Source organism: Bos indicus, chromosome 14, assembly GCF_029378745.1.
Source record: "Bos indicus isolate NIAB-ARS_2022 breed Sahiwal x Tharparkar chromosome 14, NIAB-ARS_B.indTharparkar_mat_pri_1.0, whole genome shotgun sequence".
In the NCBI taxonomy this organism is placed as follows: domain Eukaryota; kingdom Metazoa; phylum Chordata; class Mammalia; order Artiodactyla; family Bovidae; genus Bos; species Bos indicus.
Genome location: NC_091773.1, coordinates 80,728,165 through 80,800,253, shown reverse-complemented (window position 1 = coordinate 80,800,253; position 72,089 = coordinate 80,728,165). Strand labels below are relative to the sequence as shown.

The window sequence follows — 72,089 nt, the reverse complement described above, 5'->3', positions numbered from 1 at the left end:
ACTATCATAATTTTTTTCCACAAATTTATTCCCATATCTTTATTGGTCAAATAATTAAAAAGCAGAGCATCTTGACTTGGTGGCTGGTCAGTTTTTGTTCAAGTATTTTGTTTTTTAATTTGTCCTGAGTTTATCTTGGAAAATGCACACAATAAAGTTGCCATGAAAAACTGTGTGTCACTTATCATATGTTAGCCTAACTGTTTTGTTCGGTTCTAGAGGGGAAGTGTAGAACTAATAGGTAAATATTACACAAGGAAAGAGTAGAATTTATACTGGGAATTAATTCTATACTGTTGCAGTTGTAATCATTTTAAATGATAATTAATTCTACTTGCTTAGAAATATTGAAGAAGAGAATCAATGATCCCTTCCCTGAGATATAGTAGAGGAAGTTTATAGCCATAAACGGAGAAGGCAATGGCACCCCACTCCAGTACTCTTGCTTGGAAAATCCCATGGACGGAGGAGCCTGTTAGGCTACAATCCATGGGGTCGCTAAGAGTCAGACACAACTGAGCGACTTCACTTTCACTTCTTACTTTCATGCATTGGAGAAGGAAATGGCAACCCACTCCAGTGTTCTTGCCTGGAGAATCCCAGGGACGGGGGAGCCTGGTGGGCTGCCGTCTATGGGGTCGCACAGAGTCGGACACGACTGAAGTGACTGAGCATAGCATAGCATAGACATAAAACGTAAGCAGAGATAAATGATTTAAGATTTTTTATAGCTACAAATATGTAAATACACTAATGTTTACATACTTAATTGTATACACATGTTCCTCTAAATTGTGTGTGTGTGTGTGTGTGTGTATGTGATAGGGAAGGTTGAACATAACATGCTGAGTTGAGAGAGAAGCTATAACATTAATTAACGAGGAAACTCTACAGTTAAAAGGTATAGGTAAATCCATGGAACAGAGGGAAACCACAGTACTAACACTGGCACGTGGTAAACACTGCTGGGACCAGACGCCGCTGGCAAAAATGAAGCGGGCAGGCAGCATATTCACTGTGACCTGTGGATTCCTAGGCCGGGAATTGACGATCTGTCTGCCCAAACCCTGAGAAGACAGTGACGGAAAATACTGTGGCTCAACTGGAACACATCGAGAGGCGTTTTCTGATTGCTTTCAAGACTTGGTGAGTGTGAGGTTTAGATGAGGAGAAAAGGAGTTATTTAAGTTACAGGAGTTTTCGTCTAGAATGGTTTTGGGAAAAAATGGGAGAACGTCCATGTCCTTAGACAGCGTGGAGATCAGACACAAATCTCATATGCTTACCTGGTGATCATACTGGGAAATGCCTGGAGTGAGCTGGGTTTGTGCTTTAAATCTATTAATGAGAAATGTGTTGATGGATTAGTGATGTAATCAAACGTGCTCCCCAAAAGAATAGAGCTCAAAAAGAGGGCATTGCCTCTGTGTCAAAAATTGGAAAGTGTTACAGCTTCAGAATACATAAATTTCCTTTCTAAAAAAATAGGTCGATGCTGATATCAAAAACAAAACCCTTGAATAGGTTTTCAATAGGAAAAAAATTAAGGAAACCTCTTAAAGTACAGAGATGCTTCTGATTTATCCACATTGCAGTTTGTAAAAGATCTCAATCTGCCCAAGATTTCATATGCAATTCTCATGTAGCATGCTGATTTATTGTACCAATTTACTTTTATATTATGGACTCATAATATCCACATTTTCCGATCACTTTCATGATGAAAAACTTTTGGAAGCAAAACACAGATAAAATTGGTAAATCCTAAGACTAAATGCTGTTTCTTTTTCTATAAAAACATTTTAACTTATCTTTTCCATTATTACTTCACCCACTTGATGAGGTCAATAATTTATACTAGAATAAAAGACATAAAGCGTGGACAAATAAGTGAGGCAAAAATATCTGATTACAACATGAAGAATAACAGACTGAACAAGTGTCAAAATAACTAACTGTAGAAGCAGCAACAACTGAACAGGCTATTTTTTATTTGTTGAAAGGTGCACTATTCCGCAGATTCTGCACTAGAATTGTCATGGCAAAAGTAACACAGAGGCAGATTCTTGCACTCTTAGACAGTCTTCAGCTTCTGCCCTGAAATGACTGCTGTTACATAATTGCAAACATTCAAAGTCCTATGTTAAAAACTTTCTGTTAGGAGAAATAGCCGGTCCTGTTATTTTGTGACAATATTGTGTAAAACTAAGTTTATGCCAAGAATCGGGGTGGTGCCAAGGGGTTTGCTCATCTTGTGTGCAGAGCAGCAGTCTGACGGGCCATGCCTCAAGATGGACACACTGGGCAGAAACAGTAGGAATAATCCCAAACTGCTAATCCCGGGAAATGTCTTGTCTCTTGCTCCAGTGGCCCGGAACCTCCACGACCAGCTAAAGAGAGGTTTCAGAGCTTCCGCTACCACTCTCATCGTTTGCAACCCTGATGTATCCAGTGTCTTTTCTTGCTGGAAGACTCAACAGAAAAATGTGAGAGGTAAAAGGTGAAGGTAAGAAAGAAAGGGAGAAAATCGTCCTGGTTAAACCTAATCTAAAAAAAAAGGAAAAAAGAGCTGAAATTCTAGACGAATCATCCTAGTGGTATTGAGAGGAGATTGATAGAGGCAGAGCTTAGACATGGGAGAGCAAGCTGTATTTTTAATGTTATAGCTTATGGTGGGTGTGCATGAATGTGTGTGTGTGTGTGTGTGTGTGTGTGTGCATGTGTATTACATTGCTTTTGATCCCCGTATAATTTTCTACTTTCTTTATCATTTCTGACTTTTTCATTTCCCAAGTGATGTTCACCACAGTTGCTTCCACTCTCATCAGCCTCAAAGAGTACGGAGAGAGAGACGGACTCATTCACGCCCCGAATGGGTTTACAGTTTCTCTGATTCATTTACTGAGATCGGGGGTTACTGAGTCACTGCGTACACACCCGCCTGATTGCTCCTAGATCCCGCATGCCACGCGGTGCTCGATTGCTTCAGTCACGTCTGACTCTTTGCGACCCGCCAGGCTCCTCTGTCTATGGGATTCTCCAGCCAAGAACACTGGAGTGGGTTGCCATGCCCTCCTGCAGGGGATCGTCCCAACTCAGGGATCAAACCTGTGTCTCTTAGGTCTCCTGTATCACAGGTGTATTCTTTACTGCTGAGCCACCAGGGAAACCCAAATACTTCAAAAAATTTATCAAAATAGCTTAGCAGCTTGGCCTCCTTTCAACAGAGAATATAGGATCCTGCTTTACTGTATGTTTGATAATCCCTGGAATCACCTGATTAGAATATTTTTGCCAAATTTAAGGCTAAGTATATCCCATTGTTTCAATTATTCACTGATTATCTGTGAGATTATGCTTCAGTCATTTGAATTTCCCTTCTTTGTATGATGTTATGTTTTAGACTATTGGATTTTCTGTTGTATATTATCAGCAGAACCTTTTAATGTTCCTGATATTAATTCCTTGACAGGTTTGACACTGAAAATGCTGCTTCCCAGATGGTGATGTCTTTATATTGAACTGAAACATTAATTTCAATGTAGCCAGAACTTGTGTGATTATTTTGAGTGCTTAAAAAGGATGAAGTGTTTATATGCAGCTTGCAAACATCTATTAACTCATGATTACTGATGAGATGTTGAAATTCTATCTTTACCTATTTTGTGTTCTGTTTTATCTGCTTCAGAAAGTGAGGCGATAAATTCTCTAATTATTATTGTGTAATTCAAAGTCTCCTGGTAGTTTGCTACTTTTTATGGCTCTGTTGCAACATTTTCTAAAAAGTTTAATATTTATCTTTGGCTGTGGGCGTTTCTCTAGCTGCGGTGGGTGAGGGCTGGTCTCCAGCTGCCGCGTGTGGTTTTCTCTCGGCGGGGCTTCCCGTTGCGGATGGCCGGCCAGGGTCACGGACTTCAGGTGTTTCGGCGGTGGGCTCCGTGGTCGTGGCTCCTGGGCTCTAGAGCACAGGCTCACCGGTTGTGGTGGTGGGCTTACTTGCCCCAGGGCATGTGGATCAGGGATTGAGCCCACGTCTCCTGCACTGGCAGGCGGATACCCGCCTGCTGAGCCACCAGGGAAGCCCGTGACTGTTTGCACGGGGGATGGGGAGTGGAGTGGATTGCAGATACACAATTATGGCACGCCAGCCTCAACCGTCTTTGCAATTCAGTGTTTGCTTTATTTATTTATACATAGTTTTCCTTCTTCATTCTTTTGAACTTTTTCTCAAAAATCATTTTGAAACTGAGTCTAGTGTGTCTGAGGACATACTTACCTTGCTTTTGCAGTTAAATCAGTTTTAACTGGACGTTAAAATTTTAGGCTCACTTACACCACGGGTGGTTGTATGAGAGCTGTTAGATTGTGCAATATGGTATCACTTTAGCAGGACACAGACAAGGAGACAAAAAATCAGGTGAACTAAAAACATCTGATCCCCACTTGGAAAGTATGGCTCTTTATCTAGCAATTCTACAAGCTTGGGTTTTTCTCTGTACGTCACTTCTCTTATTTGTGAAGTCTGTTGTGAGCAAAAGATAAAGAAATGAATGAGAATGTGGTTGGAAAACTTAAAAAAAATTCGGCTCAAATATTCTTTCCTTCAGCACTTTGAGAGTGTTTTCCCATTGTAATCTTGCATCCAAAGTCAATTTGTTTACAGATAATTGTTTACAGATAATTTGTGTACCATTACAGATAATTTGTTTCTTTTGATTTTCTTTGCTGTCTCTTTGTATCTGATTTTAAAAATCTATACTGTTATTTTTTCTTATCCTATTTGTTTTGTGATGAAAGCTTTCATTTTGTAGGTTCACATCACACTTCCTTTCTTAAATTCTAAGGCAGTGTTAATCATGATTTCCTCCCCTCTTCTTTTATTTTTTCTTTCCACATGAGTGTCCAGATTTATGATAACATTTCTACGCCTTTCTTCGTTATATTTTAACTTTAATATTTTCCTTTTATTTAAAGTTTTCTGTTTGTGCTTTTCACATATCTCTTTATTTTTCCTTATGTGCATATTTTCTAGAAGTGTCAAGATAACATCTATCTAGAGAGAAACAAAACTTCTAGCCTGGCATAGTTTGTGCTCTTCCTGGTGAATTTTTAAGAGGTAAAGAAAATTTATAGTTACAAAGGAACAAACTTCAGATAATCCAATAGAAAAATGAGCTAGACGCTAAAAGAGGCAATTAACAGAAGACAAAAGCAAAAAGGAGATAATGAAAGAAAAGATGGTCAAATACACTAACAATCAGGGAATGCCAGTTAGTACCATGATGAAAACTATGAAGACACACACACTGAATTAGCAATATTAAACAAAGCATAACAAATAAAATGCAGATGGAATGTGAAGCATAGAAACTCTGACATTCTGCTGGTTGGAATAAAAATTGGTATATCCATAGGGAAAAGAAATTAGCCAACATAGAAGATGTATGTATGTGTGTGTGTGAATGGTAGTTGCTTGATCGTATCTGACTCCTTGCGACCTAATGGACGGTAGCCCGCTAGGCTCCTCTGTCCTTGGAATTCTCCAGGCAAAAATACTGGAGTGGGTAGCCATTATTTTCCCCAGGGGATCTTCCTAACCCAGGAATAGAGAATTCCCTGGTGGCTCAGACGGTAAAGCGTCTGCCTACAACATGGGAGACCCAGGTTCGATCCCTGGGTTGGGAAGATCTCCTGGAGAAGGAAATGGCAACCCACTCCAGGATTCTTGCCTGGAGAATCCCACGGACGGAGGAACCTGGTAGGCTACGGTCCATGGGGTCGCAAAGAGTCGGACACGACTGAGCGACATTTACTTTACTTTACTCCTGCATTGCAGGTGGATTCTTTACTTTCTGACATACATGCTCTAAAATTAGAATTCGACTCCTATGGATAGCTTCTGAGAAAATGCAGACATATCCTGGAGGAAGTATGTATCAATTTTTTCACAGAAGCACATTTTAAAAATAACCTGCAACTTTCCACATCCAAACTATTCATCTGTAGTATAAAAAATTACATGTATTTGTATAATTGTACAATGAAATGGTATACAGCAATGGAAATGGATGAACTACACCTTTACACAGAAACAGAATCATACAATCACAATGTTGTAGAAAAGGAGCCTTAGACAAAAGAATTCATAGTGTATGATTTCAAGTAGATAAAGCTCAAAAACAGGCGAAAATGCTTGTATTGTCTGGGGGCTAATAGAAAGTGAGCAAGGAGAAAATATCTTAGAGCGTTGACTAAAAATTCAAAGCACGTTTTACAAACATAGAGGAAATGGCAAAACGGGTAGAAAATCCTTAAAACCAAAAGGAGAATAGAACAATCCTGCCAAATATGTAAGCATAGAGGTTCCTTGATAGTTCTTGGCCCAGAGCTTCATTTCACACAGGTCTTCATTCTAAAAGGAGCAGACCACAAACCCAGGGCTCAAGCACACTCAGCCGTTAGATCTGAAACCTCTTTATGACGTCACCTGAGTGAAACAGGTCAGCTAAACAAGGCACATATATGTGAATAAAGAAAGGAAAAATCCATTCTTTCAACAAAGCAAGCTGTCTACAGTCTTGGTTGTAGACTGAGAGAGGAAACATTTTTCCCTGTACAGATCTGAACTATTCCTAATGTGGCTATAGATTTGAATTTCAAAAAATGTGTGGCCAAATACTCTAAACTTCAGAATTTACTTTATAGTAACTCTGGCTTTTATAGTTGATAGAGGCAAATAAAAATCCTCTCTGGAAGATTACACTTTAATGCAAGACTCAAAAAATTCCCATGGGTGAATTTCCCAGGAAAAGAAACTGACATGAAGGATATCACAGAAATACAGGAGGAAACTTGCAATGAGGAAGAGCAGGCAGAAATAAAGAGCAGTTTCAGACTTGAATGCAGTTACTAAGAAATTGACTAGGTTAAGGTAAAAAAGAAGAAAACTATATGTCAGAAACTGTATGTTACATTTTGTAAAATGTAACAACCATTCATGACAAAATCCTTAGCAAGCTAAAAAAGAAGGAAGTTGTCCTAATCCAATAAAATGTGTGTCTACTCATGTTTGGGTTCAGCTACAGATAAGACAAAACTCAAGGCATCTGTCTTAAACAAGATGGTTTCTCTTTCAAATAAGTAGTTTGTAAATAAGTAGTTCAGGGGCGCTGTGATCACTCTGATCACCAGCTGTCCACCGCATTCTGTCTTTTGGCTCTTTTGTCCCCAGCAGGTGGCATCCATTGCGTTGCTCAGCATTTCCACTGTGGTCCCGCCAAGTCCCACTAAGCCATGCGGAGAGGAAGTGTGGGCTTACACTATCGGTCCTACAGACGCTTCCTCTTCATGCCATTGGCCAAAACACAGCCACATGACCAGACCAACTGCAAAAGAGACTGGGTGCATAGCTTTTAATCTAAGAACTATTTCCCAAACTAAAATATGGCGACTATCCTATTATTAAATGTGTTGGGCATTTTTGGTAAAGCAGCATTTGAGCAAACATTATGCAAAATAGTGAAATGTTAAAGAATGCAATAGGACTTGGATAAGGAAGGCCCCTATAATTACTCCTGGTTAACACTGCAATAGAAATGACATGTAAAAGGAATAGAATTTATAAAGATATAAAAAAGTATCTATTGTCATATTTGTTAATGTTATTATTACATACACAAACTCAATATATCCTAGAGACAGCAATTAGAATTAGTAAGAGTTGAACAAAGTTGACAAACATAATATGCAAAAATAAAATTTATTTATATATACCAGAATATAGCAATTAGAAACACAGTTTCAAAATTGGCACTAAAAATTTGTTGCCAAGAAATAAATCTAGCAAAATATGTACAAGAACTTTATGGAAATATCTATAAATATTGTCAAAAGTGCTCAGTTCAATTCAGTTCAGTCGCTCAGTCGTGTCCAACTCTTTGCGACCCCATGAATCGCAGCACACCAGGCCTCCCTGTCCATCACAAACTCCCAGAGTTCACTGAGACTCACGTCCATCAAGTCAATGATGCCATCCAGCCATCTCACCCTCTGTCGTCCCCTTCTCCTCCTGCCCCCAATCCCTCCCAGCATTAGAGTCTTTTCCAATGAGTCAGCTCTTCGAATGAGGTGGCCAAAGTACTGGAGTTTCAGCTTCAGCATCATTCCCTCCAAAGAAATCCCAGGGCTGGTCTCCTTCAGAATGGACTGGTTGGATCTCCTTGCTACAGACTAGCTAAACAAGTCAAGAAATAAATAGGTTTGTGCCAATTCAGTTCCAGAATAATCTATTAGTTCTAGGCAATTTAAATAAAAACTTGAATAGAGATGATGTTGGGAAGGTAGATTATTCAATTAAGGTATTATTTCACACTATATAAAAATTCAACTTAAGATGAATTAAAATTTAAATATAAAAGGAAAGCTATCAGTATTTTGAAGCAAACGTAGGTAAATACTTTATGATCTTGGAACTGGAAGTATATTTTTAATAAAGAACCAGAAGTCAAAAAACAAGATTAAGAACCAAAAATCTAATCAAAAAATGAAAAGCTTGATAAATTCCTAGGTTCTAAAATTAGAGACATGTCTTCACCATAAGGCACAAAGTGAGTGGGTACATGTACATGGACAGGAATGTTCATGGCAGCATTTTTCATAACAGCAAAATCTACAAGCGTCCAGCATATCCAGAACTCACTGGATTAACTGCAGTCTATTTATAGGAGAGTATACTATACTTATTTGGAAAAATGAATAAGCTAGGTTTTCACCCAGTCACAAGAATGAATTTCATAAACACAATGAAAACACCATAGTTTAAAAGAAACTGTAGCATATAATGCAATTTCAATAAAACCAAAAACAGTCATAAGCAAAAATAAATTAGCAAAATATAATTATGATAAAGGTATGATAAACATGCAAAATTCAAGATAACAGTTGTTCCTAGGCGAGGGTAGGTATGCCATCCAGGAGTGGCACACAGGAAGTTTCAGGTGTATGTATTTATAAATGTCTTAAAGCTAAGAAGGGAATATAAAAATATGAATTATTATTATTATTATTTTTAAATTATTTTTTATATGAATGAAATATTTAACATAAAACAAGAAAAATGAATTCAGTAAATCTACAAATATTGATATATAAAATTTCACTTTCAAAAACAAAAACAATTGGGACAGTGTAGTAAATAAAAGTGACATAATTGTATATTTATGCCCATGTAAATTATTTTAGGAAATGTTACAGAGGAAACCATTGAAGTTTTTTGGTTACTACTGGGGAATACAACTGAAAATCTTGTTTGGAAGGAAAATCAATAAATATACAATTATCTTTTGATTTCTGTATTATTTCATGTCTAAGTGCATACATTATTTTTATATTCACTTAAAATAATAATGGTAGTTACCTGAATGATAAGATTATGAGAGATGCTATGGTGTCTTCAGATGATAGATAATATTTTTTAAAATTTGCCAAAGTTGTTACTGAAAAATAGTTTCCTCTGGGTAATTCAACTGGAATGAATAAGAAGACTTAGCTTTACATTTTATACCCTTTGGGTTTTATTTGTTTGTTTTACTTTATTACTTTTTGCAGGTATTTTTGTTAATAAAAAAACAAATAATAGACTCTGGTGTTGAAAGAGAGAAACCTGTCCTGTTGTTAATAAAACCTTTTACACTGGAGAGAAGTAACATACCTGAACTTTCAGATCATATTTTTTTCCCCAAAAGTCACAGATACAAAGCAAAATTTTAAAAGTTGCAGAATAAATTTGGCCAGTCACAAGGAAATAACTGATGAGACGATTATTGGTGATCCAACTGAAACTATTCTCTGAATAAGTTTTGGTAAATTGTTTACTGGAAGACTTAAGCATTAAGGAGAACTGGTCTCCAATAAAATGCATTGTGAAAACTAAAGCCCAATAATCCTTCCCTTGGGAAAACTCCTCCCTTCCTATGTCTTGTTTATACACCCTATTCTTCCTTTCAGTAAAAAGCTCCATTTTCCCCAAATCATAGTAATTTTTTGGAGCTTAGTTTGAACAGAGTTGCCCCCGCTCTCTCTTTCTTTCAGTCAAAAGATCCTTAACCAATTCTCAAAGCAGTAGCTTATTCTTTTTATTAATAAAAATAGCTTTGAGATGTGATTCATATGCCCTCCAGTTGACCCCACTTAAAGTGAACAATCCAGTGTTTCTTGGTCAAAAGACTGTGATTAAACCACAGTCTAATTTTACAGCATATTTATCTCCCCTAAAAGAACTCCATTAAAAAGTTAATTTTTTACTTCAAGACTGGATCTTTGTCTCTACAGATTTGCATCTTCTGAATGTTTCTTATATGAAGAATCATGCAGTGTGTGGTCTCTGGTGACCGTCTTCTTTCAATAAACCTACTACTGTCAGGGTTCTTTCATGTTGAGCATGTATCAATTTTTTAAAATTTCTTTTTATTGTTGAATAACACTCTGTTGTATGGCTAAAACACCTTTTGTTTATCTATTTAGCAGGTGGAAGATGCTTGGGCTGTTTTCAAATTTGGACCTTTATGAATGATACTGTTGTGAACATGCATGTCTAGGCTCTTGTGTGAACACGTGCTGTCTCTCTTGGGAATGTGCCTAGGAGTGGAAGAGCTGGGCTGTATTTAACTTTCTGAGAAAACATGAAACTATTTTCCACAAAAGGGACACCGTTTTTCACTCTCATGCAACAATGCATTACGGTTTCAATTTCTCTGCTTCCGCACCAAATCTTGTTATTTTCAGTCTTTTTTATGACAGTTATTCAGAAAACTAAGATCATGGCATACAGTCCCATCACTTCATGGCAAATAGATGGGGAAACAGTGGCTGACTTTATTTTGGGGGGCTCCAAAATCACTACAGATGATAACTGCAGCCATGAAATTAAAAGACGCTTACTCCTTGGAAGGAAAGTTATGACCAACCTAGACAGCATATTGAAAAGCAGAGACATTATTTTGCCAACAAAGGTCCGTCTAGTCAAGGCTATGGTTTTTCTTGTGGTCATGTATGGATGTGAGAGTTGGACTGTGAAGAAGGCTGAGCGCCGAAGAATTGATGCTTTTGAACTGTGGTGTTGGAGAAGACTCTTGAGAGTCCCTTGGACTGCAAGGAAAATCCAACCAGTCCATCCTAAAGGAGATCAGTCCTGGGTGTTCATTGGAAGAACTGATGTTGAAGCTGAAACTCCAATCCTTTGGCCACCTGATGTGAAGAGCTGACTCACTGGAAAAGACTCTGATGCTGGGAGGGATTGGGGGCAAGAGGAGAAGGGGACGTCCGAGGATGAGATGGCTGGATGGCATCACCGACTCGATGGACATGAGTCTGAGTGAACTCCGGGAGTTGGTGATGGACAGGGAAGCCTGGTGTGCTGATTCATGGGGTTGCAAAGAGTCGGACACGACTGAGCGACTGAACTGAACTGAACTATCCTGGTGAGTATGAAGTACTATCTCACTGTGGTATTGATTTGCATTTCTCTGAAAATTTATGACATTAACATCTTTTCATATGCATATTGGTATTTGCATGTCTTCTTCAGAGTAATGCCAGTTTTCAATTACATTTTTTTTTAATTGACTTCTTGTATGTTGTATAAACTCTTGACATACTCCACATAAAATTCCCTTATTAGACATATGACTTGCAAATGTTTGTCTCCTGGGCTGTGGGTTGTCCTTCCTGATGGTGTCATTTGCAATATGAACGTCTGCATTTTAATCCGGCCCTGTTTGCTTTTCTTTTGTCAGCTGTGCTTTAGGTTTATATATCCGAGGACTTGCCTGACTCAAGGTCAAGAAAGTTAACTCTGTTTTCTCTGAGAGTCTTTAGATTTTGCTTTTTTGATGTAGATCTGTGATCTATTTTGAGTAACTTTGCATACAGTGTGAGACAGTGGTTCGACTTTGTTCTTTTGTGTGTGGCTATCATATTATCCCAGTACTATCTGTTGAAAAGAATATTCTTTTGCCATTGAAAGGTCTTCGTACCTTTTTCCAAAATTAATTAATGGTAATTAAAGAGCCTACTTTTATAATCAATTTCATTGACATATGCTTCTGTCTTTATGCTCATGTCACATTGTATTATTAAAGTTGCTTTGCAGTAAGCTCCAAGACTGGAAAGTCTAAAGTACTCCTACTTTATTCTTATTTTTCTATATTGTTTTGTCTATACCTTTAATTTCAGTATAAACTTGCAAAAAACCCGCTTGGATTTTTCTGCTTTGAGTCTGTAAATTAGTGGAGTATCGCCATCTTAGGGCTTCCCTGGTGGCTCAGCTGGTAAAGAATCCGCCTGCACTGCGGGAGACCTGGGTTCCATCCCTGGGTTGGGAAGATCCCCTGGAGAAGAGAATGGCTACCCACTCCAGGATTCTGGCCTGAAGAATCCCCTGGACTGTTTATTATCTGGGGTTGCAAAGAGTCAGACACAACTGAACGACGTTCGCTTTCATTACCATCTTAATAAGTTTTCTGATCTATAAACTTGGAGTATCTTTTCATCTACATAAATAATTCTTCATTTTTTTCAGTAATTGTTTTGTGTAATAGTTTTAGTGTACAAGTTTTGTGCTTCTTTTTGTTAAATTCACACCTAAGAATATTATTCTTTTGGATGCTGTTAAAAATGACTCATTTATTTAATTGCATTTTAGAAATGTTCTTTACTAATATCAGTTCAGTTCAGTTGCTCAGTCATGACTGACTCTTTGCGACCCCATGAATCACAGCACACCAGGCCTCCCTGTCCATCACCAACTCCTGGAGTTCACCCAAACTCATGTCTATCGAGTCGGTGATGCCATCCAGCCATCTCATCCTCTGTCATTCCCTTCTCCTCCTGCCCCCAATATCTTTACTAATATAGATTAATGCAATTACGTTTATATGTTGATCTTGTATAATGTCATCTTGATGAACCTGTTTATTCTAACGGTTTTTTAACGGACTTTTTAAAATGTGTGTATATATATGTATAACTATATATACATATAATTTGAAAGGAAAAGTAGCTTAACTGTTATCTGTCAAACATGGATGCCTTTTTAAAAATTTGCCTTACTCGAGATTACAATGCAGTGTTAAACAGAAGTGGTGAGAGCAGACATTCCCTCTTATTCCTGTTCTTAAGGAGAAAGTATTCACTCTTTCACCACTAATTATGATGTTGGCTGTTTCACATAGCTGCCCTTTCTCAGGCTCAAGAAATTCTCTTTTATTCTCAGTTTGTTGAGTGTTCTTATTATGAAAAAGAAAGTTGGATTTTTGTCAAATGCTTTCTTTGCCTTGACATGATCGTATATTTTTCCCCCTTTAGTCTGTTAATATTAGTGATTTTATATTGAATCACCTTTGCATTCCTGAGAAATCGCACTTGGTCATATGCAGAATAGAATTTTCACATGTTGCTAAGCTGAGTTTGCTAGCATTTTGCTGAGGACTTTCCCATCTGAATTCAAAAGAGATTATGGCTTGTAGTTGTATTTTCTTGTGCTTTATTTTTTGTCTGACTTTGGTATCAGGGTAATATTGGCTTCAGAGAATGAACCGAGAAGTACTCTCTTGACTTTTGGAAGAGCCTGAGAAGGATTGCCAGGAGTTCTCTTTGGATATTTGGTATAATTCACTCATGAAGCTCGAAGAGTCTACTTCTCTGGGTTTGAGTTTTCTGGGTAGCTTTAAAATTACTAACCATATCGCACCATTTATAATAGTTATCTATTGCTGTCACAATGTATTATGGTGAAGTTAGTGGCTTAAAACAAAATATTTTTCTATCACACAGTTCTGGATGTTAGGAAGTTTGAGATGGGTCTGACTTGATTAAAATCAAAGCATAGGCAGGGCTTTTTCCTGTAGACTCTACTTGAGAATTAATTACTTTGCCTTTTCCAGTTTAGAGAATGTGCACATTTGCTCACGTTTCCTTTCTCCATCTTTGGCAAACCAATTTCTTTTACATTGCATTCCTGTGACCTCCTTACCATGGTCCAGTCTCTTTAATAGACCTCAACTGGGAAGGCTTCTGCTTTTAGAGACTCATTCCTATTGAGATTATTCAGGAGAATCTCCTGTCTCAATAGCTTTCTTCTTAATCACACTTGGAAAATTCCTTTTTCCATGTAAGATAACAAATACACAAGTCCCAGAGTTCATGATGTAGATATTCTACTAACCACATTTTGAAAAGTATATTAATTTTACACACATTGATTTATGCAATTTCTTCTTAAATGAGTCTAAAGGACAAAGGTAAAGAATTATTCTCCTATGCTATGCTATGCTAAGTCACTTCAGTCGTGTCCGACCCTCATCGACCCCATGGACTGCAGCCTACCAGGCTCCTCCGTCCATGGGACTTTCCAGGCGAGAGTACTGGAGTGGGGTGCCATTGCCTTCTCTGATTCTCCTATACTGTCTTTAAAATAACCTTCATAATTCCCTTTGCTGACGCTAAGGTTTTTAATGGGTCTTGATTCAAACTGCCGTCCAGAGCTCCCTCCTGGAGTTGGGTTAGTTTGCTAGACCACTCCAGAGCTCAGAGAGATGTCTGCCTCCTCAGACTACTGATGTGTCACAGCTGAGTGGAAGCGACTCGCTGGACGAGGCACGAGACAGGGCGTGGGGCGTCAGTGCAACCCGACTGTCCACGCTCCTGAAGGCTGAGCGTGCACCAACCCAGAAGCTCTTTGACCCCTCCCTCTTGTGTTTCTACGGAGACTGTTTTACATAGACAAGAACACGCACAGTGGTCAACAACCCGCTTGCTGACGCAGGAGACAAGAGCGTGATCCCTGGGTCGGGAATCTCCTGGAATAGGAAGTGGCAACCCACTCCAGTATTCTTGCCTGGAAAATTCCATGGACAGAGGAACCTGGCAGGCTGCAGTTCATGGGGTCCCAAGGAGTTGGACAGGACTGAGCATGCACACACACACACACACACACATACACACACACACACAAGAATGGTTAAATCATTGGTCATTGGTATTTGAACTCAACTTCCAACCTGTCTCCCCTCTGCATAGGTCAGGGAGTAGGTTCCAACTTTCCAATCACATGGTTGGCTCCACTGGCAACTACCAGCTACCCTTAAGGTCTTTCTAAAAGTCACCTCATTAACATAACAAATTACACCTGTATCAGTTCAGTTCAGTTCAGTCGCTCAGTTGTGTCTGACTCTTTGCGACCCCATAAACTGCAGCATGCCAGCCCTCCCTGTCCATCACCAGCTCCTGGAGTCCACCCAAACCCATGTCCATCGAGTTGGTGATGCCATCCAACCATCTCATCCTCTGTTGTCCCCTTCTTCTGCCCTCAATCTTTCCCAGCATCAGGGTCTTTTCCAATGAGTCAACTATTTGCAGGAGGTGGCCAAGTGATTGGAGTTTCAGCTTCAACATCAGTCCCTCCAATGAACACCCAGGACTGATCTCCTTTAGGATGGACTGGTTGGATGTCCTTGCAGTCCAAGGGACTCTCAAGAGTCTTCTCCAACACCACAGTTCCAAACACCTGTATCACTCTCATCAATTAGGAAATTCTGGGGGTTTGAGGAGGTCTGCCAAACATGATGACAAAGATCAAATACGTATTTCTTATTAGGAGTCACAATACCACAAGACGTACGATTATGTGATTCATCAAAACTGCTTTCAATGTATAGTTTTCATGACAACAATCAAAATGAGTATTTATGCTACAATCCATTTGTTTGCTGCCTTTTCACACAACTTGAAAGTGCAAAGAACGTTAGATTGTTAGAAACTATATACAAACAATATACCGAACATTCCAGGCATGTTATGAAATATCTCTCTCTATTATTGATCTGGGACTATTTTATTAAGAAAGTTAGTAATCATGTGTTAGAAAAGACACTCACCGGTGGATGAGACCAAGTCAAACCTTAATACTTTGTGGCCCTGGGTAAGTCGCTTAAGTGTTAATCATATTCTCTTGAGGTTTTATAGTACCTGTCTAGTCTAATTTGCTGAGATGTTCTGGGGATCAAATGAAATTAATGTGAAAAGATACTGAAAAGCCAAAAGCATTACACAAGTCATAGACAACAGTCACTAACAGAATATATTCAGTGGAGTTATAAAATTTTCAGAGAAAAGTTGCAAACTAAATATAAACTTGTATTAGAAGCTCAGGAAAGTATTCCCTTGTTCCTGAATGAATAAACTTTTGGCTTCTGGGTGATAATAAATAGAGGAAAGCTAACATCTATTGGGGCACACGGCTAATAAAACAATTGCAGGCATGAAAAGAAGAGCCAGAGGCGAAGCGCTCAGGGCCAGAGGCATTGCTGTGCTGCCCTGGGAACCCATGCAGCCCACAGCGGAACAGGATTTTGGCAGAGGATAAGGAGATGGTTTTGTGTGTAGATTCCTGCTGGATCTGTGACATTTCTGTTCATCACTCACCCACTCAGTGAGTTTGATTACTGCTGTGGCAAGAGAGTCTCTGGAAAAGTAAAAGGAAACGGAGGGACCAAAGATCTTTGATGTCTCAGAGTGTAATAAATGACAGCAGAAGAGGGACCTTCGTCTGAGGGATGGGGAAATGAGAGGCTAGCACACGCCCTGACAAGCTCTTCTGCTGCTTGAAAAACTTCACACTGGTATTTCCAGAAAGGCTGAGAGTTCTTTTCCTGGAGAAATAAAAAATTTTCACACTAGCTCACCAAATAACAGAAAATTAAGAGGGGTGGTACAAATCAGTAATACATAAACAATGAACCATTAATGAATAATAATTTTCATTAATGAATACCATTAATGAACAGTAGCTCAAACCTTCATGCTTATTTCCATTTAATCATTACAATAATTCAGATGGGTATTATAACCACCATTTTAAGAGAGTTTGAATGCCTAGGCTAGGTTCAGATCAGATCAGATCAGTCGCTCAGTCTTGTCCGACTCTTTGCGACCCCATGAATTGCAGCACGCCAGGCCTCCCTGTCCATCACCAACTCCCGGAGTTCACTCAGACTCACGGCCATTGAGTCAGTGATGCCATCCAGCCATCTCATCCTCTGTTGTCCCCTTCTCCTCCTGCCCCCAATCCCTCCCAGCATCAGAGTCTTTTCCAATGAGTCAACTCTTCGCATGAGGTGGCCAAAGTACTGGAGTTTCAGCTTTAGCATCTTTCCTTCCAAAGAAATCCCAGGGCTGATCTCCTTCAGAATGGACTGGTTGGATCTCCTTGCAGTCCAAGGGACTCTCAAGAGTCTTCTCCAACACCACAGTTCAAAAGCATCAATTCTTCGGCGCTCAGCCTTCTTCACAGTCCAACTCTCACATCCATACATGACCACAGGAAAAACCATAGCCTTGACTAGACGAACCTTTGTTGGCAAAGTAATGTCTCTGCTTTTCAACATGCTATCTAGGTTGGTCATAACTTTCCTTCCAAGGAGTAAGCATCTTTTAATTTCATGGCTGCAGTCACCATCTGCAGTGATTTTGGAGCCCAAAAAAATAAAGTCTGACACTGTTTCCACTGTTTCCCCATCTATTTCCCATAAAGTGGTGGGACCAGATGCCATGATCTTCGTTTTCTGAATGTTGAGCTTTAAGCCAACTTTTTCACTCTCCACTTTCACTTTCATCAAGAGGCTTTTGAGTTCCTCTTCACTTTCTGCACAGCTAATAAGTTGTAGACTATAATTAAGACCTGCTGCTAAGTCATTCCAGTCGTGCCCACTCCGTGTGACCCGATAGACGGCAGCCCACCAGGCTCCTCCGTCCCTGGGATTCTCCAGGCAAGAACACTGGAGTGGGTTGCCATTTCCTTCTCCAGTGCATGGAAGTGAAAAATGAAAGTAAAGTCGCTCAGTCGTGCCCAACTCTTAGCAACCCCATGGACTGCAGCCTACCAGGCTCGTCCATCCATGGGATTTTCCAGGCAAGAGTACTGGACTGGGGTGCCATTGCCTTCTCCAATTCTAGATGTCATGTTCTTTGCCCACATTCTTGATTTCCAAACACCAGTCCTTGGACCAGTGTTTCTTAATGTCAAAGTTTTCACAGGTTACTGAATATCTTGAAGGGAAATTCATGATTAAATGTTTGATAGTTCTTGGAGACAGGATTAAAAGTTGAGTAGTCTGTGTCTGTTCTTCCACACTATATTGTAAATTCATGAAATTCAAACGTCTCTACCCAATAATGACTATATAAGTAAATGAATAAACAAATTTTAAATGCTTTTAAATTTGTATCTCTGAAAAATATTAGATCTGGGGCCAAATTATTTTTTCATATCCAAATGCTTCAGTCATTTATTCATTTAAATGTATTAAAACAATAAATATATGAACATAATAGGAAGAAACTTAGCAATAAACTTCATTTGAAAATCATTGGTATTTAAAGCATTTGCTATTAAAGACACCTTTCAATACCTGTGAAGACTGGAGCCCACCTGCCCCACGCAGGCATCCTTTGAGGAAGCAAATGTTCCCTGTCCTGTTTGTTTGAGTACACTTGGCATTTCCGAGGGTTCTTTCCATGAATTTTTCTTTGTCTGCTTTCACTGGGGCCTTCGTTCAATTTGTGACTGAAAATATTAAAGTGGTTGCTTAGAAACGCTGAGGTTGGAAATTTACAAGCTTTCAAAAGGTTACATTGAAGTACAGGGGTAGCATATGGTGATCTGATAGGTTTTGTTCCCTAGCCAATGAGAGGGGTAGCCTTCTGTGATCTCTGTAATTATTTCATGGCACTTTAAGATGCCAAGCTGAATTTAGAAACCAGCAAGGCATCAAGGCTAAGAAAAAATAGAATGTTCTTTTTGTTTCCCATATTTTTGACTGAAGAATTTGTTGTTAATTTAAAAAAATTAATTGGATGGTTTTGGAAATCTAAAAGCAGAAGGCAAATTTTATCTGAAGGATAGAGTTAAAGACTCATTATTTTGACTGAAACAGAAAGGAAGTAAGAACGCTTGTTAATGTGGAAAGAAAAAAAGACAGCATTGAAATGAGGATATTTCCTAGGAAGAGTTATTGTCCTAAAAGTAAATTTTAACATATAAAAATCTACTTAATAACTACATAGTATTAGTCACTCAGTCGTGTCTGACTCTTTGTGACCCGATTGACTGTAGCCCACCAGGCTCCTCCATCCAGGGGATTCTCCAGGCAAGAATACTGGAATGGGTTGCCATTTCCTTCTCCAGAGGATCTTCTTGACCCAGGGATCAAACCCGGGTCTCCTGCACTTCAGGCAGATTCTTATCCATCTGGGCCATGAGGGAAGCCCAGTAACCATATACTGGAAGAGAATTAAATTTTTTCCTAACAGCTCAAGAGGATTATGGAAATTAAGAGACAGGATCAAGGAGACAATGGTAAATTGAGAAATGATTAAAGAATTGAAACCCTGGTAATGCATAGTTGTTGTGTTATGATATCAACCAGGTCTTGGGGAAAACATCACGAGAAATTTGGATAGATGAACTAAATAATTCACTTATTTTCCTATGTTAAAAAAAAATGTTTACTCAGAGCCAGGTGTTCCAGGAACCATGTTGGGATGCAAGGATGAAAATAAGAGAAAATGTGAACTTTGCCTTCATAGAGCCTATAATGTTTGAGACACAGACATATAAGCTAATGTGGAACCCCTTATGAAAAGTATAATGATGTAATGACAAAATTATGGGGCTTTGTGAACACAGAGGAGCATTTATGATAGCTGTGGAAAATTAGGAAGGTTTCAGGGTGGGCTAATTACTGTAGCAGTTCCAGAATATCAATGGTTTAACACAGTCAGACTTTTTTTTCCTTTACTCAAGCATGTCTGTGTATTTGCTATCTTCGATGGGGCCCCTTTCCCTTGTGTTTTGAAGGCTCTTCTCCCACGCCTTTGGTGTCTCCTAGAACCCTAGAGTCTGTTGATAGCTCTCTGTGGCAGACAGGCCGCTGGACAGAAAGACCTGGGGGTGTTTTTTGGGGAGGAGATGAGACCTAGGTGGGGCATGTTTAGTGACGACATGGATCCTCAGGGGAAGCTGAGAAGTGTAGTGAAAATAAGCTTGCTGACTGACCAGCCTTCCTTACGACACAGCCTATGAGAGGGGATTTCCTCTCAACTGAGGAAGATGGGAACCTGGGATCCAGGTGAAGAAGACTGGGCAAGAACGTTCTAGAAAGAAGAGGTACCATGATAAGACAAGGTTTCAAAACTTACGGGAAGTTTACAGACCAGCGTCGTTGGGCTGTCCATTGCAGGTCCTGACTGGTGAGCGATGAGGCTGGCTCCTGCTGCTTTTTCCTCAGCTACACTTTTCCGTGAATGGCGTTGCCTGCTGGACACTTCCTCTGATGACCCGGGGGCATATCAGATTCAGCCAGCTGTGTAAGACCAGTTCCAGGGCCTTCTACTCGACCTGCTCTGGCTTCCCTTCAAACCTAGCTCTTCTTCATCCTATCACACAAATTAAAAAAAAGGAAATAATCCTTCACATCTCCTCTCCCTAATTCCAAAAAGGAAACTGATCTCTCATCAATCTTACATGCTAAATTCAAACTTTTTTGTGAACACGCTCATTTCTCTCCATTTCCACTCTATGATTCTACTCGAAACTAACCATCACCTTTTGCCCTGTCTGTCACGAAAGGCCCCTCACCCCACTCCACTCCTGGCATCCATTTTTGCTTCTCTTTAGTCTGTTACACCCAGTGATCCATTGGAAACCAGGCCCATCACACCACAACAATCTGCATTTACTAGGTCCTCTCATAGTACTAGGCATTATAGTCCATATATTTGCATTGATTGTCTTGTTTAGTCCTCATATACTGGTTTATGGTAGAGCTTATTCCTGTTTCATTTTATAAGTGATGAAGCAGAGGCTTGGGATGTTTAGGTTGCTGATTCAATTTCACACAGATGTTAGGCAGAGTAACTTGAAAAAATATAATGGTTTGCTTCCTGCCGAGGTCCAGCCCTGGCTGATCCAGGGAGTTCGAAGCGGGGACGGCGTCGGCGAGGATCAGGATACAAAGCTTCAATTAGATATTAATTAGAGACATAAAGAGTAATAGAATGAGGATAGCTCAGTAGGAAAATTCAGTGGAGAAAAGAGGCTGAGTAGCTTGGTTTACGCGGGAACCAATAAAACTTCAAGACAAGAAGCTTGCACCACTTACGTAGGCCGCAGGCGCCCTTCCGTTCTCCCAAAGGAGAGGAGACACTGAGGCCTCCCTGGTCAGATCTTAGAAGCCCAGGCATAATTAGTAAGCATGGTGGGCTCCGCGCTCCAGATGGAAACTCAGCCAGAGTTTGAGAGAGAGAGCGACATGGGGAGACCAGTATTTCAAGAAACTGATCCAAATTCTTTATTTTCCATGGTCTACTTTTATACACTGAGATGTTATGCAAAAGTCACGTGGGGTCAGCAGTCCTGACTTTTATCAAAGTCAGGTGCTTCATACAAATGTATACAGAGGTCTTAGGGGTGTTACATCATCTTCTGGCCAAGGGGCCAGCTGACAATTTATGACCCTCTCCTTGTGACAGCGGTCAGTCAACCAGGACACTTATTTCTCCAGGGGTGATTATTCTTAAAAAAGACTCCACCTTCTGAAGGTAACAGATAAAGTTACATTCCTATAGGGTGAGGGTGTAGTGGGTTTTAATTAAGGAAAGAATTTACTTAGCCTAAGGTCTAATGTGATTAATATCAAAGGTTAATACTTATTTCTTCTATATATTCATTAATGTGTGTAAAGGCAGGGGATGTGGAGACTTAGCAACAAACATTGGCTCAACAAATGAAAAACCCTTCACCAATACAATTTCTAATCAGCCCACTATACTTATACTAATGGTTTTCTAACTTTTCTAAGGAACCTGTTTTTAGAAGGTTTAAAGCATCTCGTGCCTCTCATGGTTGGGAGGCTGTGAGCAATCACATGTGGCCGGACAAGCCTGTCAGGCAGGCTAGAGAACCTTCAGAGGAGTTTGTAGGTTGAAACACTATCACGCCCAGGAATTATTATTAACTGGAGCTCTAAGTTAACTCCTTCTCTGAAAGAGGTGGTGGGGGACAGACCCCCATAAAGTCAGAGGTGTAGGGGAGAGCACAAAGTAGTAAAGTAGGCAGGCTCTGGTTATGGAGGTAGATGCTCGAGGATTTCCAGGGGGACTCCTGAGGCTCGATCCCACCTTTGCGTATGTCGAGCCTCCTTCCTCATGACCTTTGCCACGGGCGGAGTGCCTCACCCTGGCCCCCAACAGCTTCCTAAGCCCGTTTTCTAAATCATTATGCTAAAATTTCTCAGTGTAGACATTTAAAATGTTTGCTTACTGATTGAATGAATGAATGAGAGGAAGGGGCGGACTGCCAGGTGCCGCATGTAATGGAGGGTCATGTGAACACAGTTTACTTTGTTCATGTGGTGGAAATGTGGAAATTTTTTAAAAAGCGATGATGTGGATCTATAGATTTGAAAGATGTCTTCATTACGCACATGGAAGATGGGCTGGAAGAGGAAGTTCAAAGTAAGGAATAATTTCATTAGAGCTCAAAAGAAATTGGCAAGGGGAATATGGACAAAATTATATCACAGAAGGCCTGAGGCTCCTCCAAGTCCTTGAGGGCACACTCCTTCTTTGCCTACTTCGGAGTCTCCTTTCCTTCTCCAATATACCACCTGGTCCGAAGGCAACATTAATTGCATCTTTCAACAACAACTACAGTGTCTACTGACTTTATCATGGTGAAATGAGATGTTATATAGAGTGCCCAATAAAGTCCTTCAAGAAAAGAAAATGTGTTTCTTCACCTTCCTACCATTACATTCTAAAATGACTTGGATACGGCAGAGAAATGGATATAAAATTACCCATCTTGAGTTTAGAAGATTAAACACAGTCATGAAAGTATTAAAAGATAAGGATAAAGTGTCCATGCTTGGAAAACCCTACTTTGTGACTTTCGAAGGTAAAGTCAGTAAACGTGTTTAATATTGCTGACATTTTCCTTATCCTGCTTAGTTCTATGGTTCCAAATGAACTCTAAAATTTGGTGAAATATAATCTTATATTCAAATGGGAATAGAATCCATGTCTGTCTCTTTGCCTCTCCCCTGCCACCCGTCTCTCTCTGTACCAATACTTAAAATGGATCTCTTAAACAGAACCCATCTAGGAGCATTTATTCTGATACATGTGATATAATAAGGTATCTGAGTTAAATAACATGTGATGAAATACATTGGGCTAAATTTCTGGTTTCTACTTTAAATGCCATAAATCTATTCATGTAAATAGGGTTTGAGATGAGATAGGAAACCTAATATGTAACAAGCATATTCTAGGAATACATCAGAAAATGCAATAACAAAAATGCTAAAGATAGGGGATCTGCAAAATGTTATACAGTTTTGCTGAGTGTGTAGGACCTTCATTTTCTGAAAATATAGAGTCCCACTGTGCATTATTTAACTTTCAAAGCAACGGATTGCAGGGACTACAGTTGCAGAGTGATTTTTTTATAATAAAGAATCTGGGGAGTGACACAGAAGAAGAGAATGGAAAATAGGAAAGGAAATTTATTCTATGTCCCTCTCTCTGTTAATGCATTTTTTTTTTTTTTGGTGTAGAGAGAACTTTAGCTGAATAATCTACAACCATCCTATTAGCATTAGTCTTATCAGAGATAAAATGAAAAAACTTGCATTCACTGTTACTATTCTGTGTCTGTATTTTGTGTTGGTTTTTGATACTTTTATTTTTCTCTCTAGCTTTAGATAATTTATCTACTAATAATATCAATAAATTCCCATAATCTAAAATATTTTGTTAATGATCCCAGCATGAATGTGATTAAAAATAAATACAAATAACATAAAAGAATCATCATAATTTCCTATGTGGGAAAAGTACGGGAAGATAAATTAATGCTTGGACTTTTGTCATTGAATAATAATTAGCATCAGTCTGGGAGGTGGGAAGAAATGAGTGAAGTGGGTCAAAAGATACAAAGCTGCATTTAAAAAATAAATGAGATGCAATGTACAGCATGGTGACCATAGGAAAGGGAAAGTTGCTCAGTCGTGTCCGACTCTTTGCGACCCCATGGACTATACAGTCCATGGAATTCTCCAGGCCAGAACACTGGAGTGGGTAGCCTTTCCCTTCTCCAGGGGATCTTCCCAACCTAGGGGCTGAACTCAGGTCTCCTGCATTGGAGGCAAATTCTTTACCAGCTGAACCACAAGGGAAGCCCTTTGACTATGGTGACTATAGTTAAGCATATTTTATATCTGAAAGTTGCCAAGAAAGTAGATCTTAAAAGTTATCATCACAAGAAAACCTGTTTTGTAACCATGTATGGTGATAGGTGTTAACTAGACTTATTGTGGCCATCATTTCACAATATATACAAATATCGAATCATTATGTTGTACACTTGAAACTAATATAATGCTATGCATCAGTATATCAAATAACAAAGCATTATGATCCACAGAGAAAGTCAACTGGAACCATCAAGAACTTTAAATTATTGTTAGTAAAATGGAACTTTGAAAGAGATTACAGATTGTATATAGAAAAGATTCTATTGGAAATAATGCTTTATTTCCTGAAAAAGTATCAGTCACGTGTTCTTCTAAGAAACATACATGGTGGAAAGAACTGATTAGAGTCTGTGGTAAGACTAAAATTAGTTTGGTTATTTTGACTGTCAATAGCCCAATCGTTCACACACGTTAAACACTGCTTTACCGTTGTGGCGGAAGAGTAAGTCAGCCGAGATGCGGGGTCGGCTCTCCCCGCGGCCCCTGGCTCTTGCTCTTGTTCTGAGATGTGACGGCTGGGATCACTTCCGGCCCGGGCACGCGGCCCAGAGGCGCTGGCTCGGAGGCCCTGGGCGTCTCCGTGCGCTCTGCACACGCGGGCTCCACCCGGAAGACAGCGTGCCCGCCGCGTCCTGGCTGTGGGCACTGGGTCGGCCGCTGGGGGAGAGGAAACGTGCCTGCAGGGCCTCCGAGCTTCCGGTTTGCTTGCAGCCTCCGAGCTGGCACCGTGCCTACAGCGAGCTCAGCACGGACAGTGTGGACAGGAGACGACTGGCGCCGTGAGCAGGACATACAGGATTGTGTATGCAGATATAGTTTCAGAAAGAACTGCAGCTTTGAACATAGCGCCATTTGACAAATATTCAGTAAATACTCTTTCAAGAGGATATACCCACTCCAGTGTTCTTGCCTGGAGAATCCCAGGGACAGAGGAGCCTGGTGGGAGGCCGTCCATGGGGTCGCACAGAGTCGGGCGCGACTGAAGTGACTTAGCAGTAGCAGTAGCAAGAGTATATAGTTTTAATCATTGTCAGCAGTTTCTGTCTTCTGTGTAATCTCACGGTGTGGACGTTACCCTCTGGGATTATCTGAGCTGCTTCCTCCAGTGCAGACTCTGCAGCCTCTTTCTGCTTCTGTCTGGGCCACCATCACTCCAGTGAGGACACAGCTCGGGGCCAACAAAGCCAGAGATCTGCAGCCTTCTTTCCTGAACTATGTTATCAGAGCCCTGCCCTGTGGCCCCGCAGATTTCCAAAATGACTTTAGACATCCCCGCTGACCCCATTATCAACATTTCAAGGAAAATATCTGATGCTTCAGGATCAGGGAATTAAGCACAGGGAAAAGATTAAATCTTGGAGATATGCACTAGGTAACCACTTATACTGGACATTATGACTTTGAGCTATGAACATCAAATGAGATTTTCACTTAGTATTTGAAAAAAGACGAAGTATCCAGGAAAACAGTGACACGAGGGGAATCCTTAAGAATACGCCTGTTTTCCGATTAGCTTATAGACTATGTCTTCCTTATTATAAAAAAAATAAAAAATACTTCTAACTTGAATCTGGCAGACAGGACAGACACAAACACACATACAAAATGTGTCTTCTTTTATACGGAATTTAAGTGAGAAGTTCATAAATATAAGAAAAGTAAATTATTCCTTAAAGTAATCAGCCATCTCAACCTAGCAGCAGAGTTTATCCCAGGAAAATTCAAAATGAGCTCATTTGTCTAAAATATAAAGGATATGTACACAGACACAGACACATATATGTATCACATTAAGAGATAAAAATGCATATTATAATGTATCATTTAAGAAGATAACCCAAACTTTCATTCATTTCTTATGATTTAAAGATAAAAACTCTTGGAAAAATAGCAATAGGATATTTAAATAATAGGTATTTAGCCAAAAATCTATATTTTACTTAATAGTGAATCAGAAGCGCATGGAGTCTGGAAACAAGCTATTTGATGATTATTCTTTAATGTTTTTAAAATAAAATCAAAAGAAGACGGAAGACAAATTTGAAAGAAGAGGAGACTGAGTTATTGTATGGAAGTAATTGCAGGTGTGAAGATTTTGTAAGTAGAAAATAAAAGGAAATGAATCATTCTTAAAATTACTAGACAATTTCTATGAATTAAAAATATAAATAAATACATACAAAGAAAAAAATGAAATAGCTTATTCATACAAAATCATGTTCAGTTCAGTTCAGTTCAGTCACTCAGCCGTGTCTGACTCTTTGCGACCCCATGAATTGCAGCATGCCAGGCCTCCCTGTCCATCACCAACTCCCAGAGTTCACTCAAACTCAGGTCCATTGAGTCGGTGAAAATCATGTTAAACCTCATTAAAACCTACAAAAAATAATAAGCACTCCATTTCTTATTTGACTGATAATAGAGTAGAATAAATATAAATAAGAAAGCTAAAGGAATAGATATTTGGTTTTATGTTGACAAAGTAAAGCAAGGACAGTGTGAACATATAATCTTTGGAAAAACTGTCACTGTCCAATCATCACATCCTTGATGGTTCCCTTCAAAGTCTATTCTAAGAACAGACTACTCAACCGTGTAGAATTGAAAGCGCTGTCTTTGTTGGATAGGCTAGACTTGCACAATGACTAAATCAAAAGAGCTCTGGCTTGAGTATTTATATCCAAAAGGCAAGAATGGTTAATGCATAATTTCAACCTTCACAGACAAGTAAGAGATTCTTCTATGTTAAAATGCATTTATTCAACAAATATATATTACATCCTTCCGCTGTACCAAGCCCTGGAGATTCATGATGAGTTAGAAACAGTTCCTGCCTCAGGGAGCCCGTGGCATTTCTGCATAGAAAGAAATCTAATAAACTGAGTTTAAAATTGAAGACTTCAAGCTTTTCTTATGAATCTAAATAAACCCTTATTCACATACAGATATTACTTTTTCTGATGGGATTTAGATATAATCTATAGATGGTGAATTTAATGTGAGGATATTAAAGATAAGCCTGCTCTTTAAGGGATTGTGCACTGCAAAAGTTGTTGGCATCTGTTCTTGAAATGAGTAATTTGTATATAAAATAGAATTAGACTAAGAGAGATACAAATACCTTAAGTCACAGATATTTAGGCTGTATGTATATTCATTAAGAACTATTTTGGCTTGAAATGAATCTAGTTTCTGAATATGACTATTACCCTATAGGAGTATTATGTGATAAAGTGACATGCTTGCGTGTGGGTAAAAATGCAGCTTTTGAATTTCTGGCAGGAGACTGAGGTTGCAATTAAAGAAATAATTGTCAGACAGAATGTTACAGTCTACCTTTTGTTTCTAATGCTGAAGTTACTTTTTTCAGACACATAGCTTTAGCTGTACTTTAGATATCTAACTTTATAATGATATTTATCGTACAGTGATAAAAAGGTGAACAAAATCTGAAAACTTTATAGGCCAGTGTATATGATCATTCAAAATTAATACATGTATGTGTTCAGTTGCATATATCTAAGATCCAATTCTGGAAGTGATATAAGAAATTAGATTAAATATTTGATTTTGAACATCTTCGTGGTAAATTTTTCCTGAATTTCAAGTTAATTGCTTTTTATGAAGGTCTATAGACTGTGGGAATGGCAACCCACTCCAGTACTCTTGCCTGGAGAATCCCAGGGATGGGGGAGCCTGGTTGGCTTCCATCTATGGGATCGCACAGAGTCGGACATGACTGAAGTGACTTAGCAGCAGCAGCAGCATAGACTGTGGAAGAACTTAATCCATGAGCTTGATGGACACGAAATATTGAAAATATTTATGAGGGGACATGTGCCGAAAACCTCTGTTATTAAGCAGATACATCTTACCAGTGGAGTCTTCTAGTCATTTTGTAGAATAACTCTTCCTCATCCATTCAACATAGGTCATGCCCTTAAATACAGTTTATTTATATTGGGGGTAAAGATTTAATTTTTTTCTATTTAATAATCAACTTTCAGGGTAGTGAATAAGTACTTTTCCAACCACATATTATATACAAAGTATTTTGTTTCATTTCTTTATTTCTTTCTCTAATCAGCCCACTGGCCAATATTAGCAGGACTTCATGTGTCGATGATGTGATGTGATGTGACGTACAAAGCAGCAGCCTTGAGACCGTCTTTGTTTCACTCTGCCCACAAAAAAACTGAACTTAAATCTGTATAAGCTTTTCCTTCTGAGTTCTCATCAACAGAATATATGAAGCCTAAAGGCAAGATGAGCCTGCTCTGTCTGGAAGAATTTGGGAGATAGAACAATCAAATGCAGTCAGTATGTTTTGTTTAGGTCCTGATTTGGATATTCCAACTGTCTAAAGACTTCTTTGATAATAGGGAGGATTTGAAAATAGACTGGACATTAAATAATAGTAAGAAGCCTTTTTAAATTTTAGGTGTGAAAATGTCATATGGTTATGAATAAAGGGTCTGCATTTATTTCTGTTTAGGTATTATTGGAAACATTTAGAGAAGAAATGGCAAAAGAAATGTCATAGTGTCTAGAATTTGTTTTAAAATACAGCAGCAGACAATTATAAAAGAGAAACAAGAGAATAGATGAAACCATTACAGAAAAATTCCAATTAGTGTTGAAGCTTGATATTGATTCTGTCATATTTATGATACGTTTGAAGCATTTTATATTAAAATGTAAATAAAATGAAGTTAAAATAAAGCTCTTCAGCAGTGTTAGAATTGAATAATCAACCATTAATATATCTATTAATACTATGCAATCATGTAAATATTATTGGTGACAAATATACCAAATATTTACTGTCTGAGCCAGGGTTTCCCTGGTTGCTCAGACAGTAAAGAATCTGCCTGCAGTGCAAGAGACCAGATTTGATCCCTGGGCCAGGAAGATCCCCTGGAGAAGAGAATGGCGACCCACTCCAGTATTTTTGCCCGGAGAATTCTATGGACCGAGGAGCCTGGCAGAACCCAGTCCATCGGGTCCTGGAGTAGGGAGTCGTGCATGACGGGTGACTAACACGTGTCGAAGTGAGAAAGAGTATGATGGAGTATAAAAAGCAAACAGGTTTGGATGTGCTTGCTTGCTTTTATCTTTGTGTACCCCGTGACCTTGGATAAGTTTCTTAGCCTCTCAGGATTTCTATTTTTTTCTTATTTAAAATAAATGCAATATTTTCTGCATGACTAAAATAGGACAGTCTTTGAGAAATGACTAGTAAAATAGAATATACTAACCTCCACAAACTTCTCCCTTAGTAATCGTTTCTCATAGTTGTTGATGATTATGATGATGGCAATATCATCATTGTTATCATTCTCATTTTAGAAATCTCACTTGATCTTGCTTTAAAAATCTAGGTCAGATGAATTCAACAACTCATGGCATTGATGTCTCCAGGAAAGAAATAATCTCACACACCTTTCCATAAGAAAGACCCCAAACATTCCTTTGTTAAGCATATATTTAATGAGTATCTACCATATGCAGACAGAGTCCCTACTCTAAGAGTTAGGAATAAAGCACTAAAGAAGATCAACAGTGCCTCTGTACTCAAACGATTGCTATTCTAGTGAAAATGTTGCACTAGGCTTGAAAACATAAATTCAATAGTTTGAAGTACTGAAATATATGAAATTCAATAAATTTCAATGAAAGTGCACTAATGTTAGTTATAATCTATGCAGAAGCATTGGGTGGAAAAGTTTAAATATGATCAGATTCATACCAAAATCAGTATTCACAACTAAAATGAGAGATTCCCTATATTTTTCTAAACCATAACTAACAAAACCCAGATTCTGGTTTATTTCTTTTACATTTTCTATTACTTATCTTCTGCATGCAACATAAATAAATACAGCAAAATATTTACAAATTATGACAAATTTTAATTAGTGAAAGTGCACCACTTTATTTTCATTCAGTTCAGTTCAGTCGCTCAGTCGTGTCTGACTCTTTGCAACCCCATGAACCTTAGCACACCAGGCCTCCCTGTCCATCACCAACTCCCGGAGTTCACTCAGACTCACATCCATTGAGTCATGCCATCCAGCCATCTCATCCTCTGTCGTCCTCTTCTCCTCCTGCCTCCAATCCCTCCCAGCATCAGGGTCTTTTCCAATGAGTCAACTCTTCGTGTGAGGTGGCCAAAGTATTGGAGTTTCAGCTTTAGCATCAGTCATTCCAAAGACCACCCAGGACTGATCTCCTTTAGGATAGACTGGTTTGATCTCCTTGCAGTCCAAGGGACTCTCAAGAGTCTTCTCCAACACCACAGTTCAAAAGCATCAATTCTTCGGCGCTCAGCTTTCTCGACAGTCCAACTCTCACATCCATACTTGACTACTGGAAAAACCATAGCCTTGACTAGACGGACCTTTGTTGGCAAAGTAATGTCTCTGCTTTTGAATATGCTATCTAGGTTGGTCATAACTTTCCTTCCAAGGAGTGTCTTTTAATTTTCATTATTTACTTTCTAATATTACTTCTAATTTCCAGACAAATATTTCTCTATGTTTGAAGATATGTGTAATTTTAAGTCTGTGTGTCATTTTCAAATTTCTGCAACAATATTGTTCAGTTTCTTCAGCCCAGTTTATGGGACTGCATTTTTGGAGTAACAGGGCAAGCAATTATTTAAGTCTTACATGTGGTAAGTTTATTGCATTTTACATTTAATCTACTATAGAATGTGACGCTTTTTCTTTAAGTTATATCTTCCTAATCTACTTCAATTTTAAGAAAACTATGAAATTTTGTTTTAAAAAAGTTATGTAATTTTTCTTAAAAAATTATAAAGCAGAAAGAAAAATATTAGAAAAATCCTGTCATACTATATTTATTTTCAACTTGCATTATGATCCTGACCACTGGGATATTATTAAGCTTATTAATTTGTCTCTCTTACATTAACTTTTATTCCTATAAATACAATTGTTCTTTAGGTCTTCATCATTGCAGGGAACTATTTATTTTTAAATTTTAAGTAGGTGTCATGATGATCTTGTTGACATTACAAATCAAGGATTTTCTGTTTTTGATGGCTTCCAGAACTATTCCCCACAGATATTTGTAGCAACTTTAGCTATCTGATCAGGTAACCTTATTTTATCCACCAGAATTAATTTGGATCCAACTTTTCTCTTATGACTAAGTGATACTTGCATTATTGAACTTGTCTCAAGGCTAATTTTTTTAAAAAAAGAGCTATAAGATCTCTGCATGTGTCTTCAGGTTTATAGACATCGATATGTGTACGTTACTTATAGATGTCTATATGTGTATGTTACTCCTGGGAGCTTTCAAGGGTTTCCTGTTGTTAATTCTTCTGACACCAGAACTGTTAAAAGATAAACCAGGGCATATCAAAAGTTTAAAGAGTTCAATTGAGCAAAAATATATTTGAATGGACCATTACCAAACCAGAGGAGGTTAGGAATATTCTGCTTTAGTGGGCTTCAAAGAATGAAGAGATTATTATAAATATATATGGAATATTTGTCTTTGTCTGACTTATTCAATTTGTATGATAACCTCTCAGTTCAGTTCAGTTCAGTCGCTCAGTCGTGTCCGACTCTTTGCGACCCCATGAATCGCAGCACGCCAGGCCTCCCTGTCCATCCCAACTCCCGGAGTTCACTCAGACTCATATCCATCGAGTCAGTGATGCCATCCAGCCATCTCATCCTCTGTTGTCCCCTTCTCCTCCTGCCTCCAATCCCTCCCAGCATCACAGTCTTTTCCAATGAGTCAACTCTTCGCATGAGGTGGCCAAAGTATTGCAGTTTTAGCTTTAGCATCAGTCCTTCCAATGAACATCCAGGACTGATCTCCTTTAGAGAGTTGGACCTCTAAAGAGATGGACTGGTTGGATCTCCTTGCAGTCCATGGGACTCTCAAGAGTCTTCTCCAACACCACAGTTCAAAAGCATCAATTCTTCGGGCTCAGCTTTCTTCACAGTCCAACTCTCACATCCATACATGACCACTGGAAAAACCATAGCGTTGACTAGACGGACCTTTGTTGGCAAAATAATATCTCTGCTTTTCAATACTCCAGTAAAATTATAAAAAAAAGATGGAATTATTAATTCATAAAACATTCATTTGATCACGGGGCCAGCATTAAGTCTGAAGCTGAGGATTTAAAGGTGAATAAGGAAGTCTTTGCCTTACGTAGCTTACAGCTCAGTGGAGTTTGTAAGACTTAAAGTGAGAGGTCATACATGAATTAGGGGAAAATCATAGACGCAAGACCTTGTACACTGGGTGGTGCAGCTTTATATAAAGAATTTGCTTTTGGGACTCCCCTGCTGGCATGGTGGATAGAATCTGCCTGCTGACCTGGGTTCAATCCTGGTCCGAGAAGATTCCACATGTTGTGGAGCCACTAAGACCATGAGTCACAGCTCCTGAAGCCTGCACACTCTAGGACCCAGGAGACACCACCAATAGCCCCTGGGAAGCCCGTGTTCCCCAGCGACTAAGCTCTGCAACCAGAGAAGCCATGGCAACCAGAAGCCATGCACTACAACCAGGGAGCAGCCCTGGCCCCAGCAACCAGAGCAGCAACCGAGACCCAGAGCAGTCCAAGGAAAGAAAGAAAAAGTAAAGAAGGAAGGAAGCCTACCATGAACAGCTTTCTGTAGCAGAGATCACCAATGCTTGCTTTGAGCCAGCCAACCAGATGGTGAAATGTGACCCTCGCCATGGTAAATACATGGACTGCTGCCTATTGTACTGTGGCGATGTGGTTCCCAATGATGTCAATGCTGCCATTGCCACCATCGAGACCAAGCGCAGCATCCAGTTTGTGGACTGGTGCCCCCCTGGCTTCAAGGTTGGCATTAACTACCAGCCTCCCACTGTGGTACCTGGTGGAGACCTGGCCATGTGCATGCTGAGCAACACCACAGCCATCGCTGAGGCCTGAGCTCTCCTGGGCCATAACTTTGACCTGATGTATGCCAAGCGTGCCTTTGTTCACTGGTACTTGGGTGAGGGCATGGAGGAAGGAGAGTTTTATGAGGCCCGTGAGGACATGGCTGCCCTTGAGGAGGACTGTGAGGAGGCTGGAGCCTACAGTGCTGAGGGAGATGATGAGGGTGACGAGTATTACCATGCCTGCTGCAGTTTCATCTTGGGACTGTATTATTTGTGTTCGGTGGAGCTGCCCACTGTGGCCCTATCTTGTCAATAAAGGTGATATTTCCACTTCCAAGGTCACGCTGTGTCATAGTAAATATTTACTTATTGAAGGCCAGTTTGGGATGGAGTAGGCTGGCAATTTCCATCAGATCGTTTGCTCAGCGTTTCAAGTGATTTCTCTGTACTGTGCCAAGGGGTTTGTCTATTTTGCTTAGACCTGAAACGATGACTGGTGATAAAATCATAAGTGAGGCAAATAAATAAATAAATGATCAAAATGTCAAAAAGTTATTTTAAAAAAGTTGCTTTCGATTAGCTCACAAAATGGTTAAATTCTCTGCTTTTTCTGAAAATCAAAACTTCAGGGTTCATGCGCCCACCTCCATCTCACTCCTTGCTTGAATCATTTTAGGAGGACCTCTCTCTTTCCTAAGTCGTCTTTCGCCTCCAGGAATGTATCAAAAGCCCTGCTGATTTCAGGGGAGCCACGGACTCAGAGGGAAAGTAAATTAGTATTTTAGTTAAGGAGCACTGACTGTGTTATGAGATTCGCATGGGCCGACAGCACAGAACAGGGGGTTAAATCCTTAATCAGGGGATCAAGACTCTGCAAGGTCCACACTGAGCCATAGGCTTCGCTTAGCACTGTCCCGAACTTCCCTGCCTGCGTGTGGCTGGTGGAGTGGTTGTATGCATGCATGCTAAATTGCTTCCGTCTGTCCAACTCTGTGCAACCCTATGGACTGTAGCCCGCCAGGCTCCTCTGTCCATGGGATTCTCCAGGCAAGAATACTGGAGTGAGTTGCCATTTCCTTCACCAAGTGGAGTGCATGAGCTGGGACAAAGACACGTTTAATTTTTTTTTTCTTTTTTAAAGTGTGTGTTTACATATAATAGTTTGTATCTCTTACTGCTCTACCACTCTCTTGCCCTATCCCCATCGCCCCGCGCCCCGCCCCCCTGCACCCCGCCTCCCCACGACCCCACCCCGCTATAACCACTAGTTTGTTCTCTGTGTCTGTGAGCCTGTTTCTTCTTTGGTTATATTCACTGGTTTGTTGGGTTTTTTAGATTTCACTTATAAGTGATGCCCCACAGTGTTTGTCTTTCTCTGTTTCCTTTAAATATTCATCTATAGAAATACTACTCAAATTAACAATTTTATTCTTTAATTGAACCTTCCCATTCACAAATTATTCACAAAAATATGTTCACTAATATAAAGAAGAAAAGTGAATGGATAAAAGTATCAGATATGCTATGCTATGCTAAGTCACCTCAGTCGTGTCCGACTCTGTGCGACCCCATAGACGGCAGCCCACCAGGCTCCCCGGTCCCTGGGATTCTCCAGGCAAGAACACTGGAGTGGGTTGCCATTTCCTTCTCCAATGCAGGAAAGGGAAAAGTGAAAGTGAAGCCGCTCAGTCGCGTCCGACTCTTAGCGACCCCATGGACTGCAGCCCACCAGGCTCCTCCGTCCATGAGATTTTCCAGGCAAGAGTACTGGAGTGGGGTGCCATTGCCTTCTCCAAAGTATCAGATACTGCTTAGCAAATCAGAAGCATTATTTCTTTATGACTAAACTACTAACTGGCAATACAATTAAATTATTTTTCTGACCAAATGGGTTCTGGTTTTTTTTTTTTCCATTCAACATGAAGGCAATAATGAGTTAAAGTGTGTAAATTACTTGGAGTTCTCAGAAGAAAAGCGCAATGTGAATATACTCATCAGAATAAGCATCAAAATCTTAATATCGTAAGGTGTCTAGCTCTAAGCTCATCCTTATTGATTTGACAAATGATATTCTCATGATTTTTAAAAAAATCAAATATCTTAGTCTGGTGATCTTCATTACAATTAGAGTTGGGTCATAAAATTTAGCTTACACTGTACTCAAATGTGCAGAGAAAGTTTTAATTAAATTTATTTGGTGTTTAAGTCACTTTGAACTTCCTTGTAGGAGGAAATATAAATAAAGGCCCAAACTGTTTAAACGTTGACCAACATGCAATATTCTAATCTGTCCCATGTAGTGAACCGGCCACCCTCTCGCCTTCCCCTCTCCTGTGGGAGCAGCATGTACCCATGGAGGGGCTGATGTGACCGTGACACCTGGAGGACAGCCGGTCCTGGGTCCGTGGAGCATCCTTGCAGTGTCCTTCAGTAGGAGGTTGCCTCTCTGGTCTGCAGATTGCTAGGGCCCTCTTGAGAACAAAGCCCAGGAAGGATAATGAGTGACGTGTACATCACTCCCTTGTTCTTCTTATCAACCTGCAGGCTAGAAAAAGAAATCTTCTTTTACTTTTTTTTTTTTAATACCGTCTCTCTTCTATTGTCTAGGTGGAAGAGCCCTTCTAAAGGAGATCTCTTAACTCTAAGATTCGGAAAGACCAGTCTTGGGCTTTCATGTGTTAAGGTGGCCACTAGGATATTTGGGGAAAAAATCTTAATACAGTAGGCTGATCTGAAAGACTACTGTAGCCTCACTGAGTAACTCTACTTCCCAGAATTGAATATTCATATATTCTTTTTCTTTGCATTTCCCTGTAAGAAATCCTGTTCTCCGTCTAGACAGAGGATGCCTCAGGCCAACAAAGTGAAAGTCAGGTACACAGAAAAGTGAACGAGAAAGCTCATCTACGTTTTCTAAGTAACTCTTGGTTCTCACAGTCTTTAAGCTGTCTTTAAAACAGGGTTAGGTGTGAGGTTTCTGTTTTGGAAATATCATGAAATGCACACAGTGGTTCCGCCTCATCTGTGTAGGGTACTCAGTCCCTTAGTTACCCAGACTAGCAAGCACTCTCAGAAGAGCAAGCGCCAGCAAGGCTCAGCATCGTTTCACATATTTTCTTATCAAGTTAGTTACTTTTCCTTTTTGACCTGTAGGGCTATCCTTTCTGTCCTCGTAAAACCATCCTGAGTTTTAAATGTGTATGTTCTGTACTTTATTTTACACATATTACACATTATGTTTTACCCTATCTTTATTTCTTATTAAAATGTTCAGGAAATCTGAAAATCATGTTGCAGGAAATGAAAGTCTCTTCTATATCCAAACCACATATTATCAGCACCACTGCATGCTTACTTTTTATTTTTAAAAATTCTTTGTCATTTTAAGCCAAAAGTTATGTCTTATTCTTTGTTCTAACTATAAAAGAGCAAGGCTTACGTAAGAGTTGAGAATAAACGGAAACAAAAAGACATACTTCTATGATTAAATAAAATTTGTAAATATATTTACAACTCTGTCTGTAAAGTTTAAGGGTATTCCACACTGACCAGATAGCATGCTTTAAGTATGTTCAGAAAACTTGCCTAGGTTATGTCACTTCTCACCAAGAAAATGCCAACCAGGAGAAGGTAATCTAGCTAGCAGTGCTGTTTCACCCTCCATCAATGTACACATTGTGTTTCCAAACAGATTCACGTAACCAAGGACAAGACAGAGCTACAATAACAAACGCAGTTGAGACTGTATAATTGTAAGGGAAAGAAACAAGCTGGAGAAAAAAATATCTGGTAGATTTCCATTCCGAAGATTTCCTTTGACTTACTGACTGTAACCAAATTCTGTTACAGTTCAGTTCAGTTCAGTCACTCAGTCGTGTCCGACTCTTTGAGACCCCATGGACTCTAGGACACCAGGCCTCCCTGTCCATCACCAACTCCTGGAGTTTACTCAAACTCAGTCCATTGAGTTGATGATGCCATCCAACCATCTCATCCTCTGTCGTCACCTTCTCCTCCCGCTTCAATGTTTCCCAGCATTACTGTCTTTACACATGAGTTAGTTCTTCACATCAGGGTGGCCAAATATTGGAGTTTCAGCTTCAGTATCAATCCTTCCAATGAATATTCAGGACTGATTTCCTTTAGGATGGATGTTGGCAATTTGATCTCTGGTTCTTCTGCCTTTTCTAAATCCAGCTTGAATATCTGGAAGTTCATGGTTCATGTACTGTTGAAACCTGGTTTGGAGAATTTTGAGCATTACTTTGCAAGCCTGTGAGATGAGTGCAATTGTGCAGTAGTCTGAACATTCTCTGGCATTGCCTTTCTTTGGCATTGCTTTTCTTTGGGATTGGGATTTTCTTTGGGAATGAAAACTAACCTTTTCCAGTCCTGTGGCCACTACTGAGTTTTCCAAATTTGCTGGCATATTGAGTGCAGCACTTTCACAGCATCATCTTTCAGGATTTGAAATAGCTCAACTGGAACTCCATCACCTCCATTAGCTTTGTTCTTAGTGATGCTTCCTAAGGCCCACTTGACTGCACATTCCAGGATGTCTGGCTCTAGGTAAGTGATCACACCATTGTGATTATCTGGGTCATGAAGATCTTTTTTGTATAGTTCTTCTGTGTATTCTTGCCACCTCTTCTTAATATCTCCTAATATCTCCTGTTAGGTCCATACCACTTCTGTCCTTTATCGAGCCCATCTTTGCATGAAATGTTTTCTTGGTATCTCTAATTTTCTTGAAGAGATCTCTAGTCTTTCCCATTCTATTGTTTTCTTCTATTTCTTTGCATTGATCACTGAGGAAGGCTTTCTTCTCTCTCCTTGCTATTCTTTGGAACTCTGCATTCAAATGGGTATATCTTTCCTTTTCTTCTTTGCTTTTCGCTTCTCTTCTTTTCTCAGCTATTTGTAAGGCCTCCTCAGATAATAAGATCTGTTTCACTGCATGCCGCAACTACTGAGGTCTGTATGCCCTCGGGGTGGTGTTCTGAGACCAGAGAAGCCGTGGCAGAGAGAAGCCCATCCCTGCAACCAGACAAGAGCCCCTGCTCATCTCAACTGGAGGAAGCCTACCTGCAGCAGTGAAGACCCAGTGCAACCAAAAGTAGAGAAATAATAAAAATGTCTATCTCACAAGGTTATTGAAATTATGAAATTAAAGTGGAATACCTTCTAGTTTGCTGTACTGTTCATCATTGTGTAATTATAAGGTTTGGCTATTTCTGGGTGCCTGAAAGTTTATTGAATCAAATTTTTGTAACTATTTACAGATTTCTTCTTCTATTAAACCATGAAGGAGGCGAACTTTTTCTTCAGTGGAAAGCAGAGTAAAAGTCTGCATCAGTGCAAGTCTCTGAACTGTTTCTGCTCTCAGGTTTGGATGCCTGGATTTCAAGCTGGGTTCACGTTCCTGCTCTGTACCTTGCTCGGAGCCTGCCTTGCTCCTGGTAAGGAGCAATTACGTGCCACTATCTAATCTCTATAAGCTTCTTTATTTTCCTCTTTCCTCAAATGGAGATAATATGTCTAGCACATTAAAAGCACTCAACAAGTGTTCGCTTTTTACTGTTTAGTAGTGCTAGAGATGAGTATCATAAAAATTTTAGCTTTCCAAGTTCACTATAACAAGAAAAGTAACTGTCAGACTCAATGAATAAACAAAGGAAAAAGAGAAATAGCTTGTGGTACTGACAATGGATTCTTAGGAACCATAAAAAGTACAGTATCTTCAACTCTAAAATATGCTTAATTAGAATTTATGAACATTCAATATATGTATATAAAAGGCATCTTTTCTTGGTTACTTTCTTATTTGTTGTAGTCTTTTTGTTTTTCAAGTCTTAAAGAGATTTGATCTTATTCACACTAATATTTCAGTAGAGCTAAAGGATTGTGTGTGTGTGTGTGTGTGTGTGTGTGTGTGTGTGTGTGTTGGCTATATTGGCATGATTAGATAAATCAAAGATCATGAGCTTTCCACCAATTTTTAATCAACTATTTTACTGCTTCCCTCATAGCTCAGTTGGGCTTGCCTCATAGTTCAGATGGTAAAGAAGCTGCCAGCAATGCAGGAGGTCCCAGTTCAATTCCAGGAAGATCCTCTGGAGAAGGGATAGGATACCCAGTCCAGTATTCTGGAGAATTCCATGGACTGTAGAGTCCATGGGGTCGCAAAGAGTCAGACATGACTGAGCAACTTTCAGTTCACTTCGTGTGACTGCTTCGGGTCCCCAGCTGGCACCAGTGGTAAGGAATCTGCCTGCCAATAAAGGAGACATAAGAGACATGGGTTCGATCCCTGGGTTGGGAAATGGCAACCCACTCCAGTATTCCTGCCTGGGAAATCCCATGGACAGAGGACTTGGCAGGCTACAGTCCATGGGGTTGAAAAGAGTTGGACACTGCTGAACACCACACAGCAATCACAGCAGTCACTGCTTAAACTTTTTTATCCAAGATGACGTCACTGTCATGCTATGGCAGCTTTCAGATTTGCAAATGTAGTGGAACAGCCTCTTAGGAAGTTATTTTCAAGTAGTTCTGTGAAATTCATTTAACCCTGGGGGAAGGGGTTGGAGAGAGAAGGTAGATTTCTCAGGGCTCACCCCCAGTTTAACTAAAAATGATTCTCTAATTGACCTGTTTCCATATTGAGTTTCCTTGCACAATAAGAGGTGGGGACCAGTATTCACAGGATCATTTTAAGTTTGTTTAGTAGTTAAGAGAAAGGCATGCTTAATTGTTTTGTCTAATAAAGAAAAAATACTTCTGTACTGTAGAGAAATCTGTTGAGGATGGGTGAGAAGATAAGGAAAGAGAGAGAGAGAGAAAAAAAAAAAAAAACCAGAATAGAGGCTGAGACTTGGTGAAGGTGGGTCAATAAAGCTTTTCTTTGGTAGGACGACCAAATGGTGATGCTTACTCTTCCATTGGAAATTATGGTGTTTCTGTGACGTAAGACCTGACTCTACTTTTTTAGTGAATAGAACTTATTGAATTATGAATGTTGCTCATAACTTCTATTTCTACCAGTGCTGAAAAAAATATTTAACATTCTACTTAAGGGGCAGTTCTCTTGAAAAGGGTTACTGAGGCAGAGAAGTCCATGAAAATGTCATCACAGACATTTGTATAAATACAACAGGAGAGTCTGACTTTCCTGTGGTGCAGAATTTTAGGGTTTGGAAGTGTTGAACCAACATGTCTAGAGTGTCAAACTGGAATCTGAGCTGCTACATGGGTAACATTTCATTTGGAGAAAGAATTTTGTGCTTAGTTGGAAAAATATTCCTATAGTAAATCTTTCTTATAATTTCATCCTATTTTGAACACAGAAGAAGGTATTCTACTTCCCATATACCATAAAATTTTTTTTACTGAAATTGAATTTACAGCAAGAATCTCAAAACACTGATCTATCCCAACCCATTTCTGGATGTATTGGAGGCAATATACATACTAATGAAGTAGAGATCATAGTCACAAGACAACTGGGGATTTCCAAGAACTAACTAAGTAGGTCCAGGAAGCCCCTTGGCAGAGAACCTTTTACTGCTTCACACCTGAGTAAACTTTGTTCTAAGGTGTGGTATTCCCAACGTGCTGTTTGCTACTCAACACATGGCTTCACTGTTCTAAGTCACTTCATTGGCCAAAGTGTGAGTCTCTACTAAAAAATTAATAGTTTAAAAAATTGATGGTCAATACCTGGCTGAAAAATGATGGTCAGTATTCATTTGTTGAATGCATAGTTGCATGAAGAAATGAATGGCATTTAAAACTTTGCAAATATCATATTATCTATTGCTAGACTTGTCCTCGGAGAAAGCAATGGCACCCTACTCAAGTGTTCTTGCCTGGAAAATTCCATGGACAGAGGAGCCTGACGGGCTATAGTCCATGGGGTTGCAGAAGAGTCGAACACAACTGAGGGACTGAACTCAGGTGCCCACAGAGATGCTAACTGTGCCTGGGCCAAAAGGATATTTCTTCCCCAGACGTTTGATGATGAATGGAGACCTGCAGAAACTGAAGCGTCTCAGAACCGAGTCACCTGATATGAGTGTCCTAGAGAGACTATTCGGAGAAGGCAATGGCACCCCACTCCAGCACTCTCGCCTGGAAAATCCCATGGACAGAGGAGCCTGGTGGGCTGCAGTCTATGGGGTCGCTGAGGGTCGGACACGACTGAGTGACTTCACTTTCACTTTTCACTTTCATGCATTGGAGAAAGAAATGGCAACCCACTCCAGTGTTCTTGCCTGGAGAATCCCATGGGGTCGCACAGAGTTGGACACGACTGAAGTGACTTAGCAACAGCAGACTTGTCCTAATCTCATTTTCAGAGATTATTTTGTTACTAATGGAGAAATATAAACGTAAACCTTACAATGGTAGTACTTTCTTAATTGTGACGGTAAAACAGATATTTAATAAAACCACTTGTGATAGGGGAATTTGGACTTGAAACTAAATAATAGTCATATAAGGTCAGTTATATGTGATGATGATTAGTGGGCCTGTGGATCCTCTTAGCATGATATTTAAGGAGTCTTCCAAGTAAAAACTCATCCAAAGAAAGAGTTAGAAAAATAAACCTGAGAACAGGTGGAGATGATAGAAGACGGGCGAGTCTGGTGTCTGTGTTGACCATGTTAACGTTAGCTCTACTGCTTCCCTTTCCCCCTTCTATTTCTTCCAGTATTTGAGCCAGAGGGCAGTGGAGTGGGGATTAAAAATATATATTTGAAATAGCTACTTCATAAACTGTCTGTTAGGCATTGGTATCATAAGTCAGCAATATTATGGGATCCATGTAAGAGGAATGTGAAAAAGAAAGTGGTACTTTTCACTTCTGCGGTGAACTCTGACCCCAATGAAGCCACTTTTTGTAAATCTTAGATTCAAGAGTGTTTACTGGTGGCATCAGGAACAGAAGTCCTCTTGGCACAGGCAATCCTAGAGAGGCATTTGTCTACTCGTTCAGTTATCCACTCAGCCAGCACAAGTTTATTCGGGCCTTGGATGATGTGCTAAGGAGATAATTCAGTTTTTTTGTGTGCTCAGTCACTCAGTCATGTTCAACTCTTTGCAACTCTGTGGACTGTAGCCTGCCAGGCTCCTCTGTCCATGGGATTTTCCAGGCAAGAAATACTGGAGTACGCCGCCATTTCCTATTCCAGGGGACCTTTTGACCTGGAATCGAACCTGCATCTCTTATGTCTCCTGCATTGGCAGGCAGATTCTTTATCACTGTGCCACCTAGGAAACCCTTACAGACATGCGACAAAACTAAATTTGCAGAATATTTTTACAAACTCCATGCCACCATCTGCTGAATCTTTTTTGTTTTCTAAATTTTTTTGTTTGTTTATGAGGTCATAAAACTCATAAAGTATTAGTTTTGAAATACTCAGAAGATATAGATGTATTTCTTAATTTGGTCTGTTCACTCTTTCTACTTCTTACACCACTTACTTCTTAGTATTGACTGTAGGTTTTCTGTCGGTTGTTTCTCTGATGGTTGGCTTTTTATAGTACCCTGGGTCAGGTTTCTTGTATGCCAGACAATATCTGTGGATCCTTTCTGTGATCGTGTCGAAAGCTCCGAAACCTTCTGTTCTCACACCGCCTCTGCAGAACACAAACCAATCCTATGTTTCTATGTAAACCTCCTTAGCACAAAAATTCACAGATCTAACTGGGTATTTTTGGGCTTCCCAGGTGGCGCTGGTGGTAAAGAACCTGCTCGTCAATGCAAGAGATATAAGAGATGTGGGTTCAATCCCTGGGTGGGGAAGATCCCTTGGAGGAGGGCATGGTGACCCACTCCACTCTTCTTGCCTGGAGAATCCCATGGACAGAGGAGCCTGGCAGGCTGCAGTCCATAGGGTCGCACAGAGTCACACATGACTGAAGCACCTTCAGTCAGTCAGTCAGTTCAGTCGCTCAGTCGTGTCTGACTCTGTGCGACCCCATGAATTGCAGCATGCCAGGCCTCCCTGTCCATCACCATCTCCCGGAGTTCACTCAGACTCATGTCCATTGAGTCAGTGATGCCATCCAGCCGTCTCATCCTCTGTCATCCCCTTCTCCTCCTGCCCCCAATCCCTCCCAGCATCAGAGTCTTCTCCAATAAGTCAACTCTTCGCACGAGGTGGCCAAAGTATTAAGAGTTTCAGCTTTAGCATCAGTCGTTCCAAAGAACACCCAGGACTGATCTCCTTTAGAATGGACTGGTTGGATCTCCTTGCAGTCCAAGGGACTCTCAAGAGTCTTCTCCGACACCACAGTTCAAAAGCATCAATTCTTCGGCGTTCAGCTTTCTTCATAGTCCAACTAGCAGTAGGTAACTGGATATTCGTTTTGCTTAAATGATCTTGGTTAGCTGGGCTCTGCAAATGATCACCTCACAGGTGAGCAGTTTCCATAATGAAGGAAAAAGATGAAATCATGTTAATTCAAAATTTGCGATGTCTTCTGACATCCACTCCAGGTACCTGTGGTTCAGAGAGATGTTTTTGGTAATGTTCTGCAAAGTTGGAACAACATTGCTCTGTGGGTTTCTGGGAAACATTTGTGATTTTTCTCATGTGCTTTGTGCTAGAAGCAACTTCTAATCAGCAGGAAACAGAGGGTGTGTGTGATTTATCCTTTAAGTGAGTCATACAGGGAAGTAAAAGAAAGACTTGCTGATGCTTAAAAGTGATACTTTTACATTTTGGTCAAAGACCATTTATTGTGATTTTTAAAAAAATTTTATTTGAGTACAGTTTATTTGCAATGTTATATTAGCATGAGATGTACAGCCAAATGAATCAGTTATATGCATACATATATCGCCTCTTTTTTAGATTGTTTTTCCGTATGGGCCATTGCAGAATACTGGGCAGTGTTTCCTGTGCTATCCAGTAGGTGCTTTTTAGTTATCTATTTTGCATGTAGTAGTATGCATATGTTCTCATTAGTGATTTAACATATGCTAAGCTGGAAATATTTTGGTTCTGCTGTTAATGAGGTAACAATATCTCATTAATGAATTAAAAGAACTCAAAAAATAGCTATGGGACTTTTTCCAAGACTACATAAAAATCACTTTTGAGTTGAGATGCCAGAGTTTTAAAATCACTTTTGAGAAGTGAGAAATATATTTAAAATTTCCAATTAAGATAGAAATAATTAAAAAAAAAAAGGAAAAGTAAACAAAGCTAAAATAACAGTTAGAACTGGACGTGGAACAACAGACTGGTTCCAAATAGGAAAAGGAGTATGTCAAGGCTGTACATTGTCACCCTGTTTATTTAACTTATATGCAGAGTACATCATGAGAAACGCTGGACTGGAAGAAACACAAACTGGAATCAAGATTGCCGGGAGAAATATCAATAACCTCAGATGTGCAGATGACACCACCCTTATGGCAGAAAGTGAAGAGGAACTAAAAAGCCTCTTGATGAAAGTGAAATCGGAGAGTGAAAAAGTTGGCTTAAAGCTCAACATTCAGAAAACGAAGATCATGGCATCTGGTCCCACCACTTCATGGGAAATAGATGGGGAAACAGTGGAAACAGTGTCAGACTTTATTTTTTGGGGCTCCAAAATCACTGCAGATGGTGACTGCAGCCATGAAATTAAAAGACGCTTACTCCTTGGAAGGAAAGTTATGACCAACCTAGATAGCATATTGAAAAGCAGAAACATTACTTTGCCAACAAAGGTCCATCTAGTCAAGGCTATGGTTTTTCCTGTGGTCACGTGTGGATGTGAGAGTTGGACTGTGAAGAAGGCTGAGCGCCAAAGAATTGATGCTTTTGAACTGTGGTGTTGGAAAAGACTCTTGAGAGTCCTTTGGACTGCAAGGAGATCCAACCAGTCCATCCTAAAGGAGATCAGTCCTGGGTGTTCTTTGGAACGACTGATGCTAAAGCTGAAACTCCAATACTTTGGCCACCTCAAGAGTTGACTCATTGGAAAAGACTCTGATGCTGGGAGGGATTGGGGGCAGGAGGAGAAGGGGACAACAGAGGATGAGATGGCTGGATGGCATCATTGACTCAATGGATGTGAGTCTCAGTGAACTCCGGGAGTTGGTGATGGACAGGGAGGCCTGGCATGCTGTGATTCATGGGGTCACAAAGAGTCGGACACGACTGAGCAACTGACCTGATCTGATCTGAATGTTTAAGAAAATTTAAAACACCTTTAAAGTATAATTGTATTTATATTGCTATATAGTTCTGTGCACTGATTTTTTATTTTTAAAAGTTTAAACCTATATAAGAATTGCAAGAATAGTATATGCACCAAAGAATAACATTTTATGATGCTTTGTCTTTCTCCAATACTTCATCATGGACCTTAAAAAAGCATGAATATTCTTCTACATTACCAAACTAAAATTATCCCAATCAGGAAATACAACTTTGAAAATAATAATTATTTGATATTATAGTCCATATTCAAATTCCTCCATTAGTCCAACGGAATTCTTGATATAGTAGGAACACACACTGCATTCAATTGTTACTCCCCTTAGTCTGTTAATAAAAGTAAAGGTTTGTGATGGTGGTTGTGGTTTCGTCACTAAGTTGTGTGCGACTCTTGCAACCCTATGGGCTGTAGACCACTAGGCTCCCTGTCCATGGTATTTCCCAGGATAAGAATACTGGAGGGGATTGCCATTTCCTTCTCCAGGGGATCTTCCCAACCCACGAATCGAACCTGAGTCTCCTGCATTGCAGGCAGATTCTCTACCTGAGCTACGAGAGAAGTGTTGCTAATAAATCAAAACTAAATTTACTACAACTAATTGAAGTGAGGGAGAAACATCTTGACAGAATTTTAGCAATATCTGAAAATAATTAGACTCAAATGGTTCCAACCTGAAGAAAGCACCTCGATATGGCTTCGTCTAATGTTCTCAGTGAATTGAGAACTCAGTTGAGGTGAAACACTTCTGCCAGACATGTTACAAAGGTGACTTTGTGTCCTCTGTACAGAGTGTGATGTCAGTTTCTTCCACTGTTTGGGGATACTTGGCTTGATCACCTCGATAAGGCTTATCTCTCAGGTTCATTCATTGTACACGTTCTTTTTAATAAGTAACCTGTGGGGGAAATGATGAGGATATGAATATTGAGTTCTACATAAATCCATTAATATTATTAGCACCCATTGATTATTTCTGTTATTACTGTGATTGGTGAAAAGCAGTACATATTTTGTCTTCTTAAAAAATTAATTACTTTGTTTTAATTGGAGGATAATTACTTTGCAATAGTGTGGTGGTTTTTTCCAAACCACGACATGAATCAGCCACGGATGCACGTGTCACCCCCAACCTGAACCCCCCCTTAATTGTAATGTTTTTCAATATTTGCTCATTGGTATTTATCCACAGGAAGAGATTTTTTTTCCTTCTCTTTGTAACTATTTTTTATTTAATAAAAATAGAGCTATTGGCTTCCTTTTTTTTTTTTTTTTGCAGTGTGTTATGTTCTTATTCATGTTGCTACCCAAACGATCCCTCATGTGGCCACTGGGGCCTATTCAGGCTGGCCAGGATACTTTCGATATATTCCTATAACTGTTAAGTTCCTCACTTTCTGTGACAAGAAGGCTTTTGTGGCTTATTCTTTTCCTGCCTTAGCCCTGGAATCAGCATTTTTCTCAGGAACCCATGTTTTCTTGTCCATTTCTGTGCCATGGTCACCCACCCTCAGCCAGTTGCTAGTTTCATTAGCTTCAGGATTTCACCTCCTATATTTATTTTTCAAAATTTAGACAATACCTATTAACTATTCCTTCTCATTCATTCTTATCCAAAAAAGAAGTGAATTATAGATATTTATTAAACTTAATTTTTTTTTTTCACTTAAAGATCCTATCCTTGAAATTAGGGTTAGGGTTAGCACTATATACGAGTTCAAAAAAATTTATTTCATGGTTTTGTGAAAGCTGTATGGTTATTTCATTTTGTGGTGAACAGTTATTTATATAATCTCTTGTATGTGGAGTCTGTCTTTTAATTTTATTTTTGGAAGTGTATCTTAAGGGTAAATTCCTAAAACGGTATCTTCTTGTCAAAGGTTAAACACATATAATGTTTTGCTGCTGCTGTTGCTGCTAAATCGCTTCAGTCGTGTCCGACTCTTAGCGACCCCATAGACGGCAGCCCACTAGGCTCCCCCGTCCCTGGGATTCTCCAGGCAAGAACACTGGAGTGGGTTGCCATTTCCTTCTCCAGCGCATGAAAGTGAAAAGTGAAAGTGAAGTCACTTCAGTCGTGTCCGACTCTTAGCGACCCCATGGACTGCAGCCCACCAGGCTCCTCTGTCCATGGGATTTTCCAGGCAAGAGTACTGGAGTGGGATGCCACTGCCTTCTCCGTTTTGCTAGATACTGCCCAATTCTTCCCATTGAGCTAAATCTCTTTTCTTCTGTGCAGTGTTGTTGGAATATAGTTGATTTACATTGTTCTGTTAGTTTCAGGTGTAGAGCATGGTGATTCAGTCATACATACAAATGTATTCATTTTCAGCTTCTTTACCCACAGAGGTTATTGTGGAATACTGAGTAGAGTTCCCTGTGCTATACAGTAGGTCCTAGTTGGTTATCTATTCTCTATATAGTGATTTCCCTGGTAGCTCAGACAGTGAAGAACCTGAGTGCAGTGCAGGAGCCGCAGGCTCAATCCCTGGGTCAGGACAATCGTCTGGGGAAGGGAATGGCAACCCACTCCAGTATTCTTGCCTGGAGAATCCCAAGAACAGAGGAGCCTGGTGGGCTACAGTCCATGGGATCGCAGAGTCAGACACAACTGAGTGTCTGAGTGACTAACACTTTCACTTTAACTCTGCACAAGTTAATCCCAAGCTGCTGATGTATCCCTCTCCATCATGTTTCCCCTTTGGTAACCATAAATTTGTCTTCTGTGTCTGTAGATCTATCTCTGTATTGAATATAAGTTCATTTGAACCATTTTTAAAAGTTAGATCCACATATGAGTGATATCATATATTTGTCTGACTTATTTCACTTAGTATAATAATCTCTAGTTATATACAGGCTAAATCCACTTTCTATTCATACCAGTAATACACGAAAGTGTTTCCCACACCTTCAAACAGCGTGTGTTTTTAGACATTTGTGCTTTTGTCAATCTAGTAAATAATACATAGAATTGTAGTATAGGGGAGGTTAATATGAAGTTTTAAAATTACAAGTGCATTTATATAGCATTTACATGGCTATCATATTCTCTCAAGGGATTTACATTGTAATTCAAGATTAGTTGAGCATAAGTTAATAAACTCTTAAAGTATTAGTCAAATCTTCTTATGCAAAGCTCTGAAAGATTCTTAAAAAAAAGAAAAAGAAAACAACTATAATGTACCTGGAGATACACTACAGGGAATTCATAATATTCTTTTTCAAATAATAATACAGTTAAAGCAATATATTTACTCATTTCCTTTTTATTTACCCTGGCGTATGTATTTGCCACAATATATAAACCATAAAGCTTTATCAATCGTTTTCTTCCCATTTGCCTTATTTGTTTGCTTTTATCAGTCACTTTTTATTTTGATATAATTTGAAATAATTTAAAGCTTCTGCAAAACTAGCACAAAAACTTCTATTGTACTATAGGAAAATCATAAAAATCAGAAATCATTGATAAATATTGATACATATTACATTACCATTGATAAATACTGTTATCTAATCTACAGTCCATATTTATCTTGAATTGACCTATTAATGTTCTTTATACCTACATTCTCCCTCCAGCTCCCCAGACCGTAATTTACTCCAAGATAACTTCTTAGTTTTAATTGTCACATTTCTTTAGTTTTATTTAATGTGAAATTGTTCCTTAAAATTTCATTGTGCTTCATAATCTGACATTTTTGGAAAGAACTGATTAGAGACTTTGTAAATTGTTCAATTTGGGTTACCTTTGTTTATTAACTCTTTAAGATGACTAGACATCATTGTATTTAATAACATTGCAATGTACTTAGGAAGTTGAATTTCTTTTTCTTAAGAGTTAAGCTGATCTAACTTAGTCATTTATGGAGAAATTTTATCACAGTTTAAGTGCCCAGACTTTGGAGTAGATTTAGATTTGCAGTCTACATTTATTAACTATCAGTTTCACTAATCCTCTGCAAGCTTCAATTTTCTAATATGTAAAATAGAGAAAATGATGAGAAAAAGCACATGAAAGCATTTGCAAGGTGCTTCCCAGGTGACACAGTGGTAAAGAGTCCTCTTGCCAGTGCAGGAGTCACAAGAGACACGGATTTGACCCCTGGGTCAGGAAGATCCCCTGGAGAAGGGAATGGCAACCTACTCCAGTATTCTTGCCTGGAAAATTCCATGGGCAGAGGAGCCTGGTGGGTTACAGACCAGGGGTTTGCAAAAGAGTCAGACATTACTGAGTGACTGAGCTGAGCACTGACACATAAAACAAAGCTTCATATTAATAAAAGATTGGGTATTATTACATCGGCTGATGGAAAGTAACATGAAAAGAAGTGACAAACTTTTTCAGGAGCATTAAATAAGCAACAGCAGCAGCAATACTCAGGAGAGGATAAAAGTGAGTTACATTGGTTTTTAAATTTGAGGCCCCTTGAAATATTTATCTTTCCAAGTCTTTCTAGGTCTTTTTAATGTCTCATTTTTTCAGTGTATAGGGTTTTAAATTTAATTTTCCAAAGCAAAATATGCTTATATTTTTAATATAGTTCTTTTTGAAATAATAATCACAGGTAAAGGATTTCTGATAGTGTAGAATTTAAGACAGATCAGATCAGATCAGTCGCTCAGTCGTGTCTGACTCTTTGGGACCCCATGAATCGCAGCACACCAGGCCTCCCTGTCCATCACCAGCTCCTGGAGTTCACTCAGACTCACGTCCATCGAGTCAGTGATGCCATCCAGCCATCTCATCCTCTGTCGTCCCCTTCTCCTCCTGCCCCTAATCCCTCCCAGCATCAGAATCTTTTCCAATGAGTCAACTCTTTGCGTGAGGTGGCCAAAGTATTGGAGTTTCAGCTTCAGCATCAGTCATTCCAAAGAACACCCAGGACTGATCTCCTTTAGGATGGACTGGTTGGATCTCCTTGCAGTCCAAGGGATTCACAAGAGTCTTCTCCAACACCACAGTTCAAAAGCATCAATTCTTCAGTGCTCAGCCTTCTTCACAGTCCAACTCTCACATCCATACAAGACCACTGGAAAAACCATAGCCTTGACTAGACGAACCTTTGTTGGCAAAGAAATGTCTCTGTTTTTGAATATGCTATCTAGGTTGGTCATAACTTCCCTTCCAAGGAGTAAGCGTCTTTTAATTTCATGGCTGCAGTCACCATCTGCAGTGATTTTGGAGCCCAGAAAAATAAAGTCTGACACTGTTTCCACTGTTTCCCCATCTATTTCCCATGAAGTGATGGGACCGGATGCCATGATCTTCATTTTCTGAATGTTGAGCTTTAAGCCAACTTTTTCACTCTCCACTTTCACCTTCATCAAGAGGCTTTTTAGTTCCTCTTCACTTTCTGCCATAAGGGTGGTGTCATCTGCATATCTGAGGTGATTGATATTTCTCCCGGCAATCTGGATTCCAGCTTGTGTTTCTTCCAGTCCAGTGTTTCTCATGATGTACTCTGCATACAAGTTAAATAAACAGGGTGACAGTATACAGCCTTGACATACTCCTTTTCCTATTTGGAACCAGTCTGTTGTTCCATGTCCAGTTCTAACTGTTGCTTTCTGACCTGCATACAAATTTCTCAAGAGGCAGGTCAGGTGGTCTGGTATTCCCATCTCTTTCAGAATTTTTCACAGTTTCTTGTGATCCACACAGTCAAAGGCTTTGGCATAGTCAATAAAGCAGAAATAGATGCTTGTCTGGAACTCTCTTGCTTTTTCTATGATCCAGTGGATGTTGGCAATTTGATCTCTGGTTCCTCTGCCTTTTCTAAAACCAGCTTGAACATCAGGAAGTTCAAGGTTCACATATTGCTGAAGCCTGGCTTGGAGAATTTTGAGCATTACTTTACCAGCATGTGAGATGAGTGCAATTGTGCGGTAGTTTGAGCATTCTTTGGCATTGCCTTTCTTTGGGATTGGAATGAAAACTGACCTTTTCCAGTCCTGTGGCCACTGCTGAGTTTTCCAAATTTGCTGGCATATTGAGTGCAGCACTTTCACAGCATCATCTTTCAGGATTTGGAATAGCTCAACTGGAATTCCATCACCTCCACTAGCTTTGTTCGTAGTGATGCTTTCTAAGGCCCACTTGACTTCACATTCCAGGATGTCTGGCTCTAGGTGAGTGATCACACCATCGTGATTATCTGGGTTGTGAAGATCTTTTTTGTACAGTTCTTCTGTGTATTCTTGCCATCTCTTCTTAATATCTTCTGCTTCAAGAAAATCAGAGATACCAAAGGAACATTTCATGCAAAGATAGGCTCGATAAAGGACAGAAATGGTATGGACCTAACAAAGCAGAAGATATTAAGAAGAGATGGCAAGAATACACAGAATTTAAGACAAGGGTTTACTATAATTTTGTCATTCAAAATTATGTATTTACTTATATGCTCTATATAACTTACATGTTTATTTACTAATATAGTAGTATTTTCTAAAAGTAGATCAAAAAGGTCAATCTAGCTTCCAGTGTAGCTGAACTGACAATAAGACTAATGATTTTGATTAGGGCTCTGGAAACAGTGGTTCAATCAGAGCTGGAAAAGTAAGCATTTTTAGCTTATTGCTTGATTCAGGGTAGATGGTATGAATTATCTTGACCTAAGCTCTATCTTAGGAAATCAGTCCTGAATATTCATTAGAAGGACTGATGTCAAAGCTGAAACTCCAATACTTTAGCCACCTGATGCAAAGAGCTGACTCATTTGAAAAGACCCTGATGCTGGGAGAGATTGAGGGCAGGAGGATAAGGGGGTGACAGAGGATGAGATGGTTGAATAGCATCACTGACTCAATGGACATGAGTTTGAGTAAACTCTGGGAGTTGGTGATGGACAGAGAGGCCTGGGGTGCTGCAGTCCATGGGGTTACAAAGAGTCGGACAGGACTGAGCGACTAAACTGACCTGAAACTCTATCTGCCTGTAGCAACTTTCAGTGACCCCTTCTGGTCAATTTCCCAGGGATCCTTTGTCCCTGTGGTCTTAAAGTTCTAACTGTTTTGTTACAGCTTTTGCTGCCCTGCCATATTCATATAAAATTCTCCTTTCTTCAGTGTGAAGAACCCATACACTTTTAGGGAAAGTTAATCCATTCTAAAGGAGATCAGTCCTGGGTGTTCTTTGGAAGGACTGATGCTAAAGCTAAAACTCCAATACTTTGGCCACCTCATGCAAAGAGTTGACTCATTGGAAAAGACTCTGATGCTGGGAGGGATTGCGGGCAAGAGGAGAAGGGGACGACAGAGGATGAGATGGCTGGATGGTATCACCAACTCGATGGACATGAGTTCGGTGAACTCTGGGGGCTGGTGATGGACAGGGAGACCTGGCATGCTGCAATTCATGGGGTTGCAAAGAGTCAGACACGACTGAGCCATGGAACTGAACTGAATCCATCAGCAAGTCATTTGGGTTTCTTTAAATTTGTTAAATTTTCCTTAAACATTTCTATTCAAGAAATAATGTGTGATACTTAAATGTCCAATTGGTTATCTTCCAGGCTTTGTTTTGGTAGACAGTTAAAAAGTTTAGGCCAACTTGTGTGCTGCAGTGTTCTGTGGGGTCTGTTGTGTCTAAGAGGATACTGTTCTTCACAGCTTCTTTTCTCCAGTTTTGAAGATCTCAGTACTGTTAGTGTACTTAGTCACAGTACTCACGTCAAATCCAGGGAGAAGAGACGCCCAGCTCTGCAGGGCAGCATGGCCTGGCTGCCTGGGGAGAGCACGAGGTGCCGTGCGGGTGTAGACGGTGACGGTCTCTGACACCCAGAGGCAGACAGGCTGTGACCTGGGGCCTGGGATGCTTCGCTGCAGCGCTTGCCCTTTGGACAAACATCGCCTCACGCAACAGAAGACAAAGAAGCTGTAAACGCATAAAAATAACTGCAAGCATGAGTAGTTGGGGGCAATTATGTTCAAAAAGGCCAAAATACGATTGTCACTTCTGGTGGGCCAGCAGCAAAGGCAGGGTCCCGAGCACGATCCACGCACCCAGAGCGCGAAAGCAACCGGAGGACGCCGGAGTCGCCCGACTTACTATCTGCGCTTTCCGCTGAACCCAAGGTAGGCAAGGCCGAGCTAAGAGGAAGAAAGCGCCAGGGGCCGGAGGAACTGCAGGCGAGTTTCTTCCCTCCCGCCAGTGCCGCGGCCCTTCCAGCAGACACAACCCGAGTCTGGGGGCTCTTCCAGGCGAAGCTTCTGTAGCGCCGCGCACAGCGCCCCTGACGCAGCCGGCGCCTCGTGCGCGCATGCGCGGCGCTGTAAGGCGCCCGCTCTCACACAACCCCGCGAGGCCCTGGTTTACAGAACATGGCCGGGAGCCTGGCCGGTGCCATCTTGTTGCTTTCCCCACACCACACGGCAGGCTGCACCCACAAATCTGACCCTTTTTGTTCTTGTTTAGTTTCGAAGACCTCTTTGATTTTTTGTGACCTCATGGACTGGGGCCCACCAGGATCCTCTGTCCATGGGATTCTCCAGGCAAGAATCCTGGAGAGGTAGCCATTCCTTTCTCCACAGGGTCTTCCCAACCCAGGGACTGGTCCCGCGTCTCCTGCATTGGCAGGCGGTTCTTTACTGCTGAGCCACGAGGCAAGCCCATAACCTCACCCCTGTTTAACCGAGCAGTCCGCACTCCCGGCCTTGGGGGTGAGCAGGGGCATCTGGTAGTTCTTCTTGCTCCCTTGATGCAGCACGAGTCTCCACAAAGCCTTGCCTGAAGCCGCATCTGGCCTCTTACCAAGTTCAGTCAGTTAAGGAGTCCAAGAGCCCTGATGGGAAAGAAGATTGTCTGGCTCGAATGCGCCTGTGGCAATTTTGCACTGGGTGATTAACAACAAAGGTCCGTCTAGTCAAGGCTATGGTTTTTCCTGTGGTCATGTATGGATGTGAGAGTTGGACTGTGAAGAAAGCTGAGCGCTGAAGAATTGATGCTTTTGAACTGTGGTGTTGGAGAAGACTCTTGAGAGTCCCTTGGACTGCAAGGAGATCCAACCAGTCCATCCTAAAGGAGAACAGTCCTGGGTGTTCATTGGAAGGACTGATGCTGAAGCTGAAACTCCAGTACTTTGGCCACCTGATGCGAAGAGTTGACTCATTGGAAAAGACCCTGATGCTGGGAGGGATTGGGGGCAGGAGGAGAAGGGGACGACAGAGGATGAGATGGCTGGATGGCATCACCAACTTGATGGACATGGGTTTGGGTAAACTCTGGGAGCTGGTGATGAACAGGGAGGCCTGGCGTGCTGTGATTCATGGGGTCGCAAGGAGTTGGACACGACTGAGTGAACTGAACTGAATTTCAACAGAACAGAATTTCCGTTTTATTTAAAAGTATGGAGGCCTGAATTAAACATATCTAAGTTTGTTTTGACCTCTGTCAAAAAAAAGCAAAAAAAACAAAAAACAAAAAATTACGACATCATTTCAACTATTAGGGTGATTAGTATGCTTTTTTGTCTATAAAATTCTGGTCACTCAATTTTCTCTGTGTGTATACACTATATATAACACTATTTTTATACATAGTGTTATTAACTTTTCATATCTGTTTGCAACAGTTGCAAAGTCACTTTAGAAAAATTATTTAAATGGCTTATAAATTGATACCCTTTCCTTTTTAAATTCAAAAAAAATTTTCTGTAGGACACTCACAATTTTCAAACACCAGTGTACTTTATTTTTTTACGTTTTAGGAACTATCTTTTCTGTGAAATTGAAATTTGATATTCAGATACATAAGTGGCCAGGACATTTGAAAGAACTAGAGATTATTGCAGAAGTGTCCTTCTAGTGGGGAGGCATTCATACAAAAGACACATTTTTTTATTTAAAAGTTAGAAACCTTGTATTGCTATTTAAATAATTTTCTCACATAATAATTCCTTAAAAATTGTAATTGCTTTAAGTTTTACTACTGATTGTAGTCATTTGTGTGATTGTATCTGTGATTGATGCATTTTAATGTTGCAATTGTCTGGCAATTTTCTATGATTATATCCATGACTGGTGTTCTTTGGGCGCAATTGTGTGGTAATAGTCTGATTATATCGCTATTAAGATTTTTACATAACTTTCTCTCAGGACACATTTGAAGAATAGAGGCTTTATTTCTAAAAGTGTAAGCTCTTCTGAAAAGCAGTCAGTGCCCCTGCTTGGTGAGATTTCTCTGTATCAAGTCAACAGACTGAATGATTTTCAGAAGAAACCCACCAGGTTCATTTTCCATATTATAGTATTGAGAATGTTATTTAGAAATTTATATTGTTCAGTTCAGTTCAGTCGCTCAGTCCTGTCCGACTCTTTGCGACCCCATGAACCACAGCACGCCAGGCCTCCCTGTCCATCCCATCTCCCGTAGTCCACCCAAACCCGTGTCCATCGAATCGATGATGCCATCCAACCATCTCATCCTCTGGCATCCCCTTCTCCTCCTGCCCTCAATCTTTCCCAGCATCAGGGTCTTTTCCAATGAGTCAACTCTTCAAATCAGGTGGCCAAAGTATTGGACTTTCAGCCTCAACATCAGTCCTTCCAGTGGACACCCAGGACTGATCTCCTTTAGGATGGACTGGTTGGATCTCCTTGCAGTCCAAGGGACTCTCAAGAGTCTTCTCCAACACTGCAGTTCAAAAGCATCAATTCTTTGGCACTCAGCTTTCTTCACAGTCCAACTCTCACATCCATACATGACCACTGGAAAATGGACTTATTAAAATGAAATCAGGAAAAAAGAAAAAACAAAATAGATCTAACGGCAAAAATGGAAAAGGAGTGGCCAGCATATTTGGGAAAAATCTCACAGAGAACGGCATCGGGAAGGCCCAGGAAAAAAAGAGGAACTCATCAAACGGCACAGAAAGGTCAGCTGACAGAGACAACAAACCTGATGTGCTTGAGAGCAGATTCAATGATGTCATGGGAACAGAAAACACTTGGAAATGTAAGTAAGAATCAAAGGGCGATAAAGAAAGTTCCTTTGGGAACTAGCTGTGAAAAAAGTAGAAAGATAATATTCATAATATATAGAGAAAAGTAATTTTTGTTTTATCTTTTTAACAAAACAGCAATTATTATACACTGAATGTAAGAAAACAAAAGGATAAAAAATACTGAGCAAAAATGTCTCTTAAGAGGTTCAGGGTTTCATTAAAGTTCAAAGGAAGTATGAAACAGGCAACTCTGGACTCATATCTTATATCTCACTGAGCTATAGAAGGAGAAGGGGATGACAAAGGATGAGATGGCCGGATGGCATCACCGACTCAATGGACATGAGTTTGATTAAGCTCCAGGAGCTGGTGATGGACAGGGAGGCCTGGTGTGCTGTGGTTCATGGGGTCGCAAAGAGTCGGACACGACTGAGCGACTGAACTGAACTGAGCTATAGAAGAGGGAGGGAAGGTGGTCAATGAAGATAAATTCACTTGTGGTGGGTGAAGGAAGTCGAAGGAATTTCTGCTACTTGGTGACTATACTTGCTGTAGTTTAAGAAAATACATTTCCTCTACAGAGAAAGGGCATGAAGGGCTGTATGGGGGTGAGGACGGAATGAGAACTGGGAGATGTTCGAGGAGACCTGGCCAGTAGAAACGCAGCCGGGGTGTGCTGGTTAGAACGTGCAGAAGGATTACTAAACTGAGTTTGCACGGAGGAGCTTTGCTTTGGCACAGACATATGGTGTTTTCCCAGCAGTGGTTAATGGTCTGCATATAAAAGCAGGCCAGCAAACGTCCCGAGTGATTTTCTAATAATGATTGACAGATCCCGTGTAGTAGAAGGATAAGCAAACAAAGTAATTGTGGGTAGAGTGAGGGACCACAGGGTCTGGTTCAAACAGGGATAAAAATGCAGTTACCAGGAGGCTGATGACATAGATGAGACGCCAGAGTTCTGGTATCTGGTGAAATTCAATCATTTGTATAGTGAGACTATGAAAGGAAAATGGCTAACAAGGTAAATATTTCTAATAAGAAAATAAGATTTTTGATTCAAAGGTTTTGGCAAAGTCACAAGAGAATTGATTTTAAGATCAATGGCGTTCATAATTCTTTTAATTAGCTTATTTATTCATTTGAAATGTAAAAGATATCTGAGACATAACTGATTAATTCATTTTAGTGGTTCTCAAGAGTGTCTCTCATTTAAAAAAGTTTTAATTGAAATATAGCTTATTTATAATGTTGTTTTAACAAAATGTATACAGCAAAGTGATTCAGTTATATAAACATACACACACACACACCACATATATATATATATATATATATACACAAATACATTTATTCTTTGTTTTTACATTCTCCTCCATTATAGGTTATCACAAGATATTGACTTTTGTTCCCTGTGCTATACAGTAGGTCTTTGTTGGTTATTTTATATATAATGTATGCACGCATGCTAAGCCACTTCAGTCATGTCCGACTTTGTGACCCTATGATCTGCAGTCTGCCAGGCTCCTCTGTCCATGGGATTCTCCAGGCAAGAATACTTGAGTGGGTAGACATTTCCTTCTCTAGGGGATCTTCCAGACCCAGGGATTGAACCTGTGTCTCTTATGTCTTCTGCATTGGCAGGCGGGTTCTTTACCAGCTGAGCCACAAGGGAAGCCCAAGAATACTGGAGTGGGTAGCCTATGCCTTCACCAGTGGGTCTTCCTGACCCAGGAATTGAACTGGGTTCTCCTGCTTTGCAGGCAGATTCTTTACCAACTGAGCTATCAGGGAAGCTATCAGGGAGACCCATAATAGTGCATATATTTTAATCTCAAGGCTTCCCTTGTGGCTCAGCTGGTCTAGAATCTGCCTGCAATGCAGGAGACCTGGGTTTGATCCCTGGGTTGGGAAGATCCCCTGGAGAAGGGAAAAGCTACTCACTCCAGAGAATTCCATGGACTGTATAGTCCATGGGGTTGCAAAGAGTTGGACACAACTGAGCGATTTTCACTTTTTTAATCCCAAACTCCTAATTTATCCCTCCTCCCAGCAGTGTCTGTCTTTTGAGGGAATTTTCCATTATAGGTTATAATCTCCCAATATCTTTGTATCCACAGTCCCACAAAATGTTTTTTCACTTTGATTAGGTCCCTGTCTCTACTCTGTTTGTAAATGGCTGCCTATAAAAAAGGGAGATTTCAGCACTTTCTCCCATGTGTTTTTCTCAAGAGTCACAGACCTGCATTGTGTGTTTTCCCCACATCTGAAAAAATATTGTTTCGTGTTTATCCAGTGTTCCTGTTTTTTATGGCGAGAAGGCAAGTCCAGCATCAAGGTGAATTCTATCAAAGTTAGAAGGAGAAAACATTTTTATTTACAGTTTACAATTAAATAATTTCTTGTGTGCTCAGTCACTTCAGTTGTGTTCCACACTATGTGACCGTATGGACTGTAGCCCACCAAACTCCTCTGTCCATGGGATTCTCCAGGCAAGAATACTAGAGTGAATTGCCATGCCTTCTAAGGTATCTTCCGGACTCAGAGATTGAACCCACATCTCCTGAGCATTGCAGGTGGATTCTTTACCCACTAAGCCACATGGGACGCCCAAATAATTGATTGCATGATAGTAAGAGAGCATCTTGGGAATATTCTTTTGATTTTTTAGGATTACTTAAGAAATAATAATAACAATAAATTTAAAAATTATCATACTCTTGGGTTATCTTGTAATTGAACTTTCAACTCCCAATTTGATTTACGGTAAATCACCAAACTGAGATAGGTGAATTCAGATTAAATATCAGGGGCACCTTATCAATAAGTATCAATGAATATTGTGAATAGAAACATTTCAAAAAGATTTATTAGAGTATCTAGATCATGTACATCTTTATTTTTCCTATTTTAATTTAGGCATTTGTTATTTAAAATGTAATTAATTTATAAATTTTCACATAAATATGCATATATACATTTGTCTGTGCACCGAACTCAGCACACAAAGCACTTGGGTTGCCTGGTGGTTATCAGAACTCTTCTGAACACCTAGCAGCAAGGTATCCAGAGCAGAGAAATAAAGCACATGAGGGCTGAGATCCAGGATTTAGGATTGATGAAAATATGAGTGAAGTTTTTCATCTTCTTAAACAAAAGTGAAGGAGATTTCTGGATTAAGGGAATATAACGGGGGGAAGGAGGGAGACAAAAAACCATAGATATAATATTTCTACCCCTAAGTTCCTGCCTTGGAACTCTCTCTGACTGTATCCTCTTTGCCCACACCTGTTCCTAGCAGTGGAGCACGCATTGCAGATGAATAAAAGGAGACTCAGAGAGAGATTGCTGGTTGTCCCAAGACATAAGGTATGTCAAGTATATTTTTATGGAACCAAACTCAAAAACTCATCTGAAAATGACACAGGCATGAGCAAGTATCCCTTCCCATATCCAAAACAGTTTTCATCTCCATCCGGACTGGAAACATGGTAGGCTACCTGAATAATTACACCAGCTCTTCATCCTCAATGCCAACATTCAGTTAATTCCCAGCACTGATAAATTTGATCATCAAACTGTTAATTCAGTCAGATGGAGGTTACAACTTTGTAAGAATGAAGAAAAATTACACTGATTAAGTTTAAAGGGCACTTGTGTCTTATTAATTACTCATTTTAATCTATTTTCCAATGAAGCAAACTTCAGAAAGTATTATGTATGATAAAGTAATTTATTTCCTGAAGTCTTCTCAAAAATTCACTAAACTGGAATAGAAAGTTTGAAATTCAGTAAGAATTTTGTGAAAATTGTTGTGATATATACTGCTACCATGTTATCTTTGCAAAGACAATAGTATCTAATTTAGATTTCTTTGATTTATTGCAAGAATTGTAAGGTAACAAAGATGCTTAATTTAACAGCTCTGCACTTTTTCTGGTTAAAACTAGAGGAAGCATTAAAAATATAACTGGCCTTCTAATCTAAGATTCATAACACTGGCCTCAGCAAAAAGTGAAATGTATAATTATATTTTTCCCAGGATGTTTACAGTCTTTTTTCCCATTGTCTTGCTTTCGAAAACAATTCTGGGCACCATATTGAAGTATTCAACTTACGCTAGCATTTTATAAACATCTGACATAACAAAAATAATTGTTTTAACATCTGTTTCTTTTCATTTGGAATCCCATGTTTCTAAGATCATCTATAAAATATCACAAGCATGGAGGTGACTCAAATTTATGACTGTTCACTTTGAATTTATATGCTCTTCTAAATACGTTACTGTTTAATGAACACACTTTTAAAATCACATCTAAATCTGAACATTAAGAGAAATTTACCCTTCTTAAGATTGTGCTACCCATTAGACACATTCCAAGTCCCCGCCCTTCTTCAAGAGCCCTCTGCTTTGGTTTCTACTACCCTACACAGACCTGCCCTGCTTCCAGAGTCCTGTTTCGTGCCTCCCTGTGCCGCTCACACCGTCTCACGTACTCTTCACTTCTGTGTGGGGGTTGGACAACTACTCTTTAAGATCTCTGAGGATGAATGCCTTTTTCTTCTATCTCCCTTCAGCACGGTGTCAGGAATAGAATGTTACAAAAATGCTTGATTATTCTTAGTTGACTCTGAATAACAAAAGGATCTCCTGGAACCTGAGTTACTGGGAAGACCTATGTGGTCTTCAAAGTTGATCGAGGAACCAAATGCAATAATCGAGACCAGTTAGCTGTTATCTCACATCTAAACCCGTTTGAGTAAGTTTTAAGATAATTTACTTAGAAAAGCCATAAATTGCTGAGTTCTGGGATGGTTTGTCCTTAGTGTTAATAGTCCTTACCATAACTGAGGCATGGTAGTCTCCAGGAGGTTCCTCAGGAACCCTTTTGTTACCATTCCTATCTATTGCTCTGTTGTCAATATATATCTCATATTTTTCAGTGTGGGGACTGAGATGTAGTCTTATTATAGTACATTATGTTGTCAAAGATAATGAACCACAAAATGTCAATATTTATATAGTCTGAATACACACAAAAGAATCAAAAGAAGATAGGAATTTAGAGCAAAAACACAAGAGACTTAGCACCTGCTTTGTCCTTAAGATCTAGATATAGAAATATGTGGGAATCTGCAAATTACCAATAATATTCCTTGATCACTACTCTTTTCAGCTATGTGTTTCATAACTCTCCTAAGAAAAGCATTGGAGGAAACATCTTTGAATACCCAATTGCTTTTTGTTATATTCAGCTGAATATATGTGGTTAAATTTTGCAGATATAATCTTGATAAATTTATTATGCACACAAAGAACAAGGCAATATTTTATCTCTAAATTCTAAACCCAAAGATTCTCTCTGTGGGTTTTGTTTAGTCGATGGTTTCTTTTGAAAAGGAGCAGAAAAGACATTGACCAGTCAATCTGATAATGGAGTTTAAAGATTCTTCATTCTAGGATAACTGTTCTTTTCTCAGAATTAATTTCTCCAGCCCAATAGTAAGAAAAGCCTCTCTGCTCCTTGCCAAGGAAGATTTTCAACTGGGATAGTTTGGTCTATTTCTTCTTTGTAAATGTCTTGAAAATATCTGTCTTATGGAACACCATGTTCCCTGAAAATGTCTGTCTTATGGAACACCATTTTCCCTGACAGAGAGCACAGTTCCTGCACTTGATGAATGACCTATTGACTCGAGAAATGCTTTGTTTTCTGGAGAATCTGAACTCATAAGGCAATCAGAAAATTACATTTAAATGGAATTCCACAGCAATATAACCTTCTTCATTCTGTGCAAACACTTGTGGAGTTTGGTTTCCATGGTTACTTGTTACGAGTCCTCTGTTCTCTGGTTCTGTGCAGAGCTGGAGGAGAGATCAAGCTTAGTGTCATCATAGTGAGGCAGAAACCGAAAATAATTCTTTAGCTGATGGCCATGCAGCAGTTTAGAACACATACAATTTTAACATTATAATTATTACAAAATATCTTTGGCACTTCTTGCCTTCATTCCTAACCTGCGATAGAAATAAGAATAAGAAAGACACGATAGTATAACCTTATTGATTATCTGTCTGCTATGTTTGACTAAAACACTGTACTCCTTTACAAGGTTGGAATTTTCAGAAAGCATAGAATAAAGTACAATATTATAGTTTGTGTCTATGCATATTTGTGTGTATTAAAAAAATACTAGTTTGCAAGTAAGTGATTTTACCTAAGATAAACCTAACAAATAGAAAAGCTGTTCCCAGGATTTTATATTCAAGGGTAGCTCTGATCCATCTTATTTATGGAAATTATTTAATTTATCTTGTGAAGCAATGATATGATATTGATTTTGAATACTGGTTCGAAAACCCAAACTATACCGTGGAAATTATGTTTTGGCTGTGTATGTGCTATCTGTGTAAAGTTAAAATGGTTTGATATGTCTTTAGTGTAATTTGGCATCTGAACAGTAATCACGATGTGATTGTTACCTCCAGATCACTTCCCAAAATGTCAGGGGTCCGGAGCTGGCGTGAGGAGCTCCACCCGTGGCAAAGGTCATGAGGAAGGAGGATCGACATACGCAAAGGCGGGATCGAGCCTCAGGAGTCCCCCTGGGTATTCTTGAGCATCTACCCCCCAAAACCAGAGTCTGCCTACTTTACTGCTTTGTGCTCTCACCTCTGACTTTACTGGGGGCTGTCCCCCGCCACCATCTTGCTCTCTCTGATAGAGTTAACTTACAGCTCCAGCTAATAAGTTCCTGGGCATTAGGAGTGTTTAAATCCAAATCCCTCAGATAGCTCTCTAACTCGCCTGACAAGTTTACCCGGACTCCTACAGCTATACATACGATTGTTTACAGTCTCTCAGCCGTGAGAGGCACGGGAAGCTTAAGATATTCAAATAGCTTAGAGCCTCTCAGAGAGTTAACTGTCAAAATAAAACTAGTAAAAGATTTCATTGATGAGCCAATGCTTGCTGCCAAGTTTCCACATCCCCTGAATTGTATCCTTGAATGTGTATTAATTAATATCCTAGGTATATAGAAAAAATAAGTAGTGGCCTTGGTGTTAGCAACTTTAGACCCTTAAGGTAATAAATTCTTTCCTTTGTTGTGAACCCACTGCACCTCTGCCCTACAGGAATGCAACTTTATCTAACACCTCCGGAGGATGGCCCCAAACCTTAAAATAATTCCTCAGAGAAAATAAGTCTTACGGTTGACAAACCTTTGTCAAGAGTCATAAAACGTTAATAGGCCTTCTGGCCAAAAGATGATGTAAATCACCTAAACCATTTGTATACGATAAATTTGCAGGAAAGAAACCCTGGTTTTGATAAGGATCAAAGACTGTCGACTTTGCATGGTTTCATGCCCCCTATTATCCTCTATGTACAACTTATGGTATAAAAGCCCCTGTTGAAAATAAAGCTACGGGCCTTGCTCACCAAAGCTTGGTCTCCCCATGTCATTCTTTCTTTTCACATTCCGGCTGAGTCTCCAGCTGGAGCATGGAGGTCCTCTGCGACCATTTATTTGCCTGGACTTCTAAGACCCACTCAAGCAGGTGCCTAACGTGGGGTACCTTCCGCTATTCAAGAGGGCGCCTGCGGCCTCCGTGGTCAGAGCTAACCTGATGTCACAGGTTATATTGATTTTCCGAGTAAACCAAGCTGCTGCTGCTGCTGCTGCTAAGTTGCTTCAGTCGTGTCCGACTCTGTGCGACCCCATAGACGGCAGCCCATCAGGCTCCCCCATCCCTGGGATTCTCCAGGCAAGAACACTGGAGTGGGTTGCCATTTCCTTTTCCAATGCATGAAAGTGAAAAGTGAAAGTGAAGTCGCTCAGTCGTGTCCGACTCTTAGCGACCCCATGGATTGCAGCCTACCAGGCTCCTCCATCCATGGGATTTTCTAGGCAAGAGTACTGGAGTGGGGTGCCATCGCCTTCTCTGGTAAACCAAGCTACTTAGCCTTTTTTCTCTGCTGAATTTTCCTGCTGAGCTATCCTCATTCTATTACTCTTTATATCTTTGATGAATATTTAAATTAATCACCGACGCCGTCTTCCCTTCGAATACCCTGGATCAGCTGGGGCTGGACCTCGGCAGTCAGGATTGTCACACAGAAATCGGGCAGATGGAACTGATGATGGTACTCTTTGACAATAAATCTTTGATGGGTAATCTAAACAGGAGACAATTCAAGAAACAGCCGTATCCCTTATCGTTATGACCTGCTGGACAAGATAAATATAACCTGTTATTTAACTATTATCTTCTAACTGTTCTTGGACACCCAGGATCTGTACCAATAAGAAAACTGCATGTTTCCCCTCTGCTTCAAGGTATGGCTTTTTGAAAAGGGCAGAGTGTAATCCTTTCCCTCTTACAGCTTCTAGAGCCCCCAGTCCCCACAAATGAAGGATAAGGGTAAAACTAGAGATGCCTTGAAAATTGTATTTCTGTATCTCATGTTTATGCATAGAATTCATTAATTTGGAGTTTTAGGATGTTATGCAAGGAAATAGATTATTCCAGTGGGATAACATTAGAGCAGATGCCCTAACCTGCAGTCCAAATTAGGAGATCTTGGATATTAGCTGTGAAAAAAGGAAATCTTTATTTTCATTAATATGAAACAAAAATGCAGTATTCTTTTCAAGTAAATAATAAACCACAGTTAATTAGCAGGACTGACGATTTTCTCCCCAAAAGAAATCATTAATAATTTGAAGCCATATTTCAGTGGCTTCAGGTGTCTCACAATGTGTGTTATGAGACCTTTCAATAGCTGTTGGTGTCAATGACTAATACCAATACTAAGAAGCACAGTCATTGGTATGTATTCTATTTTTAAAGTGGAATGAGATCTGATTTTAATATAGTTTTTCCTTGGAATTTTCTTTACTTTTTAAACATTTCATTATTGTTCAGTATACAGCCAAATCTTTTCATAGTGCAGGAAAGTAAAGAAACCATAGTCTAAGCAGAATATTTTCTGGAAATTGGGTGATAGCTTAGGACTTTGGTGTATCAACCTACTCCTCAGCTGTGTGTCCAAAACAGGAATTGAGCAGACATCCAAACACTAAGCAGTGACAAAGCAAGCCAGCACCAGGTCTCTTCGTGGCCACTGCCTCCGCTGACTCCTATGAAGTTTAATAATGAGAAGAGTAAAAGCACCACAGATCAAAGAAAAAAACATCAAATGGAGACTCAAAAAGACAGTACCTTTGAAAACGAGCTATTAATTCAAAAACCAAAATTACTTCAGAAAGTTCTTTGACATCCTTGATGTGGAAAACAATCAAGGTTGGACAGGATAAGATGAAAAGGGAGAGGAAAAAGATAAAGAAGTAACCAAGAAAACAAATACCGATGTATGAATGAAATTTTTATCAGAAAAATTAAAAATCAGGATTTAATGATATGTAAGACTTAAGATTGCAGATGGTGACTTCAGCCATGAAATTAAAAGATGCTTACTCCTTGGAAGGAAAGTTATGTCCAACCTAGACAGCATACTAAAAGGCAGAGACTTTACTTTGCCAACAAAGGTCCATGTAGTCAAGGCTATGGTTTTTCTAGTAGTCATGTATGGATGTGAGAGTTGGACTATAAAGACAGCTGAGCGCCAAAGAATTGATGCTTTTGAACTGTGCTGTTGGAGAAGACTCTTGAGAGTCCCTTGGACTGCAAGGAGATCCAGCCAGTCCATCCTAAAGGAAATCAGTTCTGAATATTCATTGGAAGGACTGATGCTGAAGCTGAAGCTCCAATACTTTGGCCAACTGATGCGAAGAGCTGACTCATTTCCCTGATGCTGAGAAAGATTAAAGGCAGGAGGAGAAGGGGATGATAGAGGATGAGATGGTTGGATGGCATCACCGACTCAATGGACATGAGTATGAGTAAGCTCTGGGAGTTGGTGATGGACAGGGAGGCCTGGCGGGCTGCAGTCCATGGGGTTGCAAAGGATCAGACATGACTGAGCGACTGAACTGAACTGACTGAAGACTTAAGACACTTTCCTCTATAACAGAGGGAAAGGAAAATAACAAGAAATGACAGAGAATGAAATTATAGGTATTTCAGCAGGAGAAAAAAACATAATAATTATACTAAGTATTGTTCAAGACATTGCATGATTGTTGGAGATAAGTCTCTTAAAAATTACAAACATATACAAAATTAAACAGCCTGCAGTAAGAACTTTACCATTTAAAGAAAAATGTTTTAAAAGGGAAACCCCTCTTTTAGAAAAGTCAACTAGAAAAGAAAAATAATGATGAGAACAAATAAGAAAAGTAAAATCTATAGCAGCACACAAGAGAAACAAAGTACATAACAACACAGATTAAAAGAAAAATAGATTATTAGTAAAAGAAGGAGTCTAACTTCCAAACTATCTGAAACATTAAATACCAGATGTTAGAAAAGAGTGTTTATGAATACTTGAGAAATAATTTTTATCCAAACAAATTTTAGAAATCAGTATACAATGTATTCAAATATGCCAAGTATTCAAAATATAAGTAATCAAATAATAAAAGATTTATTTACAAATTACAAAAGTTTTCAGTGTATGTTTCAGTAATATTCCACTAACTATAGAATAATTCTGAATTAAATGTTTATGATTAGAGAAATAAGTTATAAAATGCAAAAACTAAGGCAAATCAAACTTAATAACTGTTTCAGATAATTTGTGAATGTAAAATTAGTTGCAGCGTCCTTGGTGTAAGTCACGTTACGTTAGATGTCACACTGTGGGAACGTGCAAGGAGAGATGAGGGGTATTAGACTCCTTGTCACAAAGAGATGGCACTTTGCCTTGGTTCTGATGCTGTTCAGTATCACAAACCATCTCCAGGCTCCTTATTAACCTTAGATTTATTAGAACTTTCTACAGTAGGTAGAATAATGCACAATTGTAGTAGTGTCTAAAAGGGAAATCTAAAGTGGCAACTTACAGACTGCATTTAGGAGCAAATGATTTCCATCTTTCCAAGAGGGAATCTGGTGGAGATAAAGCTAAATTCACGATATCATAATTCAGTTTTGGTGGATACAACAAAGCAGGGATAATGAACTGAGTCTTGACTGACAAGCAAAATTTTTGTCCAGGTGAGCAGATTATCTCTGAAATAAATATCATGAGAGTTTCCTGAATGAAATAGTGAAATTATGCTGTTTTATAGCCGCATCTTTCATAGACCAAGTTTTCTGAAATGAGTGACTAAATCACCCTAAAATAGGTAGTCTTTAGGCATATATACATCATATTGATACACATATTGATACTCAGTAATGCTTTTAAAACTTCTTGAAAATGACCAGTAATAAAATTAACACCATGTAATACATAACTACTGAAGATGAATATGTGCACCTATTTGTATAACAAATCTATTTATGTAAAGATATTTAAAATTCAGTTAAAATGTCAGTGTTTAAACTGTCATATTGAAAGGAAGAGACTATTTGCTTGAATAAAGGTAATAAAATTCCAATATATGCTGTTTACATGAAACATACCAAAAAAAAAGTAATGTGCAAATGTTGAAATAGTAAGTGCAAATAAAAAGGAAAAAATATTCAATGTTTATTTCAGACAAAGTTGTCATCAAGGTAAAAGTCCTGGAAGGGAAAATAAATTTTAAATAGAAATAAAAAATTCAAGCCTCAATGATGAGATGACCTGCTTTCCAAAGTAAATAGCAGAAAACTATATATAGTAAAATAACTTTCAGGAATATATGAGAAAATAATCAAGGAGTTACTTTTAATACATGAAAAAAAAAAAAATCCAACCCTTACCAGAATAACCAGACATAAATTTGTAAGTAGGTTTGCAGGATATAAATTATTTATTAAGAAGTCTAAATATTGTGGAAACAGAGAAGATTGAGTATCCATTCAATAAGATCTCAAGCAAATTTTGTGTATATACTAATGGTTCAATTATATAAGACCCATTTTCTGATTTGTGTGCAATACAGATGGAAATTATTGTCAGAGGTTTAAATGTCATCAATATCAATAGCAACAAATTACAACAATTCTTAGATTTAAAACCCACCAGGCTCCTCTGTCCATGGGGATTCTCCAGGCAGGAATACTGGAGTGGATAGCCATTCCCTTCTCCAGAGGATCTTCCTGAACAGGGATCAAACCCAGGTCTCCCACATTGCAGGTGGATTCTCTATCATCTGAGTCACCAGATGATACAGACTTTCCCAAACAAGTGTTTAATCAAAGCAGCAATTAAAACCATTAAAAAAAAAACAATTAAATGTGATAAGAGAGGTTAAGCCAAGAAGAGAAGGGGGCGACTGAAGATGAGATGGTTGGATGGCATCACTGACTCAATGGACATGAGTTTCAGCAAACTCTGGGAGTTGGTGATGGACAGGGAGGCCTGGTGTGCTGCGGTTCATGGGGTCGCAAAGAGTGAGACACAACTTGGTTACAAAAACAACAAAGGATGAGAACATTGCTTACACAAACTCACACGATGCAGCTATGTTCGAAGTAGATCTCTACTAACTCTTCCTTCAGTGCGTGCTGGCTGTTATCCCCTTTAGAGGAGGTATGGCTGATGTGGTGACCCGCTCCTGAGCAGGGCCTACTCTTTGCTCTGCGTGTCCCTGCCCCTAATGGGGCAGGGTCTACTCCCTAGGTGTTGGAGTAATGAGTGAAGTGAAAGGAACTCAGTCGTGTCCGACTCCTTGTGACCCCATGGACTATACAGTCCACAGAATTCTCCAGGCCAGAATCCTGTAGTGGGTAGCCTTTCCCTTCTCCAGGGGATCGTCCCAGCCCAGAGCTCGAACCCAGGTCTCCTGCATTGCAGGCGGATTCTTTACCATCTGAGCCACCAGGGAAGCCCTGTTGGAGGCGAGGCCCAAGATTTTTTTTCTTAGCTGTGTTTCTGATCCTCGGTGCAAAGTACGTGGGACCGGAACACTTCCACTGGGGGAGACACTGCTGACTAGGCCTCCTCTGGAGGTGTTCACCTCCCGTGCCAGCTCTCAGGTTACTCTTGCTGGCACTGCTCTCCACCTCGCCTTGACTGTAGGTCTACCAGCAGCTCACTCTGGGATCTCTCAGACGTTCTTTTCACCCCCGGCGTAGGCCCACTGAAGGATTGCAGGACTGCAGTAATCACCATCTGGATCTGCCATGTGTGCCATGGGGGCAGCTCCGACTCTGACTTGCCCCAACCCCCCGATGTTTGTGCCCACATAGTCTTCAGCTTTTGAGGCTAGACCCATCTAGGCTGCAGGAGCAGTTGTCTGTTCAGATCCGTAGGCTGAGTTTGCAAAGCTGGGGTCTGCATTTGCAGTTTTCGCAGCTGTGAGGAGAGATTTCAGCTTTTCTTCCTTCGTTGCATGGCCCCGGGGCTCAGCTCTGCTCAGCGCCACCTCCAGCATCCGTGCCTGGGCTGTGGAGCCTGCAAGCCCGCCCAGGCATGAAGGCGCCAGGGCAGAGACTGGGGAGCCCTAGACTGCCCAGGTGGGAGGGGCCCCTGGGACCCCATGGAGGAGGGAGCGTGCTGGGGTAGAGAGCTGGGTGTGAGTCTGTTGGGTGTGAAGAGGCGGAGAAAGAGACTGGGGCGAGCGGGCTGCCCAGGAGGGAGGAGGTGGAGGTCGCGGTGACCAGGGTGGTGGGCATATGGTTCTGATTCTTCAGTTTGTTGAGGTAGACCCAGTGTTCATTACTTCCCAGATGGCATGGTCAGTAAAGTATCTGCCTTCAGTGCAGGAGACCCGGATTCAACCCCTGGGTCAGAAAGATCCCTTGGAGAAGGAAATGGCAACCCACCCCAGTATTCTTGCCTAGAAAATCCCACAGATAGACAAGCCTGGTGGGCTACAGCCCTGGGGTCACAAAGGGTCAAACACGAGTTAGCTACTAATCCACCACCAATGTTCATTGTAACATTATTTACAGTAGTCAGGACATAGAAGCAACCTAAATGTCCATTGACAGAGGATTGGATAAAGAAGATGTGGTACACACATACAGGGATATTACTCAGCCGTTAAAAGAGATCAGTAATGCCATTTGGAGTGGCATGGAGGGATGGACCTGGACACTATTTTACCAAGCGAGGTAAGTCAGATAGAGGAAGAAAAATACCATATCACTTTGCCTAAAGTCAAGGAATTCTATTCACAATCTTAATTTCTCTTGCCATATTGCATAACACACAGGTTCTAGATATGAGGATGTGAGCATCTTTTGGGGACCTGCCAAAATAGTATGCTTAAACTGTTTGCTCTCCCATGTACTGCCTTTTTGAAATGTAAAATATGAAGTTCTGATGAGAGAAAATATGTTGAGAAATTAGAAATGAATATACTTAAATAAATAAGTTTGTATTGGGTAAAGATCTTATCAGAAGACACTCTAGCTTGTTTGGGTAGGTTGTTTAAGTAGCTTGTTCTAGCTTGCTTAAGTAGGAAAAAATTTACTGTGAGATATCTCTTGCTCACAGGACCTTTAGAGGAGCTGCAACAATATGACCAAACAGAACTGGCCTGGAGGAGCGGTTTTCTCTTTCTGTGGAGAAGCTGCCTGCAGCTCCTGCTGGCTCCAGATTATTCTGCTGTGTTTCTTTTCACTCTTGTTTATTTTCTTGCACTACCACTGCTGCTGGCTGTCTGCATTAAACAACAGAAACTGATTTCTCACATCCCAGCAGGCTGGAAGCCCAAGGTCTGGGTGTCAGCATGTTCAGGTCCTGGTGAGGGTCTTCTCTTCCTCGCTTGTAGAGGTGGATGTCATTTCTTACAGGACACTAATCTGATTCGACTGAGAGCTCACCATTATGACTTCATTTAACCTTAATTATTTCCTTAAAGGCCCCACCTCCAAATACAGCCACATTGCAGGGGGTCAGGGAATTAGGGTTTCAACATATGAATTTGGGGCCTAGAGGACACAAACATTCAATCCATAACATTTTAGTAATATGGAATTTTCATGTCTGATCTGGATTATTATGCAAGTAACTTCTAAACATAAGAATCCTGTGGGTACTTTAGAAATCAATTGTGTTTCTATATACTAACAATGAAAAATCAGAAAGGGAAATTAAGGAATCAATCCCATTCACCATTGAAACAAAAAGAATTAAATATCTAGAAATAAACTTACCTAAGGAGATGAAATAACTGTACACAGAAAATTATAAGACACTAATGAAAGAAATCAAATATGACATAAGCAGATGGAGAGATATTCCATGTTCCTGGGTAGGAAGAATCAATATTGTGAAAATGACTATACTACCAAATGCAACCAACAGATTTAATACAATCCCTATCAAATTACCAATGGCATTTTTCACAGAACTAGAACAGAAAATTTCATAATTCATATGGAAACACAAAAGACCCCTAATAGCCAAAGCAGTCTTGAGAAAGAAGAATGGAGCTGGAGGAATCAAGCTTCCTGACTTCAGGTTATTCTACAAAGCTGCAGTCATCACACAGTGAACACAGTATGGTACTGGCACAGAAACAGAAATACAGACTGATGAGACAAGGTAGAAAGCCCAGAAATGAACCCATGCACCTATGGTACCTTATTATTGACAAAGGAGGCAAGAATATACAATGGGGTGAAGACAAT

General features: G+C 39.8%; 1 long non-coding RNA gene across 1 annotated transcript; it reads right to left on the bottom strand.

Moving 5' to 3' along the window:
• Positions 1-35,718: 35,718 nt before the first annotated feature.
• On the bottom strand, positions 35,719-46,279 carry LOC139186979 (uncharacterized). The gene is made up of 3 exons (XR_011570685.1): positions 46,172-46,279; positions 42,768-42,923; positions 35,719-35,823 (listed from the first exon to the last, which is right to left on the bottom strand). It is a non-coding gene; the product is annotated as an uncharacterized lncRNA (long non-coding RNA).
• Between the last annotated feature and the right edge of the window lie 25,810 nt (positions 46,280-72,089).